This window comes from Trifolium pratense, linkage group LG4 (genome assembly GCF_020283565.1).
Source record: "Trifolium pratense cultivar HEN17-A07 linkage group LG4, ARS_RC_1.1, whole genome shotgun sequence".
Classification (NCBI taxonomy): Eukaryota; Viridiplantae; Streptophyta; class Magnoliopsida; order Fabales; family Fabaceae; genus Trifolium; species Trifolium pratense.
Genome location: NC_060062.1, coordinates 34,317,880 through 34,369,237, shown reverse-complemented (window position 1 = coordinate 34,369,237; position 51,358 = coordinate 34,317,880). Strand labels below are relative to the sequence as shown.

At 32.1% G+C, this 51,358-nt stretch overlaps 1 long non-coding RNA gene and 2 pseudogenes across 1 annotated transcript; 1 reads left to right on the top strand and 2 right to left on the bottom strand.

Annotated features, from left to right (window-relative positions):
* Window positions 1-679: 679 nt before the first annotated feature.
* Window positions 680-16,266, top strand: LOC123920656 (annotated as a pseudogene).
* A 12,558-nt stretch (window positions 16,267-28,824) lies between these two features.
* Window positions 28,825-30,492, bottom strand: LOC123923442. The gene is made up of 2 exons (XR_006814400.1): window positions 30,282-30,492; window positions 28,825-29,684 (listed from the first exon to the last, which is right to left on the bottom strand). It is a non-coding gene; the product is annotated as an uncharacterized LOC123923442 (long non-coding RNA).
* A 12,790-nt stretch (window positions 30,493-43,282) lies between these two features.
* Window positions 43,283-45,175, bottom strand: LOC123922544 (annotated as a pseudogene).
* Window positions 45,176-51,358: the final 6,183 nt, after the last annotated feature.

Below are 51,358 nucleotides of genomic sequence, written 5' to 3'. Positions count from 1 at the left end.
AAATGGTTGGTTATCCATTCAAAGGTTTAGCATGGCATACAATATGATAGCAGAGAAACAACCCACATATGTGCTTGAAAGAGATTACATTTTAATGAAGCATGAAAACTCTAAATGCGTCATGTTGTCGGACAACGAGATATAATTATATTAAATTGTGTTTTTTTTTTTGATATTATTGTTAAGGTGTGTTTTGTAAGTCCAATAAGTTATGTTATAGTTTATTAGACTAGCTTGTAAACTTGTTTGATAAAAATTGACGTGTTTTGGTACCAAACTTATATAATTACTCCATTCGGTATTTAATATAAGAGAAAACATATTTTTTAGATTTATTGAGATTTTAATGTATTTAGTCAATAATATGGACTAGATATATCAGATTCTCAATGAATCTAAAAAGTAAAATTCCTCTTATATTAAGGACCGGATAGAGTAGCTTATAATATTTTTTTAGATGATATTTCAATTAGCGTATGAGCTTATAACTTTTTATATTTTATTCCATTTTTACCCTTATTATTATTATTTTTTTTTTAATATAATAACTATCCACTATCTAGTAACAAATGTATCAATTATTAGATTAATATGCAAAAATATGAATATTTGCCAATAGAAGAGGGTGTACTTCATTAGAGGTATGAAATGAATCCCACCCACATTGAGTTCATTTGATCCCAAATAAAGACATCGAAGTCTCCGCTGCAAGTGAATGAAGTTGACTTCCAGAAACTTCTAAAAAAATGCTTGCTGTTGTTTCGAGGTACGCCAGACCCACCACTGTGCGCTCACTTTCAAACGGTTACCGTTACAGTTACAGAATCAGTTACAGTAGTAACCGCAACACCAAAATAACCCCAACTTTACTTTTCTCTATAAAAAAAGGTTTTCTCTCCGATTTATCATCATTCCATAAAAGAGTAACCAACCAATCCATTCATACCACAACATCTCATTTTACATTTTTTCTTTCTTTCGTTTGAAGGTAGATGGAAAATCGTTGTTGTTGTTGTTTTCAACTTCAGCTAAAACTCATGATGATGGAAGTCAAAAGAACTAAAAAAGTTCTATTACTTACTGTTGCTAAATCGTCTCCAGGTGATGGACAAATTGCTGATATAAAGATCCTAAAATCGCTAGCTAGTTACCTTTGGATCAAAGATAATCTCGAATTTCAGTTTCGAGTTGTTGCTGCACTGTTCTTACTTGTTGGAGCTAAGGTTAGTGATATGATATTGATATGCCTTAGTAGTAAATTCTTTTTTTTTTTCTTAGATAAAGCGGTAGTTCACTAAAATTAAACTCACATAATTGTTAGATTTGAGTTCTGTTAGGATTGGTTAGCTTGTATGTTAAGTAACTAGTTGCAGCCTAAGCCAAGCCAAGCCTGCTGGCCTGCAGATGTGCGCGCGCGTGCCTTGGCCTGGCCTGCCTTGCCTTGCCTGCAGGCTTGCTAGCCAACTGGTTGGCTTGGATTGCAATCTATTGTACCTTGCCTATAAAAGGCCTCATTGTGAATGAATAAACTAGCTGATTACTCCCTAACAACAACAATTGGTATCAGGTTCTCCTATTCTAGGGACCTGAGGAGAGAGAAATTGCAATTTCTAACCAAAATCCGTTACAACCGTTTTAGCAACCGTTTTCAGTTAGATTCTTCTTCGTTCTTTCTCATCTGAAGCTTTCTTTCTTCATCAATGGCGGAAGAAACGAAGTATAATCACACAAAAGTTCCTAAATTTGATGGCTATTACGAGCATTGGGCAATGCTAATGGAGAATCTCATTCGATCGAAGGAGCTATGGAGCTTAATTGAACCAGGCATCACGGTGGCGCCACCTGATGCTACAGCTGAGCAATTGCAAGCAATTGAAGCGCTCAAATTGAAAGACTTAAAGGTAAAGAACTATCTCTTTCAATCTATTGAGCGTTCCATTATGGAAACAATTCTTGTTCGCAACACATCAAAAGATATTTGGGATGCTATGAAACGCAAGTATCAAGGATCTACAAAGGTGAAACGTGCTCATCTGCAAGCATTGAAACGAGAATTTGAAGTTCTTGAAATGAAAGATAATGAAACAGTTGAACAATACTTCTCAAGAACTCTTGCAATTGCAAATCGCATGAGTGCTCAAGGTCAAACACTGCAAGAAGTTGAAGTTGTTGAAAAGATCTTGCGATCCTTGTCTTCAAAGTTCAATTATGTGGTTTGCTCTATAGAGGAATCAAATGATGTTACAGCTATGTCCATTGATAGCCTGCAGAGTAGTTTGATTGTGCAAGAGCAGAGAATGAAGAGACAGATTGAAGTAACAGATGAACAGGCTTTGAAAATCTCTAATCCTGAGAAAGGAGCTGGTAGAGGGAGAGGAAGAAACAATGGTGGTAGAGGTCGTGGCAGGGGAAGGCAAAACAAAGAATTTGTTGAGTGTTTCAAGTGCCACAAGCTTGGACATTATCAGAGTGAGTGTCCTGAGTATGAAGGTAATGTTCATTATGCTGAGTACAATAGTGTAGAAGAAATGCTACTCATGTCAAGAACCAATCAAGAATCAAAAGTCAATGCAATTGAACCATGGTATCTTGACTCTGGATGTAGTAATCACATGATAGGTCATCAAGATTGGTTTATTGATTTTGATGATAGTTATAGAGATTCAGTCAAACTTGGTAATGATTCAAGAATGGCTGTGATGGGAAAAGGCAATGTGAGGTTAAAGATTAATGATTTGGTTCATGTGATTACCAATGTGTACTTTGTGCCTGGATTAAAAACCAACCTCATCATTATAGGCCAATTACAGCAGAAAAGAGTCACAATTATCTTCAAAGATGATGTTTGCAAGATCTATCATGAAGAAAAGGGTTTGTTGTTCACCACTGCTATGTCTAGTAATAGAATGTATATGATTTCTGCAACTGTTATCAACCCTAGATGTTTGATGTCTGCAAAACAAGAGTCAACTGTGTTGTGGCATGGAAGATATGGTCACTTGCATTTCAAGGGATTGACCACCCTTTCCAAGAAGCAAATTGTTAAGGGATTACCAGAGCTGGAAGAAATAGAAGATAATTGTGTTGATTGCTTGGCTGGTAAGCAATCTAGAGACTCTATCCCAAAACAAGCAAATTGGAGAGCATCTGCAAAACTTGAATTAGTTCATTCAGATATCTGTGGCCCTATCACTCCTCAGTCAAATGGAGGAAGCAGGTACTTCATAACCTTCACTGATGATTTTAGCAGAAAAACTTGGTTGTATGTGTTAAAAGAAAAGTCCCTTGCTCTTGAGTGTTTCAAGTCTTTTAAGGCCCTTGTTGAGAAAGAAGCTAAATGTGCTATACAGTGTCTTAGGACAGATAGAGGTGGTGAGTATACCTCTAATGCCTTTAGTGACTTTTGCAGTAAGGAAGGGATTAAAAGACAGCTAACTGCAGCCTATACTCCACAGCAGAATGGAGTATCTGAGAGGAAAAATAGAACATTGCTGAACATTGTTAGAAGTATGATTCATGCAAGAAATGTCCCAAAGAAATTCTGGCCTGAAGCAGTCAAATGGGCAACCTATGTGATGAATAGAAGTCCTACACTTAGTGTAAAAGATATGACACCAGAAGAAGCATGGAGTGGGAGGAAGCCATCTGTGCATCATTTTAAAGTTTTTGGATGTGTGGCTCATGTGCACATTCATGACAGTCAAAGAAAGAAGTTAGATGACAAGAGCAAAAAGTGTGTTTTGCTTGGTGTTAGTGAAGAGTCTAAAGCATACAAGCTTTATGATCCTGTTGAGAATAAGATCATAATCAGTAGAGATGTGATATTTGAAGAATCTAAGAGCTGGAATTGGAACAAGCCAAAGAAGCCAGCTAGAACTGATGATGATTGGGAGGAAATTGAATCAGCAAATAATAGTGATGATGAGAAGCCAGTTGATGCTGATGATCAAGCTGATGATCAATTTCCAGCTACCAACAATGAAAATATGGTCAATGAAACATCTAGTGATAGTGAAGCTGAGAGAAGCTCACCACTTGGTCCTAGAATAAGAAAGCCCTCAGTAAGATTGAATGACTATGTAACTGGTCAGGCTGCAGAAGTAGATGAAGATGAGTTGGAGCTGCACAATCTTGCAATGATTAACACCAACAATGATCCAGTTTCTTACAATGAAGCAGTTAAACATGTGGTTTGGAGAAATGCAATGGATATTGAGATGGAGTCAATCAAGAATAATGATACCTGGGAGCTCACTACTCTACCAGCTGGTTGCAACTCCATTGGTGTGAAGTGGATTTACAAGACAAAGTATAATGAAAAGGGAGAGATTGATAAGCACAAAGCAAGACTAGTGGCTAAAGGATACACACAGAAGCATGGTATTGACTATCATGAGGTCTTTGCACCAGTTGCTAGATGGGACACCATCAGATCCATTCTAGCATTTGCAGCCAATAATTGATGGAAAATCTATCAGCTAGATGTTAAATCTGCTTTCTTACATGGTGAATTGTCAGAAAACATTTATGTAAGTCAGCCATTAGGATATATCAGCAAAGACAAGTCCATGGTGTATAGATTGAAGAAGGCATTGTATGGATTAAAGCAAGCTCCAAGGGCTTGGTACAGCAAAATTGAGTCCTATTTCAGCACAGAGAAGTTTGAAAAGTGTCCATATGAGCATACCTTATTTGTCAAGTATGGTATGGAGAATGAGATTTTGTTGGTAAGTTTGTATGTAGATGATTTGATCTACACTGGGAACAATCAGAAATTGATGGATGAATTCAAGTCATCTATGAAGAAGAAGTTTGCTATGACTGATTTGGGAAAGATGAGGTTCTTTCTTGGTGTGGAAGTTCATCAAAACAGCAATGGTATCTTCATTACTCAGCAGAAGTATGCAGCAGAAGTTCTATCTAGGTTTGGTATGGAACATCGTAACCAAGTAAGCAGTCCTATAGTGCCTGGTTGCAAACTTGTCAAAGATGAAACTGAGCAAGGCACAGATGCAACTGTCTATAAGCAAATGATAGGGTGCCTAATGTATTTACTTGCTACAAGGCCTGACTTGGCCTACTCAGTATGTTTGGTGGCAAGATTCATGGAAAGGCCAACTGAGATGCATGTAACTGCTGTAAAAAGGATTATGAGATATCTGAAAGGTACTTTAGGGTTTGGAATTCAGTACAAGTTTAATTCCAAGTCTGGTTTATGTTTGAAAGGGTGGTGTGACTCAGATTATGCTGGTGATTTGGATGATAGGAAAAGCACTACAGGTTTTGTGTTCATGTTGGGAGGTGGTGCTGTTTCTTGGTCTTCTAAAAAACAACCAATTGTGACTCTGTCAACCACTGAAGCTGAGTATGTATCAGCAGCTGCTTGTGCTTGTCAAGGGATATGGCTGAAAAATGTGTTGAATTACTTGAAGTTGAAGCAATCAGAGTGTATCATGATCTATTGTGACAACAGTTCCTCAATAAAGCTTTCAAAGAATCCAATTATGCATGGAAGATCAAAGCACATTGATGTCAGGTTTCATTTCCTTAGAGATCTCACTAAGGATGGAGCTATTGAATTGGTTCACTGCAGAAGTGAGGAGCAGTTAGCAGACCTGCTCACTAAGCCTTTGAAGTTGGAAGCTTTTTGCAAATTAAGGGAGGGCCTAGGCATGTGTGATGTTAGTAGTCTTGTACATTGAACATTTGTGTTGTGTTTGTATGGGTTCAATTAAGGGAGGGTATGTTAGGATTGGTTAGCTTGTATGTTAAGTAACTAGTTGCAGCCTAAGCCAAGCCAAGCCTGCTGGCCTGCAGATGTGCGCGCGCGTGCCTTGGCCTGGCCTGCCTTGCCTTGCCTGCAGGCTTGCTAGCCAACTGGTTGGCTTGGATTGCAATCTATTGTACCTTGCCTATAAAAGGCCTCATTGTGAATGAATAAACTAGCTGATTACTCCCTAACAACAACAAGTTCGAACCCGGGTTACAACATCCGGCCTAACAATTTCAGCATTTTTCGCCAGTTGAGCTAGGACGTATGAGACGCCTTAGTAGTAAATTCTAATATAGTTCAACATGGATCATGTAATAATTGAAACTAGTTAGTATTGACACTGATTTGATTAAAAAGGAAAGAAATATATGAATGTATTGGACTAGTTATGAACGTCATTAATTTTTATTTTAAACATTTGGTTGGTTCCTCTTCATTTGACTTTCAATTTTAATGAAGTGACACTTCATTAAATTAAATTTTTCAAATTTAGTAAATATAATTTTTTTATTTACTTAAATAAAATATAACATAAAAAATCAATAAAACAAATTAAAAGATCAAAGGGAATCATCACAGCACACAGAAGCAAAATCCTCAAAATTGTGGAGGGACTGCGTCATTTAATCATAAATATTTATTATTCTCTATAAAAACATTATCTCAAAAAATGTAAATTTTTTTTCTATTTTTCGCTCAACTTCCCTCCAAACTCTCCCCTGAAGGATGATGTATTAGATAACATTTCCAAAAAGAGGGACAAATTTGATTAACATTTTACAATTTTAGGGTTCATTTTGGTTAGTGACTATTATTGCTAAGTCACTTATTCACTTGTGATGGTTCATGACTTCATGCTCTATTTCTATGCTTTAGGTTGTGAATGTTCAGGTCCCTTTCTTATTCAAGCTTGCAGTTGATTGGTTAAATACTGCCACAGGCAATGCTGCTGCTGTTGCTTCAAATCCTACTGTGGTCGCCCTTTTTGCTACCCCCGTGGCAGTGTTGATCGGATATGGGATTGCACGTTCCGGAGCTTCTGCTTTTAATGGTATTTATAAATGAAATGATTGATATACTTGTTTTGTTTTGTCTACATAATGATGTTGGATTTACCCATTGGGATTGACTTGGAAGTCATTATAATTCTAAACCAAATATCTGAGAGAGAGACAAAATACTCCGTATTTTCTAAGAAATAGAGAAAGAGAAGTTAGTACATATTTTAGAATTATACACAAGCGCGGGCGAGCACACACACACACACAAACACACATGCCAATAGGTGAACATATGAAAGTTAAATGAGCCAAAATTTCTTGCTGAAACCAAAATAATGAGTTAACGAGTCTAGCTTATAGAGTTGTAGGAAGCAAAGCCTCAAATAGCTCATGAGCCAACGTGGTAGCTGTGATTCTCCTCTATTAGATATTGGCATTACAATATTGATGTAGTTACTTTTATCTATGTCTCTTTGAGAAGAGCTTTGGTTTTTCAAGATTCTTTCTGTTGACTTCTATTTAAATGATATAACTAATTGTGGCAGAACTGCGGAGTGCTGTGTTTTCCAAGGTAGCACTGCGAACAATTCGTTTAGTTTCAAGAAAGGTATGCTACATTCATGAGTTTTGTTCATCTGATAAGTAGAAGTAATTTCTGTAAATTTGTTTGTATTAATACATTCCACAGTTTTTTCTTTTTTTATATAAACAGTTATGTTGTGGTGTATCTCCCACTTATTTTTCAAAATCCCAGAATTGGTTGCATGATGGTATTCAATTTATATTAGTATCTGACTGTTGCAGGTCTTTTCGCATTTTCACGACCTTGACCTTCAATATCATCTAAGGTATGGCTTCTGCCATGCAGATGTGGCTAATCTGTCTCTACCTTTACATATGCGTGCGTGATTGTGTGTGTGTGTGTGTGTGAGTGAATGACTGATAAAACTCTGAAAAGCAAGGTTTGATTACACAAGTAACAACTAACACGTAATGAGCAAATAATGAAATACTGAAAAGAGAGACTTCTCTGCCCAGTTGCTAATATTTACCTCTCTTTATGCTTCTCTTATGGATTGTGGATGTGTTATTCATTGTTTCGTCATGTATGCCTCTCACCTAGTTATTTTTTTTCCAGCCGAGAAACTGGTGCATTAAATCGAATAATTGACCGTGGCAGCCGTGCAATAAATTTCATTCTCTCCTCTACGTTGTTCAATGTAGTACCCACCATATTAGAGGTATGCCTCAGTGTTTTCCTTCTTTTCTTGTTGCTTAGGTAGTCATGTTTACCCCTAGTGTAGATCCTTTAGGAAAACGGAAGTTATTTAGTGGGAATTGTATCTTCACCTTTAACATCTTGGTGTCTATGTTTTCATTAACGGTTTTTGTAAATTATTTTACCATCCCAATTCTTGCTTCTTTCTTCGTGAACAACTTCAACAGATTTAACACATATCCATCCAGATATCTATGGTATCAGGTATACTGGCCTACAAATATGGAGCACCTTTTGCATGGATTACTTCCCTGTCAGTTACTGCTTATGTTGTTTTTGTTAGATTCAGAGATACAAAATAGAGAAGCTAACAATGGAGGCTACTAGGGTTTCATAATATTACAATGAGATTGCCTAATTGCATAGTCTTACAATAAGAATATATACTAGGAAAATAGGTAAATTGAAAAGTCTAAATTACCCTTACTACTAACTAATAATAACTACTCTATATTATCTAACATCTCCCCGCAAACTCACAATGTCTTTACACGACATAAAGCATTGAGAGTTTGTCATACAAAATTAAAACCCAAAATAGAAGAAATAAAACCAAAACAACTAAAATTGTAATCAGCAGAAAGCAGCAACTAGCAACCAAAAGCGAGAACCATCCGAGAGAGAAGTAGCAGCCAAAGAGAGAAACCATCATCCAAACAGAAGGAGAAATCATCAGAGATAAGCATCAAAATAGAAGAGAAGTCAATAGAGAGAAGCATCCAAAATGAGTAACCATTATAGAGAAGCATCAGCCAAACCGAAGAAGAGAACCATCAAAAGGAAGAACCAAACTAAACAGAAAGATCATCCAATAGAGAGAGAACCAACCAAATAGAAGAACAAACAGAGAGGAGCAATCCAACAAAAGAGAAATCATCAGAGAGAAGCATCCAAATAGAACATCAGAAAGAGATAGGAGAATCAAATCAAACCAATCGAACATTCAATTAATCCAATTCAGTCCAAGCTAACCAAATTCAAACCAATCCAACAAACAGAATAATCAGTCAATAGAAAGAGAAGCAACCAAAATAGAAGAACAATCAGACATAAGACAATCAGCAGGGAGAGAAGCAACCAGACATAAGAAAATCAGTAGGGAGAAGCGATCAGACAGAATTTAAACAAAAGCATCATCAATGAGAAGCAATCGAAGAAATCGTTAGAAAAGAGACAATCAGACATGAGAAACTATCAGAGAGAAGCAATCAAACAGAAGAATTGACAGAGAGAAGTGCAATGCAATCAATTAGAAGAAACAACAGAGAGAGACAATCCAAGATAAGAACCAAATAGAGATAGAACCAAATAAACAGAAGAAGCTAATGAGGGAGGATACCAATCAAACTAAGAAGAATCAAAAGGGAGAGAAGCAAATCAATCAGAAAGAGACCAATAGAAAGACAATCAATCAGAAGAAATCAAATTGTGAGCACTCACTCACCAAACAACCAAATCGTGAGTATTAAACCCACCAAACAAATAAATTGTGAGCACTAAACCCACCAAACAAACAAATTCAAATGGAATTAAAACATAACCAACTCTACAATAATACTTGCAACAAACCGAAATTGCACCTAGAAATCACAACATTTCAACTCAAAAGCCAACTAAACTGTATCAAAACAAAGAACTTATACATCATGGAAAAACCAAAGAACCCCAGCAACATCGAATCAACTAAATCACCCCATCAAACTTATTAAGTCTTCTCCACTTAATGTTTAAGGAACTTGGAATACCATAGTGAGGCGGCCAGTGGGTTTCATTGAACTAAAATCCAAAACCAAGGAACAACAATGCAATTATCCAAACCATAAACTCCCAAGAAGAGAACCGCTAATATTACCGCCAAGCATAGACAAAGTAACAAGCTTCCAAAATTCCAATATTTTTCCTATCCCACAACCCAATACTTTCCTTTCCCACCACCGAACCATTGACTCTCCCTCTTACCTTCAACCACAACACTACCAATCAAATACTCCCACCAAAACAAATTCATTGAAACTAAATATAGATAAGGAACACACCTTCACAAATCTCGTTCTTCAAGCACGCGACGAGGAAGATTTGAATGTACAAAAATTGGTCGTCCAAATCAGAAACCAACAATCAACAAAAAATCTAACCACGAGAACCAAACCACAACCAATAGAATCAATTATAAGAAAACAAGGCAAACATTTTCCCAAACTCCTGGGAACTCGACAGCGGAAGCCACAAGTTGTCTAAGGAGGATCAAACCAAGCTCTTGATGCCATGTTAGATTCAGAGATACAAAATAGAGAAGCTAACAATGGAGGCTACTAGGGTTTCATAATATTACAATGAGATTGCCTAATTGCATAGTCTTACAATAAGAATATATACTAGGAAAATAGGTAAATTGAAAAGTCTAAATTACCCTTACTACTAACTAATAATAACTACTCTATATTATCTAACAGTTTTCACACTTTCTATCACACAGGTATGATGGTGCCTTGTCATATGCTTTATTGGTATTGTTGCACCTTTTTACTTCATTCACTTTTTGTATTTTCAGTTCTCAGTATGTTTGTTATTGGCCAACTGCACTAGTAGGACAAATGAGTTCTTGAAAAGTTCTTTACTCTTATTTTTCGTGTCTTTTCAGTGGAGGGCTAAATTCAGGAAAGCCATGAATAAGGCTGATACTGATGCTAGTACTAGGCAAATTGATTCACTTATTAATTACGAGGTCAGCATTTCATTCACTAATACCAATATATTTTCATTTATTATGCTGTTTAATTTTACCTTCAATGTGGTTATCACTATGGGATTAATTTTTTCTTCTCTCTTTTTATTGTTTTACAGACCGTCAAATATTTCAATAATGAAGCTCATGAAGTCGATCATTGTGATAAGTACCTAAAGAGTAAGTAATCGGTCTTTTTGTCAAATAGAGTTTGAGACTGAGTTCTTGACCAACTTTTAAAAAAGCTTGAAAGAAACATTATTGGAAAAGACCCAATCCCTACATTGACTTGATGTATGACTTAAATAGGGCTTATAAAGCTTAGGCAATCATCAGTTTACAAGATGGTTTTGTGGGGTTTATTAAACCTAAAACTTAAAATGGTATGAGTGCCTATTTTAGATTTGTGGACCAGCCATATTATTCACATACCAAGCCCAATAGCCTTCGGCATGAGGTGGTATATTGGGAAAAATCGATGTCGTACACTGGTTAGAGGTACGACTTAAATAGAGATTCTATAGCTGAGACAATTTTCGCCTTACAAGCCGATTTAGAAATATCTTGCTGTCAAAGAATAACATGACACTGTTGTCTGTAGATTTTGTACAATTTGGTTTGTTATTTTATAAAACAACGAGGATTGTAGCAGCTTCTCTCATTTCATTTTGAATGCTTTCTGTAGAGATTCAAAGAATAGAAATTCTGTATTCTCATATGTTTAGAACAAAAGGGTTGCAAGGATTAAATACACGGAGGAGGTACATAGCCACTCTCAGTCTAGGAAACTAAAAAGAAAATATAATAATTTCTCATAAACAAGGAAAATAAAAACTGAAATCCAGTAATGAAGAGATAAGGTAATATACCAAACCCCTCTTTTTCTGGGAAATAAATTTTGCTCAATAATCAGCATTTATGTGGCATATTTCCACATTTCTGATGTATGATTTATGTGCTTGTGCTATTGTGATATTTGATCTTATTGTTCAGGGTATGAGGATGCTGCTCTGAAAACCCAACACAGTCTTGCTTTGTTGAACTTTGGTCAAAATCTTATATTAAGTATCGCTCTTTCAACAGCAATGGTTCTGTGTTCTCATGGGATCATGGATGGCAGAATGACAGTTGGTGATTTGGTAAAGTTTCATCGCATTAAATTCCATGTTGAGGGTAGCTTTTCTTCAATGAAGTCTTTATTAGTTCTTTAATGCATGTGTTTTGCTTTTATATTGAGGATCACTTATCCTCCTGTCTCTTGGTAATTAGCGTCTCTTCGATTTAATGTATTTGTTGTTTTGTTTGTATACAATAAAAGTAAAATATAAAAATTCTGTCCATATTTAATAATCATGACCTGAATAATAATCTAGCTCAGTATGCAGGTGATGGTAAATGGGCTTCTCTTCCAACTATCTCTTCCCCTCAATTTCCTCGGTGGTGTTTATCGTGAAACTATACAAGGTCTAGTTGACATGAAATCAATGTTCCAATTACTTGAGGTATCTTCCTATTTAAACTTTAAAAATTTATCTTCCTTTTAAATGCTAAATGTGTATTTTTTATTATGATGTTCCTTTCTTTGGCCTGAGTATGCACTTGTTTGTTTGTGTGAACATGGTATGCATATATTACTATATGCAAGTATTAGGTTGTTCTACCCAATTAGTTGCTACTCAGTTTGTTAGTTAGTTGGAAAAATTAGGTTGGGTTAGTTAGAGGACTTGGCTGTAATATATATTCATAAGAGGAAGGGATTACAGGTAGTGATTTCGTTATTTTGGAAAGAATTGTGGCCTTGGGGCATGGGGAACTGCAGACTCTCAAAGTTGTACTTGGTGTTTTTAAGTAAATTTTCCCTATTCTTTGTAATAAAATACCAGAATATCGTCCATGTGAGCATATCTCAGTTGGTAGGGACATCGCATTTTATATGCAAGAGCCGAGGTTCGAACCCTGAACACTCCACTTATTCACATAAAAAAGGTGGAATTTAAGTCACTAGGCTACTTGATCAATATGTTTAATATATTAGTTAGTTTAGTTCTTTCAAGTAGTGATGAAGTTTTTACATTCTGGTGAGCTTCTTGGAGTACTAAGTACTTGTATAGTAGATACCACATCGGTAAATATGTTCATGATGCAAACTCAGAAATTAAAGAATAAAAGAATATTATTCACTTTTATTTCTGATACACATTTATGTTAGAATTATCCGAAGTCAGGTCAGGTAGAAAAGGAAGCACATTAACTTTGGATCGCATGACACTTGGGGTTTCCTAGGCCGGAATCAATTATCAAAGGTGTCAATTCTACGATGGGATCTCTGTTACATAATATATTATATTTCGTAATATAGACTGCAATCTTATCAGTGTCAGATTATGATTTTCCCCACAAATTGTGGCCTTCATTTATTTGATTACATGCTGTGTATGTCACCATATTTACTGGTAATTTTCTTTTTCTGCAGCACTTTGAGATATCGCATGCCTTTCTTAATATTATTACAGGAAAAAGCATACATTAAGGACAAGAAAATGCAAAGCCTCTAAGATTTAATGGTGGGAGGATCCAATTTGAGAATGTACATTTTAGGTGCGTGATTGTCCCTTTACCCTATAAAAATGCTACCATTCCTTTAATTGACTTTTGGCCAAGACATAGGATCTGTTTGATTATCTTAAAAATGTGGTACTTGAAAGGACACATTTTTTGTTTAATTTTTTAAATGGTTATGGGACAGTTCAAATCTAGAAATGAGATACAGGATAAAACTCTTAAATTTTGTTACTCCAGCAAACTATGAGACAACGGTTGTCCCAATGTTATTACTACTTGAAAAATAAAACTACACCTTTTTATTTATTCAACAGTCATGTCAAACCAAATTCTTTCATGTTTTGACTAATATTTTTGTGGTTATATATTGATTCATGATTCAGTTACCTCACAGAAAGAAAGATACTAGATGGAATATCACTACTTGTTCCAGCTGGTAAAAGTGTTGCAATTGTTGGGACCAGTGGAAGTGGTAAGCTTCACCATGATGAAATTAGTTATTTTCTCAAATTATCATACTTGCAAAATTGTCGCTAGAAACTTTTTCCTGCTGCCTATGGTCGGAATGAAAAATTGTTCCATGGATAGATTTTAGCCTTTTAGACCTATATCACAAATGATTTTCTCCATGGTACTACCTCTGTCCCTAATTATAAGCACCTTTTGGCAAAACTTATCCAAAATATAAGTCCCATTTTAAATTACTAGATACATTTATTATATTTTCCAAATATACCCCTAATTAGTACCCCTAAGGCTCTTTTTGGTAATACCAATAAGCTAGCTTATAGCTTATTGGACTAGATTGTAAGATTATTCTTGAGTGTTGAGGTGAGAAAACAACCCTCAGGTGATGTTCTTAACTGAAACCAATATATATCACGGATCTTCTTGTTAGGACCAATATGCATGAAGCCAACCCCATCTCCACTCCTGTGGCCTGGAGCTCCAAACTAACCAAAACTGGTTATGCTCATTTCGAGGATCCTTATCTATTTCGTTAGTTTAGCTGTGCCACATCAGCATCAGTTATTAGATGACAGTTATAACTGTCTAACTCACAGAGCAAGTTTGTTAGATCGGGTGTACGTTAGTCCCAGCAGGTGCAGGTTAAGCACCATATAAACTCTGTAATTTATCTTTGATTCATTCAGTCAATAGAAAGGAATACAAAATTCGATTTCAGTATTCTCTCTTTTCTCTCAGTTTTTTTCCTACACTTTAACGTATTTTCTGGCTAGTGAATAGTCTATGCTAGTAATGTGTTTATTTTTGACGTTTTTCATATTCATATATGATTGACAGGTAAATCAACCATTCTCAGAATGCTATTCAGATTTTTTGATCCCCATTCTGGAAGTGTAAGAACTGAATATACTCTGTATTGGGTTTAAGCTATATTGCCATGCTATATATGACATTTAATGTTTACCATCCTATTTGGATTTATAAACACTAGATTTTTATACATCTTTGCTATATGGACTTAAGTTATTTCTTGCAAGTAGAGTCCAACGCCATGGTTTGATACATGTAATTGATCTGCTGAATGACTATTTTAAAACTTGGTTGTTGTCTTTTATATTCAAGTTGGACTTTGCTTCTGTCACATTCTCATTCACAACCTGCTCTACAGATAAAGATAGACGATCAAGATATTCGGGAGGTAACGCTTGAGAGTAACATATTTCGTAGCACCTCTCATTCACATGTTGCTTCCAAATACATGAATCTCTCGACCTACAGTTTTTCTCAATTTCCCTCTTCCTCTGACTACAGGATTATCCTTTATCTTATTTAAACTTGAGAGGTGCTTTCCTAGTTTAGATTACAAGTGTCTGTGTTACCATTTTGATAGGTAGTCATTTTTTCAACTTGATACTCACTCACCCACACCCACACCCACACACACTTGTTATATTGATCCAATTTCTTTAAACTGCCGTGTCATTTTCGTAGGTTGTGTGATGAAGCTACAAGTGCTCTAGACAGCACAACAGAAGCAGAGATTTTAAGTGCATTGAAGTCACTATCAAGTAATCGAACTTCCATATTCATTGCTCACAGGCTCACCACTGCAATGCAGTGTGATGATGTAAGCTCACTCTATCTAGATTAACATCCTTGACAGTTCTCACTCTATCTACAGAAGTTATCACAAATGATTCCAAAACACATTTAAGTCATTTTCTTTCAATTAGTAATATATATGTTGGACACATCTTCACCATAAGCAAAGACACTTAAAAAAAAATACATCTCATAACAGTAGATTTGTGATAAAGTTTTCTACCCCTTCATATATCACATCCTTGTTGTAATCAACATTATATATTACTTGGTGTGTGTGTTTGTGTGTATATATATATATTCCCTTTTGCCATCTCATTACTTGTATTAAAAGTTTTCTTTCGGCAATGTTCAGATCATTGTTTTGGAAAATGGAAAGGTGGTTGAGCATGGACCACATGAAGTTCGCTTAGCAAATGCAGGAAGATATGCACAGCTTTGGGGACAGCAAAATAACACTATTGATGCAATTGACACAGCCATCAAATTGGGAGCATAAAGATTATAGAAGAAAGCATCTTCTTTTCTCTTCAAGAGAGGGGAAAAATGCATTGCACAATGTTAATAGCGCATAATGTATTTAAGACCATTTTGAAGTTTAGTGATACAGTCCGGTTACAAGGTCTCTTCAGCACGAGTATCACATTCCTTATTGTTGGGTAATGCAGAAGGGCGCGTCAATTTGCTATAATGGTGAATTCGGAAAATTCATGCACAATTTATTGTAGAGCCGCATAATTCAATAATCTTATTCCAGAAAAAGATTGTGTACTTTCTCTAGATTTATTGTAGTGTGATTCTTATGAAAACACATTTCTCTATATTTGAATTTGATTCTCAAGCAATATTAGAAATATCTATTTCTTTTAAATAATTATTCTTAAAATTAAACAATTATTATATCTGTATAAGTGATTTGTCCCACTGGAGAATTTTTTTTAACAGGGCATGTGAAAACAGCTCGAGACATTTCATTTATTTATTTATAATAATGAAAGACATAAGATAAAAAAAATTTTAAAAGTATTACAAGAAGTGCAAAGATAAATGCTCAGCTAGAGAGTGAACATTGTCATCAGTTGATCGTCTAATAAAAGCAACTAGACAATTATTGTACAAATCTAGTGAGGATATGGATTAATCAATAATCATTGCAAGATATGGATGGATTCATCAAACATTTTTGACTACCCATTCAACATGGAAACTAACATTGCAAGCCTTACTAATGGTGTATTTGAGTTATTGAATGGTGTGTTTCTTTTATAAACACTGCTGGCAAAAACAACAAATTCTTGCTTAAAAATCGATTTCATGTGCAATCGAGAGATAATTGTAACCACTTGATGTCAGAATTGACACTCGAACCAGATTAGGAGGTTCAATGGACTGGATACTGGTGGTGAAAAAAAATCGATTTCACGTGCAATTGGAAGTCTTGATTCAAGCTATGTAGTGTTTAGTTATTTAAGTTTTCATAGTACCATAAGTGTAACTCAAATGGTACTAGAGACATTATTTATTTGAGTGGCCGGGGTTCGAAACCCGAATTCCACATTTCTCCACATTTATATGTGTGTAGCCACTAGGCTACTTGACAAAGAAAATTATTTATGTTTCCATAATAATAAAAGTCGGTGACATTTAATTGGTGGATAATCTAAGGAACAAGTACCAATTAAAAGATTAATTTGCTTGAGAGGTTTGATTGCACACCAGACAGAAAGTCTACTACTAGTGAATTCCACCTCAGCGTGGAGATCAAATCAGAAACTATGATCCAATTTTATGGATTAACATAATTGTTTTTTGTTGGCCGAATGAATCCCTCCAAAGTGGCATCTAAAACCAATTAGATAGATGTTTTTCACATTAAGTCTTATATATATACCACTTGCTATAATTTTTTTTATAAATAATTCAGTGACTATAATTTTACTTTTAAAATGAATAAGTTGATAAATGAAAATTTGAATTCTAGCTTTTGTATATAGCAATCTTTCGAACTATGCTCGCAAGAACACCATTTAATATTCTCTCATTATCAATGTATTTTCTATTTTATTTTTCACTTATCATTGGTTTTTATTAAAGATAGTATAATATGGTACGAATTATGAAGTCTACTTTACTCCAATGAGAATAACATTTTAATTAGAGACTATTTGTTTAGTAAATTAATGAAGATTGAAGACTACCTCATCATTCAAAATCTTGATACGTTTGATGGATTTCGATTCTCCGCAGTACTTTTCTCTAACATTTCAACTCTCTATATATCTCTCTCTCTCCCTCTCTCTCTCCCTCCTTTGTGGCTTAATTAACCTTTGAATTAGGAAAATGACACTTAAGGAGTTTACTCTATCATTTTATCTACAATTACGAACGCATCAACCACATTTTACTGCAATATAAAAGTTTGTAGCGAATCCGAAACCCTAATAAAAAAACAGGCATGTGTTTTTTTTTTACCATAACACAATGTATCACTGAATTTTCCAGCTCATGTCATCACATTCACCTGGACCACACTTTTGTATTCAAATGTACTTCACTTGGACTAAGAGTCATGTCACCATCCTCCAAGTTACTTTGTGGAAAACGAGAACTAGGACCATGTTAGATTCACAGACAGTGACAAATCTTCAAAAAATAAGAGATATGCAGAGATTATTAACAGTAAAAACTATGTGAGTGGTCAGTGGAAAAACATGTGATGAGTTCATGAAAACAAGCTGTTTTAATTTTCCTTCTTGAAATTGCCAATAACTGTTCTTCTTGTGAGAGAGAATAATTTACTCAAGGACAAAACACAAAACATACACATGGATAATAATCACTTCAAAGATGTAGAAATTAAAACACTACTGTCCAAGGCACATGCTGCAGTGTCTTCCACTATTAATGAGCTTTTTTATATAAGCTATTTTTGTTACACTATATACTTATTAATTTGTCTACTTTTATTTGTCCTTGTTCCTTCAAGTGTTAGGCCTATAAAATGCAAAATTACACCATCATTTGTTGATTGGCCCTTCATGTTCAGCTTTCTCAGATAAATATTAGTGATTCCAGCACACACCACTTGCATTTGTAACATGAGAATTTTTTGCTTCATCTTCTCTCTCTCTCTGAATCTAGCAATCATACCATGCATGCATGTATACATGTGATGATGATTAAGCGGATTTGGATCCTCTCCAACTTTTTCTTTAATGTTGGTCATATTGTAGTAATCATAATCAATCGCTCATTTTTCTTTTATCTCTTTTTAAGTGTTTTTTACTCTTGGTAATTTACCAACTATTGAATTTAGAAAAGGAGCAGAGACGACATGAGAGAAAAAAATTAAAGAGAATCAAAGTCGTGATTAAATAATACTTAATTAGAAATGTTATTTTTGGATAATAATATAAATATGCAATTACTTTAATTAGTTGGCTTTTTATATTCAAATTAATAACATCAATATAATTACTTGATCAAAACTAGATTCGAGATTTGTATCCTGAGTGATGTACACGCAAACAGTACGCTCCAACGATCAAGAAAGTAGGAGCAAAGAATGTGAGGTTTTTAGGGTTGATTTAAGTCATAATAGCATTTATAGTAAAGAAATTAGGATTAGGATATTTGGACAAAAACCCTAATTTGATAATTGTCCTTAGAGAACATATTACAATTGCAGACAAATTGTTTATAATGTGATGTTCACTGAACTAGTCCTAAATTAACTAATCATGACCTTTTCAAATTAACCATAACAAACTTGTATAGTTTAAACAATAATATACTACGTAGTACATAAATTCATGTTCACTAATTGTACAAAGCATGCAAATTCATGTTCACTTTGGAGGACCACCATTTGAGTTAGTGTGAAGACTGAAGAGGAGCTTCACACTTAAATTAATTAATTAATTTAATTTAACATAAGTCTCGTACTTACCATTTGTGTATTAATTAATTAATTAATTTAACATCAAAAAGAGCTGAAATTTTTTTAGAGAAAAGGGATTTTGCAATGGTATTTTAACACGTGCCAAAAAATTGATTATAAAAATTTATCATGACGACACACACTGAATTTAAACCAATATGAAGGAGGATTAATATACTATAGTGGTCCTACATTAGAGTGATGATATCAACATTGAACAACATAATTTAAAAAATATGACCAGATTAAGATTGAATTGAAGAAAATGAACTTGAGATCTATAGAACTTTATATAATATAATGCATACAAAGAACAAGGCCCAATCACATGTTCATTTATCGAAAGAAATATAAGTAAATAATTAAAAGGTGATTGATCAAGTTCAATTGTACTTGCTTTGTCAAATTAAAAATTTAAAAGTTGAATTGTACTTGCATCTCGAAATCCTCGAGTAGCAGGCTTAGTGTTTAGTTCAGTTACACACATGCAAACAGTATATAATATGATCGTTTGGAAAATTGGAAGATTATTAAAAAAAAAAAATTCAACTCTCTCATTCTTAGTTCTTAGATAAAATGTCTCGTAATTAGAAATTTGATTGGAAGATAAATAGACAAGTTCTAACATGCACAAGTATATGATGCATGGTGTACAATTGAGTCATTTCATTATAACGAATATGAATTTTACAAAATATACTGTTTGATTGAAAATTTATATCATATAGATCATCCATAATTATTTTTGAAAAAATTAAAAATTATTTGATATGTTATTGAGACCCTTTAAAATTATCAGTTTATGAATTTTTATTAAATACTGTTAATCTTTATGAGTCTCAATAACATATCAAATGATTTTTAATTTTTTAAATTTTTTTATGGATGATCTATATAATATAAACTTTTAATCCAATGGTGGATTTGTAAAATTTGTATTCGTTATAATAAAATCGCTCACTTGTGCACCATACACCATATGGTGCACTTGTGCATGTTAGCCAAAGCCCCTTATCACATACTATATTATTTTTGTAATGGATCAAATTTGTGCAAATTATTCTAAACGATTCATTTTAAACCGAAAGCTAATTAAATATTTGTTGCTTTTGTCTTGAAAATCTCAACGAATTGACAATCAGTTTCAGTAGAAGAAATTACATTGAAAAACAATTTTCATATTGAATTTCTTGATCACGAGAAGAAATTCGGCAAACTCTAAGGTTGGGGTATTGATTCATCACTTTGAAAAACAATTTTCATATTGAATTTCTTGGTCACGAGAAGAAATTCGGGCAAATGGTAGAATTAAGATCAATGCTAATTCTTGTAATCTCTTTGGAGAATTTATTTGTAAGCAAGTACTTCGTATAGTTGAACGGAGAACTGCTATCTCCCCCAGAATAGGTCGTTATTTTGACTGATCTGGATAAATAATTTTATTGTATTCTTTCTTTCTCGCTCTTTATCGTAATTGCCGTTCTCACTTTATTTGATTGCTTCATTTTATTTGCTCCATACAGTTATCGGTGTGACTCTTACGAATTTACAATAACATTAAGCTCATTTATTTGATCAAATTTAGAGCAAGGTATAGTGACTAATAAGTAAAATTGTAGAATTGAGTGTCCTCTATACAAGTGTTAGGAAGTTTTTTAAGACCATTTTTTAATTGGTGAAAGCTAGGGGTGAGCATGAACCCGAGACCCGACTCGAAACCGATATAACCGACAACATATTGAAGCATTCGGTCGGGTGCGGGTCGGGTCTCGGGTCAACAAATTGCGAAAAGCCGGGCATGAACGGTTACGGGCGGGTGCGGGTCTCTAAAATTCTATCTCTTCATAACCGAAACCGACCGAACAACGATTAGATGCAAATTAATTTTTTTCCTTCTCTCCCTCTCAATCTCATATACTCTTTGTTATTTTTATCCATCTTTGATATAAGATAAAAATGTTATATTTTACAAAGCTTATAATTAATAATATTGTGATGAAGAAGGTGAGAAAAATATTCTAATATATATATATATATATATACTAGATCTATTTTAATTTCTACGTCTCTTCTACTTGATATTTTATTGTCTTTAGATCTACATATTGAAAGAAAGTAACTGCATCTAACCCTCTTTGTTTTTTAATTTAGTTCGTCTATCTTTTGTTGCATTGTGTACGAGGTATTAAACTATTCGAAAATTAGGAATTTTTGGAGAATGGATGAGTTTTAGATGTAAACAAAGTTTCGGTATAACTCGTAATAACCGACCCGTTCAACCCGCCACCCGTATGATCCGAACCCGAACAAACCAAAGATATAGACGGTCGGAATTGGGTCCAAATTAAATGGTTGCGGTTTTTATCGATTTAGTGATTTTCGGCCCGAACCCGACTGAAACCGACCGATGCTCAGGCCTAGTGAAAGCCCTCTAACACATTATGAAAGGTGAATAAAATTCTCCTACTATATGATGTTGGATCCCAACTACTCTTACTGTTTAATAAAAATTTGAACATTTTGTTTCTAAAAAAAATAGTTAGTTTGATAAAAGGAATTACATATTTTACAAATAATATAATTATTAAACTTTAAAATATATACCATAAAAAAAATAAACTTTAAAATATTAGAATAGAGTGTGTTTAATATGAACCTCTTATAAATAGTTTAAAGTGGATTATTACAAATTTTAGTAAAAAATGACTTTTATTATAATAATAAAAATTAAAGAACAAACCTTATGTATGTTTATGAACACAAACTTATTTAGGGGATGTATTGTAGTGAGGAATAATGTTAGCAACACACTCCTCTTGTATTGAGATTTCATGAGATTTTAAAAAAAAAAAATTATGACAAAAAAATCTTGAGACTTTTAAAAAAGTTAAATAAATCTTGTAATATTCAATCAAGACAAATAAGATTTTTTTTTCCAGGGCAACAAAATCCGTTGGTATTCAATTGAGATTTGTTTCTACTTTTAAAATGTCTATTGGTATTCAAAAGTCTACCGATTTTGATGGATTCTTATTTGGAATGAATTTTGATTTTTAGTTGAAAATACACTTGACAGACTTTTTCAACAATTTCACCAAAAGCTTTAAGACTTTTTTGAACTCTTCAATACTTTTTACTTTCATCATCACCGTATCAAATTTCTTCTTCTTCTTTATTACTTTCGCAGTAAATCATCACTGCATCCGGTTTTTTCTTCTTTTCTTTGTTCACTTTTTCAACAATCTCCCCAAAAGCCTTGAGATTTTTTCAAATTCTTCAGGACTTTTTACTTTCATCATCATTATATCGGTTTTCTTCTTCTTCTTCTTCTTTACCTATCAAATATGTTTTTTTTGCAAAAAATATTTTAACAAATTCTACATCTTTTTTACAAAGTTTTGATTAATTACAACGGCAAACAAATTTTTTCGTCACATTCACCTGCTTCTATTTCCTATCAATGGTGGTGGTGGTGGTAATCTTTTTATTGGTGATTAGATACGTATAAATGTACCAAAAAAAAAAACATATACGTAAAAAAAAATGTACGGTTTTTTTTTTTTAAAAAAATCTTTGGATTTCCAAAAAAATATAATTTCTTTTATTAAAATTTATTGATTCTTTTAAATTTTTTCTAATATACAAAAGTTTCATAATATTTAAAGTGTTATGAAATCTTGATTGTAAAAAGTCTTTTGAAAAAATCCTATGTTGCCCGGGTGCGGGTACGATACCGGTACCCGATACCGGTACCGGTACGGGGTACGTCATTTTTAGAAAAACTAAGGTACGGGTACGTCCCTATATTTTTTTTAAAAATATAATTATATATATCAAATAATATAGTTATATTGTTAAAACAAATAATTAAACATAAAAAAGATCGCACCACACTATAAATGTAATTTAAATTGTTCGAAACATCAAAATATGAAATTAAAAACCAATTAGCTCAAAAAAAGTCAATAATTTCCCTCTTCATCATCACGAAAAAGAGTGACCTCTAGTTAGGTTCACCGCGAGAAAGACTAGCGATTTCAAGAATATCAATTATATATTAAATAAATCTCATTTATCTCTACGAATATCCCACATTTTTGTTGCACTTTCATTATAAGTATTAATATTTCTCTTTCTTGAGAGAAGACGAAGATTGGTATGAATAAAAACTAGATGTTCATCTTTCTTTGAATTTAGTCTATTCCTTTTCAATGAATGAGTGAATAATTCCGGCGGCTACTTTGTTATTGTTTTTTAGTAATAGTTGCTACTTTATATTATAAACAAATAAAAAACATAAATCTTCCTATAAAAAAAATTAATAATAAAAGAAAAAAAAGAAAAAAAAAACCATGTTTTTTTGGATTGGTGTACCACGCGCGTACCACGGGTGTACCACACGTGTACCCATTGCAAAAAACAAAAAAAAAAAATAGGTACGGCGTCGGTGCGTACCGGGGGAGTACCATACGCGTACCGGTACCCGGTACGTACCCGGTACCGGTACTCGATCTAAAATGGAGTACCCATGCAACATAAAAATCTCTCAAAATTCATTCAAATGATGTGTTAAAAATCTTGATTGTAAAAAAGTCTTTATAAAAAAGTCTTTAAAATCTCACAAAATCAATATAGTCCAACAAAATCTCATAAAATCATCAAGATTTTTTTTTGCCAAAACTTTCTCATAAAATCTCAATCCAATACACCCTCTTAATGTCTAATTGAGAAAACATCGGGATCTAAACTAATACTAATAATAGTAACAAGGTAAAATATAGCGTAATCAATTTCAACCGTCAAGCTACTTGGATTGGCGCATTGGTATTGGTTTGGAACTTGGGAGTGTGCTCCTCTTGAGGTCTGAAGTTCGATTCTCTCTGCCGTCAATTTGGGTGGATTAATTTAGCTCCTTCAAAAAAAATATTTTTCAACCGTCTAATTTAAAATTATTTTGATATAAAAAACATAATTTTCAATCTTATCAGTCTAATATGATATCAATGGTTTAGGGGGGTGTATTGAATTGGGATTTCAAATGACTATTTTAACAAAAAAAAGTCTTGAAGATTTTGTAGGATTGTATTGACTTTGTGGGATTTTAAATGACATTTTCAACAATCACGATTTTCAAATCAAGACTTTAAAGAATTGATTACACAGATTTTCTAGATTTTAGAGTACTTTATGGATTTTTATGATTTCAAATGATTCAGTAAAAAAAATTTTAAAAAAGAAACAAAGTTATTGATTTCCTAAAATAACATCCAATATTAATAATAACAATTAATCAATATAACAAAATAAAAATCAATGAATCACGAAAACAAAACAAATAAAAAATAAAAACATAACAGATGGGAAAAAAAATTACACGTTAAATTGGTACAAAAACAAAAAAAAAAAGTTATGTTGAAGAATTTTGAGAGTGGTATATGTGTGATGATTATTGAACAATATAGCAAATCGTTTTTTGTGAGTGATATACGTTGAAGAAATTTTTGATCTAACACAAGTTATAATTGATTGAAAAGTATATATAATTCATTCCACTTGTAAGAGAAGAAACTCAGTAAAATTATGTTAGAGGTTTATAATTATATGTATGGATAATATAGCAAATTGTAAGAGAAGAACATATTTTGAACTGATGAATTCCGACGGCAATAGAGAGGTAGAGAGAAAATATTAGCGATTATAAAAAACATGAGATAATCAGGAAACATGAAATAGAAACATGAGGAAAGGTGAAAGAAATAAAAAAAAAATGAGAATCCATCAAAATCTCATGATATGAGGAAAGACTTTTTGTAGCTCAAAATTCACTAAAAAGTCCATCAAAATCCATTAAAATCCTATTTTCTAAACAATCCATCGAAATTAGAATACTTTTGAATACCACAAGACTTTTTGTAAGTTGTAAAGAGTCTTGATTGAATACCACTAGACTTTTTTAAAGTCTTTTAAAATCCTAATTGAATACCACTAGACTTTTTTAAAGTCTTTTAAAATCCTAATTGAATACCACAGGATTTTGTCATCATAAAAAAGTCTTTTAAAATCCATTGAAATCCTAATTGAATACACCCCCCTTAAATTAAAAACTGTCTTTAACATCGTTGATATTTTACGGTCGGCAATATCTACATCCGTAAAGTATTTTAAATCAGGAAAATGATAACGAGTAATATCTGAATAACATTTTCCTAATTTAAAAAAGTTATTTATTTAAAAAATTAAATATTTCAATTTTTTTTGAATAAGCTAAATTAGCCCACCCAAATTGACATCAAAGAGAATCAAACCTCAGACTTCAAGAAAAACACACTCTTAAGTCTCAAGTCAATACCAATGTACCAACCCAAGTGAATTTAAGCATTTCAATTTTTAATATATTAACTTCACACATTTAATAAAAATTTCATTAAAATTTTAACTATTTTATTCGCTTAAAGAGCACTCCAGAAATACTGTGAGCAAAACCTTTGAAATTAAATATTTTCAAAAGAATAGAAAAGAAAAAGTTGCCTATTACAGAGATAAAGTTGAGGTGACGAATGTCAAAGAAAGTGTAGCTAGCTACAAGTTCCAATATCTGTAGCTTTAGTGGTTGGTTGGTACACGAAAAGGAAGGTTTTCCGGTTCCATTTGCGCGGCTAAATACAGTATTTTATTCCAGTTTCACCCAGCAGCCACTGCTAAATTGCTCAGATTATTTCAGAAGATCGATGGAGGCATGTACTGTACGCCAATTTTATTTGGATTATTATGGTAACTTCTTAATTTGCGCTATATATGTACACTATCATGTTAAACAATTAAAAGGTACTCCCGTGCAAAATTATATTGTACCAAAAAAGCAATTGTTTGAATTCACAAACTCAAAATACTAATAGAGGTATGGCCTTTTTTCATTTTCTATTTTCTCTATTTTATTATTAGTTTTGAAAATATAAAAGTATGGTGTAAATGAGGGATAGGGTTTAGTGCAGTTAAAAATATACCGACACGTATGGATTGTCCGATAAGATGGATTGTCTGATAAGATCAGACATTGTCCGATAAGATGGATTGTCTGATAAGATCAGACAGTCTAAATATTAAGATCAAATTAAAACTTGTCTACCATGCACCAATTGATGTTAGACAAAGCCTTTGTTCATAGTTAATTAAATTATCATTAATAAAAAGATAGTGCTATTATCATTAATAAAAAGATAGTGCTTCTCTGACGTAACATTGTTTGCTATAGTTTCATATTCCCTCAAGTCATAAATATAAGTAAAAGCTTGGTTTTTAGATTGAAAATCTAATGTATTTGGTTCATATCATGAACTAGATGCATTAGATTCTTAATGAATCTAAAAAGTTAATTTTCTCTCATATTTAGATCGGATCGGAGAGAGTGTTAAATTATCATATTAATTTTTTAAAATTTTTAATAATAATAATGAAAGAGGGATGGAGTACTAATACTATCCATTGCCCCGTATTTGAAAGGATGCTTGGTTAATTTTACATGACAGTGAAAAACAAGTACCTGATGAAAATGACACATCAAAAACTACGAGAGAACCAAAAATGTGTTGTAAATTGCAACAAACAAGCAACATGGTAAAACAAGTAAGCAAGCACCATTAATTTTTTCTTTTTCCATTGAAGAAAAGAAAAGAAAAGCGTGCGTGGGATTGGAACAAGTAACATTGTTTGTTTGTTTATTTGTGTTTTTCTTTCTAGTATCATCTTCTGCCCAAACTTTTGCTTTTAATCAAATGCACCATACCATACTAATCAAATTGACTTTTGCTTTTAATCGCTGTTTTGGAATAAAGTAACCGACACACACACACACGCACTGCATGCACATTACCACTTTCCCACAATCAAATGTTATACCATGTCATAAATATAGTTCTAATCTAACTATACAACTACTGTACTGTACCAGTAGTTCGCAACCAATAAATGCACCAATCTAACCATTTTTCTTGGGGTAAAAAGAAAAAAAAAAAAAACTAAATTTAGTCTTTGAGGAATTTGAGTAGTATGCATGAGGTCATGAGTTCAATCATCTGCTCCTTTGTAAAACAAAAAAAAAAAAAGGAGAAAAAAAATCTAACTCGGGTTCATAAGAGAAGGGTCTAAAACTTAAAATTCGACTACAAAATAAACAAAACATGACCACAATTGTTAATGTTACTAAATACCAAGTGCATTCAATTTTTTTCGAACGATTTGTTTAAAAAAAAACTCATTAATCATTTGAAGATGTTACTTACATTAGGATTGAATCATCTACCACTACATCATCGATCATACTAGGGTTGTCTGTTTTAAGATTCAAACACCTTACCACATTGTATACCATTCAATCATTCCTCTTTAACCGTAGCTCAACCACCCAATATCAAAGCTTATCTACCTAATTGTTCATGTCAATTAAGCAAATACTCGAATGGATTACAGATGCATGTAAACGTGATTTCTATAACAAGAATATTGCTAATGTTTGCCATAAGGAAACATGTTAAGAAAACCAACACAAAAATTATTGTATTAAAAGCACAACAATTTGACTTTTGAATGAACAATTTTTGAGAAAAATATTTCTATATTAAATTACTTATCATGTGCCCTTAGGGCATGTGACCTTATAGTACATATTAACATTTGCCTTATAACAAAGCTCCCTCAACAGAAGTCAATTCATGTTTGAGGAACTGTCTAGCACAAGTACAAAATAAAAAACTTAATTAGAACCTAGTATTTTATTCAATTTTGATTCTATGATCGGTTTATAAGCAAAGAGTGTCAATTTCGCAAATACTAATTAGGTCCACAATTAAGTATGTTATCAATGCAGAGAAAATTTCACATGAAAGTACTGCATATATGTAAAGTAGTACTTCATATTTCATCATAAATAGTTATATGATCAAGTGTTTGGTCACATATACTCACATAAAAATACATCATTTAGTTATTCATTTTTTTGGTTGCAACATCATTTAGTTATTCTAAACATACAAGCTATTTTTTTTTTTACTATAAAATACAAACTATTATATATTATATATATTACTTCCTCTAATTTTTCAACAAAACATTTCCTTTTTAGATATATTAATATAAGTAATAAGTCAAATACATTAATTATTTAATGTATCTAAAAAATAACATTTTTCTTATATTAATTAAGATTGGAGGTAGTATTTTTTCTTTCTACCTTTTATATGTGTGACCAGATATAGAATAACCAAATTCTTGTATCCACTCAAAACTTTCTCAACTATTAAATCTACTTTGTGCATGGTATCATGGTGAATTTGTCAGAAGCACCTCAGCGATAATTTTGCAAAACCTACAAAGTGTAACTTTTGAAAATCACAATGGCTTGCCCTGATTTTGTCATAAGCTACTGGATACCAACCAAAGGCTTTAAACATTTAAGAAAAATATTATAGAAAATGTACATTTTTGCAATGTCTAAAACCATGATTAGATTTAGAACCATAAAAATATTGCCACAAGAATCATTGTCTAACCTTACATATATATACACAAGATTTGCAGGGAACCAGCCTCATTGATTAATGTTCTCTCTATGTAACATTACACACAACAGACAGATCTTGGATCCAGGAGGTCTTGCATTCGAGCTCCGCCAGTACTTTTGGAGGCAGGTAAATATTGCCACAAATCATTGTCAAACCTTAAGAACTCTAAAAACCCTATGGTCTTCCTAGTCTTGTCCTGAGGCACCATCCATTCACCTTAAATTATATATATAAGAACAAATGCCTAGATGAAATTGAGAATTCACCGAAATGGAAACATGTTAACTATATATTTCAATAAAATTGTGATAACTAAGAAGGAAAATTAAGGAGTAAGATATAAAAATATTAAAAAGAGAAAAAGGGAGCTCCCTTCAGTCCAAGCAAAGACAAGAAAAGGAAGAAATTTTACCTCCTGCATCATTCACACATTCACAATAGCATTACCTAATTAATTATCTATTGTGTTTGAATGAATGAGTCAGCAGGTAATTCAAACCCCTTACCCTTCCATGAGTGGACTGAAGGAAACTCTCTTCATCTGTTCCTAATAATAATTAATCCAAAATAAACATTAATTATTATAATTGTAAGATTTCTTCAGATCTACACAAAATCAAAATGAGACAATATTCATAGATAATTGCAATGAAGGAGCATTCAAACCAAAGAACCCTAACCCTAAAACTACCAAATAAAAAATTAAAATAATTGAGATCAAACATTTGGAGATTTTCTTACCAATATCCCTTTTACCAAAGGAGGAATTCTCACACCCTTGATTACCATGCACCATTCAAGAATGTACAAAATTATGAACATGATCAAGCAAAATTAATAATAAACATAATTTAAATCAAATTAAAAAAGTCAACTTATATATGTGTTACTATATAAATAAGAAAGTATGTAAATCAAATTAACATTCTCATAAAATGATCTCATTATGAATCCGAAGCTTCAACTAAAAGATATGATATCAACAAAAAGAAGTGATAAAAGGGTAAAGAAAATATGATCTAAAAAACCAAATTAGCCATGAGGGTAAATATGTGAAATCAAATCAAATAAGAAACAAGTTGAAGGGTCAGAAGAAAAAAACAGTGAAGAGAAGAGAAATATATTAAAAGCAAAAAAAATATCAGAGAGAGGAAGCAGTGTCACTGTCTTTGATTAGAGTCAGAAAAAGGAAAAAGATTGAATGAAGATCTTAATAACCACACAAATCTGGAAAAAGCACTGTTTTCCAAAAGAAATCAAAACAAAGGTAAGCAAAGATTAACTTTTTCTTTTTTTCTAAACAAGGTAATTTATGACTTTTACAAACTCATAAACATGATATAAGAGAAACAGAACTAGAGTTGATTTTCTTACTTGTTTCTACAATTCCTTATAACAAATCAATCAACCCCTGAAACTGAAAGAGACTATTACCACACTCACACACAATCCAAGCTATATAGAGATAAAAGAAAGAAGATAGTGGAATGAAAGGTGGGATTTCTTTGTTTCCACTTTAAGTCATGCATTCTCTCTCATCTTTTTTTTCTGCCACTCAACTGTAGAACAGTACTAGTATTTTCTATTACACTCTACTATGAGTATGACTACACAATTTTGATAAAAAATTTGGAAAAAAAAAAAAGACTACACATAATATCTTTTCTTTAAGAATTTTTATCATTTTCATAATCTATTTTTGGACTAATTTTTCTATAGTTTTTTTAAGTTTTATATATGTGTGCTGGGAAAATAGTAATTTTGGTTCTTGAATGTGCAACTCGCTCTCATTCTAAATCTTGATCCAAGAAAAAAATATAAAATAATCTTTGACTCTACAATTTGTTAATCACTTTGATCTCTGACATTAAAAATGACCGTTAACTTTACAAAAAAACTGATGTGGCATTTTTGTTGGGATAAATGCTTAAGCATTGTGTTTGTATCATTAGATTAGGCATTATGTTTGCTGCCAAGGTTGGGCTTAACCTGTATTGTTGTGTATGCTACTTGCCTACATAAGGCGTGTTATTGTTGTGGAATAAAGTACGAACTACCCTTTGAAAACTAACAAGTGGTATCAGGTTCTCCACGTGTCGGGGACCTGAGAGTGTGAAATCGCAATTTCGGTTCAAAAGTTAGTTACAACCGTCGTTCCCGCCAATTCCCTTTCTTTCTGATCGTCTTCTCCGGTCAACTATGGCGGAGGAAAACAAGTATCTACATACTCAAGTGCCCAAATTCGATGGTTATTACGAACAGTGGGCCATGTTGATGGAAAATCTCATTCGATCGAAGGAGCTACGGTCATTGAATGAAACTGGAGTCACTGTGGCACCGGCAAACGCAATCGTTGAACAACAACAAGCAGCTGAAACTAGCAAATTGAAAGATTTGAAGGTGAAGACTTATCTCTTTTAATCAATTGAAAGATCCATTCTTGAAAAAATTCTTGTTTGTGACACAACCAAAGATATTTGGGATGCGATGAGGAGAAAGTACCAATGATCAACAAAGGTGAAACGTGCTCATCATCTACAAGCTCTTAAGCGTGAATTCGAAGTTCTTGCTATGAAAGATAATGAGATAGTTGATGAATACTGTAATTCTGGCACACTAGTTGAAGTAGCAAAGTTTTTCACAAGAAAGAGAGGATTGAATTGTGAACCTATTAAAATTTACCTTTTAAAAATATAACTCAACAAAAAACGTTAGAATGATCTCAGAAGGATCTGGTTAGCAGTAAAACTAATTCAAAGTGAATTGTGTGCTTAGTGTTTGCTCAAAATAAAAAATAAGGGAAGAGAGAATCAACACACAACAATTATACTAGTTCACCCCGAATAGTATGTGGGTTACGTCTAGTCCCTCACGCTCCGAGAGTATCCACTATAATCTTGAGATGCTAGTAATCTCAAATTACAAACCTCCTTGATCTAAACCAAGATCAATAACCTTAAGCCCTTCAAGCTTAATATCTACCTCAGTCCTACAAACTAAGGTGTCACTCAATCAATAGTTACGTATTGACTTGAGCCAATATTTTTTCAATGAATTGTTCGGATCGCAAGCTTTCAAATGAAGAGAAAATCAAGTTGAGAAGCTAATAGAAGAATACACTCAGTTCACTCAATGATATACTGATCCAAGTATGTGATGTTAGAGAGCTGGAGTGAGAGTGGAAGAGTTTGATGACTTGGTCGAAAAAGACAAGTGTAGATCTTGAAATTTATAGTTGAAACTCTTGAATCTTCAAAGCACCCAAGTGTAATATTTATAGATGTTGTTTGTCCTTTATTTTGTGGTCTCCAAGCAAGTTTGAGTGGAGCACAAGACTAGCCGTTAGTCTTTAAAAAATCAGATCAAATATTATTCAAATAATATTTGATGAGAGAGAATATGCTTCTTGAGAATGTTCTTAGAATGATGATGTCATGTGGAGCGTGAGGTTGAGCATCTTTGAGCTGTATGAACTTGTTCTCCAAGATTAAACATTGTTGAAGCCTTGGAAGATCAATTATAACAGCTGAATACAGTTGGAGAGAATCTTTCGATCAAGAGCAGGAAATCTGCTTGATTCTGGAACGTTCTTAGATCGTTCTCCCAGAGTATTTTCTGATTCTTGGCCTAGATCAAATAGAGAGGTATGCTTTGCTTGTTTTGATTTCGTGGGCCTTAAGATATTCATGATGATCATATGATGATAGCTGGTCTTCTTATTCTTTTACTATTCATGTGTACATGCAAAAGTACACATATCTTTCCATTGTAGATCAATGACATAGTAGATTATTTTTTATGAAGTTCTTTGAGAAGTATCACTTCAAACTTGTTGTCTCCTTTTCATTGGTCCATAAATGTCTACAAATAATCTCTGAATCAGTGTTTTAAAAACCGGACCGGTCATCGAACCGGTGAGGGTATTGGTTCACTGGTTCATTGGTCGAACCACTGGGTCACTGGTCAAACCGCATGATAAATCGGATTAAACCGGTAGAATGAACCGGTCTCTATAATAAAACTATATAGTTATCAAACCGGTCGAATCACATAACTCGATCTCTAAAAAAAATCATATCAACTTAAAAATGTAAAAATATCATGATTTCACAAGTTTATTCTTTAAAATTTAAATTCTAAATATAATTATCACACACAATAAAATCCAATTTTAACTTATCGAGAAAGTAGAAACACAAAACAAACAAAAAGCAAGTAATAAAGAAAATAAGAAGTCTGTGTCGGAAAAAAAAAGTCATTGTATTTTATTTTTTTGTTACTAGAATATTATTACCGGCTCTGTCCCTAATTATAAGAATTTGTTTGGCAAAGATGTACTATTCATTTACCTTGTTTTGACCGTATTTTTTTAATAATATATAAATGTAAATATTAATATATAAGATTTTGTTCAATTTATTTTAATGAGTATTTTTAAAATATTAAATTTTTATAATTTTTACTAATAGAACATTAAAGATACTAGTAATCAAAATTATGCATTAACGTACGTGCAGTGGTCAAACATGATCTTATAATTAGGAACGGAGACGGTATATAATAATTTATCAGTCCAAATAAAAGGTTGTGTACCAAAAAAAAATTATGTGTACAAAACTGTGTGTATAATAAGTGGAATTAGAAGTGACAAACGCATGGCCCAAGCCCATAATATATAATATACATAATCTTTTCTTTTGGTTCAAATACATACACATAACCCTAAATTAGTGCTTTATCAATTGAAGAATAGTTGCTGCGCCGCATCTTTTATCTCCCTGCTTCTTTCTTTCTTTATTTCATTTTCTATTCTTCTACTGGTGTACAACATGATACTTCTACATACTTCTTCTTCATCTTTAGCTCGCGAGTGTATGAGGAGTTTATTATCGGTGCAAAAAAAAAATTTCAGCGGGTTCAAAACTAAAAAATATAGGATAATATGTACAATTTTTTATATAATTATTATAAAGTATTTCATCCCTTTCTTCTTTATCTCCTAAAGAAAATATAGTCTTCTTATACGCTTCAAGTCTCAGCTTTTTATTTTTGTTTCTGCTATTTTCTATTTATTTATTTTTTAAAAAAACATAAGTAAAAAAAAAAAACTCATGCATTAAAACCGCCGGTTTTCCAAAACCGCCGGTTCTCCGGTTTTTACCGGTTTTGACGGTTCTGGCCGGTTCTCACCGGTTCAAAAGCATGTCCGGTCCAGCAATTGAACCAGACCGGTGAACACTCCGGTTCCCGGTTCGACCGGTTCAACCGACCGGTCCGGTCCGGTTTTTAAAACACTGCTCTGAATAGAGCATGTGAGCTTGAGAAGTAAATTGTCAAAGACATGTTCATGTTTATTCCTTAAACATGACCAAATATGAAGCTTTATTTTGTTATCATTTAATCCTTGATTTAAATGACTTATATCATGTAGAGATTCTCTTCAATGAAGTACTTTGCAAAAGTGCTTATTTGTCTCTTGTTCAAATGATATCAATTAAGTGCTTATTGTTGATGTATAGCTTTGCACGTGAGAAAAAGTGCAGACTGGAGAATGTTCTCTGATCATTCTCATAAACTTGCAGTTTTCAATCAATTTAAGTGTAGTGATATATAATGAATGAGCTTTTGTTCCTGTCTATATTAATCACTCAAGAGAACTTGTTAGATCACAAAAAGATCAGAATTCACTTAAAATATAATTAAGATGTTTGTTATATTTAAAACATCAAATTAGGATTTTGCCTCATCACTAGTATCACGATGTTGAACACGATGCTCAACACTGTAAAGAGATTGGGATGTTCGATCCGATGATCCAACACTCTGTCAACACAGTACTAGATGAATAATAAGGAAACGTAAATAACAAGAAACAAAATAACACAGTTATTTGTTAACCCAGTTCAGCATAAGCCTACTCTGGGGATATCAATGCAGGAGTGAATCCACTATGATAGTATTAGTTCAAAGCCCTCAATAAACAACCCGTTTATGACTTATCACCTAATCACCACTCGTGCTATACTCTACCTAAGACACACCTAGGTATGAGGTCCCACCTCACCTCCTCTCAATCATAGCCCCTGTGATCGTACACGTTACAGTTTGTAATGAAGAAACACTTGTTAAACATTCACCAATTTCGTACTTCAAAGCTTAGGAATGGTTCACACAACCTATCTCCTTGCTTAAAAGCTTCAGAGGTATTACAATACAATAACACACAATCCTTAATCTTGCATCAAGGTAATACAAGAAAAGGAACACAATGACACAATACTAAAACCCTAAACACACGCTTTGTAAAACACAATTGCGGCTTTTTTGTGATTTGCACAAAGGTTTAGTCTTCCTTTATATAACCCGAGCTAGCACGGGCTAGGTCTTGAATTGGGCTTCAAAACGCAGCAGGTCCGAAAGTTCCTTCAAGGAATATTCTTCAATCAAATGTTTTGTTTCCTAAAATAGTTGATGCATTCTGAAACAAAACTAGGTCATGGCCGCCTTCTAGAACAATAGGAACGACGCTACTTGGCGCACAAGTAAAACATCGTGGATTCCATAAATAAAATAAGGCGCGAGATTAAGAAAACGTCAGGCCCGGCCCACTGGATGTTGTATCCAATGTTGAAGCATTCTATCCAACATCTTGCTTGTACCTGATGTTGAAACATTCAGTCCAACATCTAACTTGAATATTTGTTTTAGCAAAATGAGGCTAACACAAAACTCCAACAAATACTTTGCAAGAACACTTGCGATTGCAAATCGCATGTCTGCTCAAGGTGAAAGATTGCAAGAAGTTGCAGTGGTTGAAAAGATTTTGCGATCAATGCCAGCAAAATTGAACTATGTCGTGTGTTTGATTGAGGAATCAAACGATGTAACAACATTATCAATTGACAAATTACAGAGTAGTTTGATTGTGCATGAACAAAAGATGAAAGGATAAGTTGAAGCCAATGAAGAATAAGCATTGAAGGTATCAAATCCCGGCAGAGGATTTGGGAGAGGAAGAGGTCGAAATTCAAATAATTCCTCAAGAGATCGTGGTAGAGGAAGACAAAGCAAATAATTTGTAGAATGCTTCAAATGTCACAAACTTGGCCATTACCAAAGTGAATGCTCTGAATGGGAAGGTAATGCCAATTATGCAGAATATAATGATGATGAAGAAATGCTTCTAATGGATAAAAATGATAAAAAAAACAAGTAATAAGAATGAAATGTGGTTTTTAGATTCTGGCTGTAGCAATCATATGATAGGACATAAATAATGGTTCTTTGATTTTAATAGTAGCTATAGAGATTCTGTGAAACTAGGAGATGATTCTAAAATGGCTGTCATGGGAAAAAGTAGTGTAAAATTGAGAATCAATCATGTGGTTCATGTCATCACCAATGTGTATTTTGTCCCTGGTTTGAAAACCAATCTATTCAGAATAAGACAATTGCAACAAAAGCAAATTACTGTCATATTCAAAGAAGATATGTGCAAGATCTATCATGAAGAAAAGGGGTTATTGTTTACCACTGCTATGTCAAATAATAGAATGTATGTAATTTCTTCCATTGTAATCAATCCTATGTGCCAAATTATTAGAACTAAAAAAAGAACTTAATGGATGACTAAGGCAATAGTGATCCTTGTGATGTTTATTTGATACTAATTCATCATTCAGATAGAAGAGTCCATTCTGAGCACTAGCCCGACCAATCGTCTTCTTCGTTGCCCGGTCCTGAAATATGCAACCAGAGAATGAAAAAAATTACATCACAATGTATTGATTTTGTTAATTATGAAATAGACAATAGATTGAATTTGGAAGTCGGAATGTGGTAAACATTCGTGGGTATAAGTGATGGTGAACAAATAATAGTGCCTAGTGTTTCACTGGCGCGTGAGAACCATCAGGCAGTTGAACAAGGATATGATTATTAACAGGAGAATATGTAGAAAAATAAGAAAGAGGGGTGCAAATATGATTAGAAGAACCAGAATCAATGATCCATGAAAAAGGAACACAAATAAAAGTTGTACCTGCCAAGTTCACTGAGGATCCCAGAGTGTCCTCTTAAGCTAAGAGAGATAGGAGTTTTTGATACTGTGCGCTTAACAGTTGATTAGTGGAATTGGACGACGATGATTCTGATTTCTTTTGTGGCTTATTTGGAAAACCATGAATCTGATAGCAAGTAGCAATAGTGTTACCATACTTATTGCAATGCTCACAATAAGGACGCAAACGTTTTCCTTGATTGTAATAAGATAGATTATGTTCTGGATCGGTTAAAAGCTCAATATACATCAATGTCCATCATAATGAGATAAAAAATAATAGTAACACAATGATCAAATTATCAAACCACGAGCACGAATAGAGGCCAAACGCCCTCAATATATATCCTAACGTGCTCCCATACAAATGAAAATCCAGGTATTATATGTGGCAAATCCTCTACACATGGAGCACCCCAATATACTGTAAACCCTAACATTCTCCTATATATAAGTATTCATACATCAATCCATATGTATGAAATATATGCGCCTCCAATTTTATACTCCTTTTTACATCAATATGGGTGGACCAAAAATTTTGTTTTTAAATTAGGAGACCTAAACTTTAAAAATCGATATGAATGTAAGCTGTATTTTTTTTACTTCAATGAGCGTACTTTTATAAACTACTTCTATCACGTCAAAAAGAAAAATATCACTACTAATAATAAAAACAATTTTCAGAAAGAAAAGAAATTTTGTAACCAAATAAAAAAATTATATATAATCAAATAACATATCTTTCTTTTTGTTGGCTCCTGCACTCTATTTGGTATCTAAATGCTACTATGCTATGCTAGTGCTGATTCTGCTTAATATTGCTTCTCGTAGCTGTTAGTATAAGAAAAATTTTCTTCTCACCCCCACATTTCTTTTATATCCCCCAATTTACCTTTTTTACCATTGGAATGCTGACTTCGGTTTCTATAAACGAAATACTAAAACTTCGATTTTTAGAAACCGAAATTTTCAATCGTTTTTCAGTTGCATACAAGAGCGTAGGACAGAGAAATTGAGCATCCAAGAGCGTACGACGGAGAATGACGGCAGTTACTCTCAGGATAAAAAACTGTGATTACACAATCTGTTTCGCCGTTGTTGTGAGATTGAGGTTCAAAACAGAGACTCGAATGGCCGCTCTATGATAACAGAAACATCGCATTCTTGAGTCAAAGCTCTTACATCAACACTCAAAGCCAAATCAAAATTTTCAAATCTATAATCGCAGAACTTGATTGAGAAAAAGATGATGCGATTGGAAACACTGATATCAACGTTGTGATTTAGAAATATTTAAACTTTTGAAAATTTCGGTTTATAGAAGCCGAAACTTTGCAATATAGTAACAGAAATGCAACTGATGTGTTTAGTTACAACAATGAATGTGTTAGTGATAATTACCTTATGTTTGAGCCTTAATGAATGTACAAACCTTTAGCCAATGTTTCAAAGTTGATTTTAAGCCACCAATCCAAGGAAAAACGCAAAATTTTGAAAGAGAGTTTTTGATTGAAAATTTTGGTTTCTATAAATTGAAGTTTTGCAAACCAAAAGTCAAGGACAAAACGGAATTATTGGGGATATAAAAGAAATGTGGGGTTCGGAAAAGTAATTTTCTTAGTATAATATTTGACTCCATGTTTTTAGGCCCAACTTGGAAAAAGAAGGGCTTTAAGCCTCCATGTTTTTATCATGTATATAACGACTTTTAAACTCTATTCATGGTGTAATATTTGACTTTTAGGGTATGTTTGGTTCGAAGTAGATGAAGGGGAGGGGACACATTTGTGTATAACACAAATCATCAGACAATATACGCTAGCAAACCCTCTCCCTGCTACCACAATCATGAACCAAAACTGATTTCAAAGAGTTCCAATGCTTTAAAGTATCAACAAAATAGAAAATCCAAACTCAATCTGTTATAAAAATCCTCATTTTCAAAACCCCATTTTGGATATTCATCTCTGTGAGAAAAATTCTGGAAGAGAAAGAGACATGACATGCCAATAATTTGAGAGAGATATAAATTTTAGAAGAAGAACATGGCAAGGTTGCAAAGGGAAGAAGATTAAGTGTTGCCGCTCGGTCAGGAAGATGAGAAGGGATGAGAAAGTGAGATAAATAATGAGTTTGTACCCAAAAAAAAAAAAGAGTGACAGATCATTCTTGACTGCTTCGTGATGCACCGTTCGCTACATCAAGCATTTCCCGTGAGGAAAACCTACATTATTTGTTATTGGGCTTGTTTAAATTGTTGTAGGATCTGCTCTACAATTGGTTGTCTTTCAACATTTGGAGAGGAGGAATTAGTGGAATGTAATCCCTATAGAGAAGAGGGTGGAAATTTCCGTTCCATAAGGTAGTGTCAAATTTACTTCTTCTTTTACTCTTTTTTGATGAATCAACATTTTGTTGATCAACTCGAATGAAATACTTTTGAGCATGGCTAGCAACTTGAGTATAAGATTTTGTACCAACATGCTTTGAAATCGCTTTCCAATTTCCCTTGCCATGTTTCTCAAGTCTCTCTAGAAATAACCTATAAATAAATATGAACAAAAATTCAATATGATTAGGTTATAAGGCCCAACTCAAAATTTGAGTTACTAAAAACTCGACATATTATTTGTTAGTCAATATATAAGATGATATTTTACTCAATATTACTAATTAATATACTTTTTCCTCTTATTTAATCAAATGAGAATTCTTTGTATATTTAAATCTATGAGTAAAAACAAAAAAAGGTAGAAAAGTTTAACAAAATAAATATTATGTACCCTTTCAAAAAAAATAGTTGATGTCTCATATAAAATATTTATATATCCGTCGTTTTATAAAATTCTCATTGTGTATAGATACTCGTTCATATATATAAGTTTTGTTATTGATCCCTCTTTTTACAAAATATCATTGGAGAATTACTCATATATATGAAGGACAAAAAAGGTTAAAAAGTAAAACAAATTCAAATTAAAGTTATATTAATTTCTACATAAGTATATATACTTGTGTTCTTTCTTTCCAATGAAACACTTTCTTGGTCTTATTCTTGAGAGGAGGAGTTTTATTTTCACCCATCCAAGCATTGTCTTTTGAAATACAATCATTTGAGTATGTTGACACCTTGAAATAAACCCTTTAGGGTAAGATATTGGTACTATCCTCTTCGTATATATAGTTAAAATTGAATAAAGTTATCCACAACAAATTATCTAAAAAATAGATGAACTTTTTTTTTTTTTGTTGATAAGGAGGAAAACAAGATATATTTGAATAAAAAGTACCCAACCAAATATATAACCATCTACTACTAAAATCTATACTATATATCTACTACTAAATCCAAAGTTTTTGCAAATACATATCTTATAGTGAGTTTGTTAATAAAAGATTGTTGCTGTTAAGAAAAAAATCTTATGTTATGGTGAATTTGTTAATAAAATTTTTTTGCTACTACAAAAAAAAATCAAGGGTATTGTTGGTATTTTAAAAAGTTCACACAAAAAATAATTGTATCCTCTTTATATATAGTATATATAGTATAGACTAGCGGGCCAGACGTGTCACGTCTGCCTATGTCTAACTTATGTAAAAAAAAAAGACAAGTCTTATGTTATGGTGAGTTTGTTAATAAAAGATTTTTGCTACTAAAAAAAAAAGATGCGCCTTATATTATAGTGAGTTTGTTAATAAACGATTTTTGTTTCTACTAAAGAAAATCAAGGGTATTGTTAGTATTATGAAAATTTCACACCAAAAATCATGTATTATCTTTATATATACTAGCAGGCCAAGCATGCATGTGTCTAATTTATGTAGAAAAAAAAGATTTGTCTTATGTTATGATCAATTTGTTAATAAAAGAATTTTGCTACTAAAAAAATTAAGGGTATTGTTGGTATTATGAAAAGTTCATACCAAAATATTTTGTATCCTCTTTATATATAATAACTAGCGGCCAGACAGAGTGCGTTCCGCGCCTGTCTTTGTTTAACTTATGTCCAAAAAAAAGACATGCCTTATAGTACGGTGAGTTTGTTAACAAAAGATTTTTGCTGCTAAAAAAAATGTGTCTTATGTTATGGTGAGTTTGTCAATAAAAGTTTTTTGGTGCTAAAATAAAATAAAATACATGTCTTATGTTAGGGTAAGTTTGTTAATAAAAGATAAAAAAATCAAGGGTATTGTTGGTATTATGAAAAATCCACACCAAAAACAATGTATCCTCTTTATATTATATATATACTAGCGGGCCAGACAGGCGCGTTCCGCGCCTGCCTGTGTCTAACTTATGTCCAACAAAAATGTCTTATGTTATGATGAATTTGTTAATAAAAGATTTTTATTGCTAAAAAAATAAGGATATTGTTGGTATTATGAAAAATCGACACCAAAAATATTTGTATTCTCTTTTTATATAGTATAGATGTAGTATTAAGTTGGTAATCATTCATGTATAGGCAACTCATTTGCCACTTATTCACATTTTTATGATTTAAAATTTTTTTATTTTTAAATTGATTAGTTAATGGAAGTTGTGAAACTAAGTCAAGGGTAAAATAGGTATATTGAAAAGTCCATCCCAAACTCACCTATCCTTTTTATATATTGTTATAGATATATACTAGCGGGTCAGGCAACGCCTGCCTGTGTCTAACTTATGTCCAATTAAAAAGACATGCCTTATGTTATGATGAGTTTGTTAATAAAAGATTTTGCTGCTAAAAAAATATGTGTCTTATGTTATGGTGAGTTTGTTAATAATTTTTTTTTATTGCTACTAAAAAAAATCAAAGGTATTGTTGGTATTATGAAAAGTCCACACCAAAACTCATGTATCCTCTATATATATATATATATATATATATATATATATATATATATAAAGAAGAAAAAGTAGGAACCAAGGGTCCGTTTGGATCGACTTATTGTTGAGCTTATGCAAAACGACTTATACAAATAAATATTTTTTTTGTGTATTATTAATAAGTGTGTTAAGGTATTTTATGAAATAATCTCTTATGAAAATACAATTTTTACTAGCGAGAACATAAGCTATTTTTCATAAATTTAAGATAAGCTAATCCAAACGGACTCATCTAACATATAACTACTTTTCCATTTCATCTTATAGGAGATTTTACGAACCAGGCTAGTGCGCGTGCCACCTACCCATGAGCAAAACATCATGTTATGCCCAAATCCGAACAAGTGGTGTGCGTACCACATGTGCAAGGGTCACGACACAAAAAATTGTTAGAAGTGAAATTAGCTAGAGTTAGCTTTTTTGTTTTAGTCAGATAGTCTCGTTGTTAAAATTTTAACTTTTAAGGTAATAAGTGAGATGTCTAGAAGTCGAATTCAAACTACTACATATAAAATGTGATGTTTCTACCACTTGAGCTAAACTCACATTAACATCTAACTTTCTGAACATGCATGAATTAAATTTTGGAGTCTATATCTTACGAATTTGATCCTTCCGATTGAAGATTAATAAAATAGTATCTCGAGGGAAAAATCATAGGAAAGAATTTTTCACTAAAAGCTAAAAAATGAGCCTAAATGCAAAATATGAAAATACTTCAATTTCCATCCCATGTTGAAATAATCGGCGATTAACATAAGTAACAAATGATCAAGACAAGAAATTGTGTAAGAAATGTTAAATATGGCCATTGTTTGATTTGTTATATGACCCGACCTTGTTCTACAATATTAGTGCTCATGAGAAACACGTACATTTGAAGCTTTTTTTGAGAGATTCATACTAAGATAAATCGATAAAATTGTTACATAATTGTAAATTTACTTAGAGTTTAAAGCATATGCACCGCATTTTAATTTACATTGACAACTAATAAAAAGAATTCAATCTTCCATTCTATGTCATATAATAAAAGTGAGATGATATGGAGTGACGTGGTAGAATACATTATTATTATTATTATTCACTGATCGTATACAATTATTTTAGGCAGTTAATACATATTTCTTTTTCTGATTTACTTATACACACGGGAGTAATATATAGTGAATACAAATTAGAAGTGAAATTAGAGCAATCTTTTTTTTAGTATATGCATTAATTAAAATTTGGTGGTAGCATAATTTGAGTGTCAATAACTTAAGCGACATATTTGATACTTCAAATTGAAGATTTATAAATAAAATAGTATCAAAGTTTTATGAAATTTTTTCACTAAAAGCGTACAATTGAATAATGGGCGAGTAACAAATGATCAAAACAAGAAATTGTAACAAATGTAACTTATGGCCATTGTTTGATGTGTTATATGATCTTGTTCTACATTAATGCATCTTGGGGTTGTTGAAGTTGTTGTAGTTACTGATATACAATTGGTTGTGTTTGAAGATTTGAAGAAGGATGGGGAGGTGGAATATAATCCCTATATAGAAGAGGGTGGAAATCTCCATTCCATTTGGTTGTGTCATACTTGTTCTTTCTTTTACTCTTTTTTGATGAATTATCACTTTGTTGATTAACTCCTATTCGAATGAAATGCTTTTGAGCATGGCTAGCAACTTGAGTATACGATCTTGTACCAACATGTTTTGAAATCGCTTTCCAATTTCCCCTGCCGTACTTCTCAAGCCCCTCTAGAAACAACCTATAAATAAATATATAGAAAAGTTCAATATAATTAGGTTGTGAGGTCAACTCAAAATTTGAGTTACAAAAAACTCCACATACTATTTGTTAGTCAATAAGATTATAAAAAAAAAAAAATTATCAAATATATTTTTTCATCTTGGTTAATCAAATGAGAATTCGTTTGTAGATTTAAATCTTGGTGTAAAAAGTAAAGACAGAGAAAAACCAAAAACTATTTGTTAGTGTCAAGACTCAAGATTCATTGACAATTATTTTCCTTCGTCAAGTTTGTTATACCTTTCTTTTTAGGGTGTTGTTAACATGTGCATATAGAGCACATGTTAAGGTATGTTAATATAGAAATTTAACATTTAATGATACAAAAATTTAATCCTTAAAAAGTTAAAATTTAATGCTTTAACATTCTCCTTCTTTTTAATCCAGTTTAAGCAATGATGAGGGAATATCTATATAATGAACAGCTCATATAAAATATCAATAATTATATAATATATCATTGCTTATATATATATATATATATATATATATATATATATATATATATATATATATATATATATAAATTAGCATTAAAATAGCAAAAAGGAAGAAATTTAATGTTTTGTTCCATGCTCAAGTACGTTACACAATACTCCGAGGTATTTTTCACTTTATTACACGTCTAAGCCCCCACGGTATTATATATCTTTTGTAAAAGGTGTACCGGTTGTGTGAGAGGAGGGTGTATGTATTGTTATAAACTATCCATAACCTCGACTCTAAACAATGTTAATCTTTTAGGTGTAACAGACCCCGTCGAGATTAAGGGGTTAAAGAGTATTTAGCACATACAAATAAGCCACAACACTTTAGAATGTATTAATTGTTTGTTTAGGATATTTGAAACTCTCATAATTTTGTCCTTTGAAAAAGACGCCTCGATTGGTAGATTGAAGAGTGTGGATATCCTACATGAACTACTCTCAACATTGACTCTCAAATAATATGAAACTTTTTAAATGTACCGAAATAATAACAAAATAAATATAATATCTCTTTCTTTTATTTTCTTTTTACGCAAAATAATGTCCCTTCCAAAACGTAATTAATGCCCATTCAAATAAAATATCTATTGAATATCCATCCTTTTACGAAATATAATTTCATCATCATATGTATATAGAGACTGACTCACTCATATATATGAAGGAAAAAAAAAGGTTAAAAGATAAAACAAATTCAAATTGAAGTTATATTAATTTCAATTAAGTATATATACCTGTGTTCTTCTTCTTTCCAATGAAGCACTTTCTTGATCTTCTTCTTAACTGGAGTAGCTTTATTTTCATCGATCGAAGCTTTGTCTTTTGTAATACAATTATCTGAGTATTTTGACAACTCCAAGTGATCTTCCGTAATCACCTGAGTATGCTCCTTTACTTCAGTCGTTGACGACGGAACAAGAACAGCTGGCTTGTCCCATTGGCCCTCGAGGTCTAGATATTCTAAGAGGTTTTGCTCGAAGCCTTTATCATCATCCCATGTCCACTCCTTTGAGTTGCCATTATTATTGATGTTGTTCATCTGATTTTTTAAAGAATGGCTGTTATTCACTAATTTGTGTATCGCCTTTGGAGTTGATTATCTTCAAGCAAATATCTCCAAAATTTTGTTAAATATTATGATATGTATATACGTATATATAGTTTATTTTTAACAATGATATAGATATAGCTGAATTTCCTATTTTTACTCTAAAGTTTGTTAAGAAATAATTTTATTTTTTATAATAGTTAAGAAAGAAAGATTGTTGCATAAAACCACCTTTTTGTTTTGGTACAATTATAAAACTACCATTATATATGATTATATATGATGTAAAGGTAAAAAAAATAAAAATGCAAAAAATGTAAGAAAATTTGACTTTGAGGGAATTTAAATCCGATTCTATCTAATGATGATTTGGTTCAATGATTAGTTCAAATGTTTTGTTTAGTTATACTTCTATACAATCCTCCCTCCGTCCATTTTAAATGACATTTGACCATTTCACACACTTTAAGAAAAATTCATAAATAAATCTATACTTTTACTATACGATTCTCCCTCCGTCAATTTTAAATGACATTTGACCATTTCACACACTTTAAAAAAAAATCATAAATAAAGGAGAGATAGTTGTACAATTACTAAACTGCCCTTACTTTTTTCATTACTAGTAGTAATGATTAAATTGGTTGAGTATGCCACACATAAACAGGGATCCACATAAAGGCTAAAATTGGAAAAAATGGCTTTGAAAGTTGTATAGGTCATTTATTTTGGGACAAATCAAAGTCAAAAATAGGTCATTTAAAATGGGACGGAGGGAGTATATGAATATAATATATGAGTTTTAGTGTGGACTTTTCATAATATCAATAATACTCTTGATTTCTTTTAGTAGCAACAAAAATCTTTTATTAACAAAGTCACCATCACATAAGACACTTTTTTTTGTTAATTAGCAGCAAAAATCTTTTATTAACAAACTCACCATAACATAAAGCATATATTTTTTTTTTGACATGACCCGCTAGTATTAATAAAATATACTACCTCCGTCCCTAATTATAAGACCTTGTTTGACCACTGCATGTACGTCAATGTACAATTTTGATCACTGATATCTTTAATTGTCTATTAGTAAAAATTATAAAAATTAAATATTTTGAAAATGCTCATCAGAACAAATTGAGCAAGATCTTATATACTAATATTTACATTTATATATTATTAAAAAATATGGTCAAAAGGTAAATAAATAGTATATTTTATGGACGGAGATAGTATCATAGTATGTTATTAACTTGAAATATCTTAAACAATACTGGGTTTGGTCCATTGATAAAAAGATAGAGTTTAGATTTGAGAGTTCTCAAGTTCAAATCATATTAGTGCTCATATATAGATGACGTAAATATAAATGTGTTCTTGAGCTCTAAGATTTTCTCTACATTGGATAAGTATACCATCCTCTCACCTTAAAATTTTTTCGTGAAAAATATCTTAAACAATAATGGATATGAATTACTAGAAGAATTATTTACCATTAATTTTCAATATTTATATTTTTATATTCAATTAATGTTATTTAATTTGTCAAAAAAAAGTAATGTTTTTTTGTTTCACGAAAGAAAAAGAAAAAGAGTAATGTTATTTAGTAATAATTAATTGAAAATCGGTGTTAGTGTTATGATGAGTTAGTTCATACAGTATGCTATTAAGCTATTTTTTAGCAAATAAATCGGTGTCTATATTTTTAAGTTCATCCCCAGCATTTATAGATAAGTAGTTTTTATTTATAATTAGAGAGCTAATATAGTTAATTATTTTTTTGTTTTGACGAATGGTTAATTATTTTTATAAGTAATTATTTTTTGTTTTACTTAAAAAAATGTGGATTATTGAAAATTGTTTGTGAAAAAATGTTTAGTAACAACGTCTACCTACACATCGCAATAGTAATTGATTCAACAACCGCCTTCATCAAATCATAATTTAGAGCTAGCTTTGGATCCATATAAATTCAAAAATTGAGACTAGAAGTAAATTCAAAAATGAAAACTCTCATCTCATCTATGATATATGACCAACTCCATCACTATTTAGTTCTCAGAGAATTAATGATAATATTGTGAGACAATAATCTACGGTTGAGACTAATTAACTACGACTGAGTATTTATTTTTAACTTTTCTATAATTAGGATAGGATTGGCCCAACATGGTTAGAGGCATAGAGCAAGTTGTATTAAGAGCCCTTATAAAAACAAAAAATTAAATATTCCTAAACTTAATGGTTGAACTTGTGTCTAAGAGAATTTAAGACATTTAACATTACCAATCCAACTAAAGAAATACATGAAACTTACTTCTTGTATTCTATATTTATAACGAAATGGAAAAAATTAAGACCTTTTTTTAACCTAAAAATTTGAAGCTAAAAACCTTTGCTTGAGTCGCCTGACCATAACTACGATATTTATCTCCAATGGTACAGTACTTATTAGGTATTTATGGTACTTATTAGGTACTATCATTGGAGTACCATCCATTTGAGTACTTATTAGGTATTACTTCTAAAATAAGAACTCTCTCTCTCCTCTTGGACCCACCTTATTTTTCATTAAAATATTCTTTTCACGGACCCACTTTATTTTATATATTCAATTTGAATTAATCTTTTATATTATAAGCTTGTATACATAAGCAAACTCTAAACCCTAATTTGTTTTCCCCGTTTTCCCTCCATTTTATCTTGCAATTTTTATTAAAAAATAATACAATTTTGTCTTGACTAAGATTCAAACCCGCAACCCTTCACTACAAGGCAATATTTCCAACCACTATGGCAAGTATACCAATTGTAATTAAAAATATGTGCAATAATTGATAAGCAGCATCAATTTTAAAAGTATATTATATCAAAATTATTGTTGACTATATTATTTATCACGAAATATTTTTATGTCTTTCCTGATCAATGATTTTTTTTCTACCGGATCATAAATTTAGAGAATAATTATCATGTGAGATTTGGAAAGTTATTATCACGTGTAATTTGGAAAGTTATTATCAAACTCAATTCTGCTAAATCAATTTTTTTTGCAATACAACCAAACACAACCATAGTCATGTCACTAATCACATTCATTATTTTGATTTTAACCGATGATCAATTGATACAATATGCACTAGCAGACCAATTGTGATTTAAATTATGTCCACAAAGTGTTAACCTCCATCAACTTTCATAGGAAAGATTTCATACGACAATTAAGCAACATCAATTTTCGTTGCACAATTTAAACAATTAAAAACCGATAATCTATTATATTATAAGCTTGCTAACATAATAAGCTAACCCTAAACCAAAAATTTTCCCCTCTCATTTTCTCTTTCTTTTTATTGCAACTTTATATTCAAAAAATACAGATTTGTCTACGATGGGAATCGAACCTGCATCTCTTACTTACAATAAAATCTTTCAATCGCTAAAACATGCGATTCAATTATGAAAGAATTTAGGAATCCTAATATGTTAACCCTGTTTTCAATAAATTTGAATGGCGAAATTAATCACAATTTTTATTTAGTTATGGATGTATACTTAAGTTTATGTTCTTGATTGTGTCTTTAATTTTTTTTAACCTTTAATTATCATCAATATTTTAACCTTTAGTTATCATCAATTTTTTTTTAATAAGTAATCAAAATGATGTGGTTCCAAAATTATTTAAAAAATATATAAAATATAAAATAAGCACATAAACAAATATAGAATAATTAGTCCATGAAATTCCATATACTACTCTTATTGAAAATGCTTTTAGAATTTTTGTATTTTATTTTTTATTGTTACATATTTTAGCTAATTAGACCCATGCACCGCATGGGTCAAAGTTCTAGTGGTACAAAAACACAAATTTTTTTGTACATCACAAAAACACAATTTTTGAATTGGCATGCCTCTAAAAAAATTTATTGTCAACCATATAGACGTTGGTGCAATATTCGGTAAATAGAATTCAATATAATACGGGGTATTATTTAGCCGATGATATTTATCCACAATGGGCTACACTTGTCAAGACAATTCCAATGCCACAAGGAGATAAAAAAAAAATTGTTTGTCCAACATCAAGAAGCAGCAAGAAAGGACGTGAAGCGTGCATTTGGAGTGCTTCAATCTCGATTCGCAATTGTATGTGGCCCGGTGCGTAATTGACATATGGATACAATTAAACATATATTATATGCATGCATTATATTGCATAGCATGATTGTGGAAGACGAACAACATATGTATGCTGGTCATTTTAATTATTCTTATGATCAGCCCCCGACAATAATATTTCAACAAGTGACACACATAATGATCCTCATCCAAATCTCGCACCATACCTTAAAAGAAGAGCACAAATTCAAGATAGGTGAGCTCATCTTCAACTTCAACATGATCTTGTCGAGCATATTTGGCAACGTTTTGGGCATAATGATCAACAAAATTAATTGTTTTTAAAATTATGTAATGCTCGCCTTCAATCATGGATGTTGTCAATGATGGATGTTAATATTAAAATACTTATTAACAAAGTTATACTACCCAATTATATGAGCAAAGCCCGTGCGTTGCATGGGTTCGACGGAACGCCATATATATGTCAATCATGGACATTGTCAATCATAGATGTCGATATTAAAATACTTATTAACAAAGTTATACTACCCAAATATATGAGCAAAGCCCGTGCGTTGCACAGGTTCGACGGAACGCCATATATATATGTTAATCATGGACATTGTCAATCATGAATGTTGATATTAAAATACTTATTAACAAAGTTATACTACCTAATTATTGAGCAAAGTGATACATTAATCAAATTTAACACGCGAATGAGTCTCATCATATTCAAAGACCAACAATGGAATGGTGATAAATAAATGAGATGGAAAGTAATACGGGAATGATATAAGTTAATCGTAAAACATAAGTTGGAATGATATAAGTTAATCATAAGTTTGCGTAAATCAAATTTGTATGGTGAGATGAGTAATTGATTTCCAATAATTATCATTTTTCTTTTGTTTTACAAATCTAATCACCTCTTAGAAGAAAATAGTATTTAGAGAAGAAGGCGAAAATCTTAAATTGTGTAACTAAAAATGTGGAAAGATTTAGATAGAGATAATTTAGTTATCAACCCTCCCTAAAAAATAGCATTCATAATTAATCCCTTAAAAATAACATTCATAGGGGTACATTTTTTTTTCTCTAGGGATATTGTCATATTGATTACAAATTATTGGTCATTGAGTAATTGGTATAGCATTCATAAGGGTACACATTTTTATTTTTATTTTTTAGGATTAAGGGTTGGCATGACCGGCTTGAAATTTGTTTAAAGTCAATTGATTTATATGGAAACTAATTATACAACCTTGATATGATAAGGGGAGAAGCACCATGGGCTGTTTGTTAAAGCTCAAAGGCCATGGATGGCACGGGTGCACGCTTCTGCCATAGCCGCGCGTACACCGGATCTAATCCCTGTAAATACCGAAAAAACCCAAATTTGCTCATTTTCCATTCATTTTCTCTCTCTTCTTCTCTCTCTAATCCGAAAACTCTCTCCTCTCTCTTCTTTCACCTTCACAAAATTTTGTTGTTGTTACGTTTCACTAAATCATGCTTAGAAAAACATATATTATTACAACATGTTCGTCACATATCTTGATAGTGCTCTCAAGTTTAAACAAAATAAACAACATTTATAAGTATTTTAATCTCATTTTCTTCCAAATCAATCTCTTAAACAAAGTGCTTGAATCATCTACTTTTCCTTATAGTTGCATGATTTTTGCTCTAACTTGATGCACCTTAAGTAGATGGGTTGCTTGGCAAACCCTTAAACAAAGTGATTGAATCCTCTACTCTTTCTTTTTCTTTTCTTTTTTGTAAAATTTTTGTGTAAAAATTTGTGTTGTTGCGGTGGTGATGGTGGTGGTTTTGAGAAGAAGATGAAGATTTAATGTGATGTAGGTTGTGAAAGAGATAGAAAATTGATGTGTGTGGTGTGTGTGGGTGAGAGTGAGGGTGGTGGATGAAAGGTTAAGCTAGTGTGTGTATTTGATGGATTGAAATGAGTTTATATATATAGAGTGTTTGAAAGTGAAGAGGATAGATCGATGCTAAGTGAAGCTTTTAAAGCCAATGAAATTC